The 72,089-nt window shown below is 42.7% G+C and overlaps 1 protein-coding gene across 1 annotated transcript; it reads right to left on the minus strand.

Annotated features, from left to right (window-relative positions):
• Positions 1–24,320: 24,320 nt before the first annotated feature.
• Positions 24,321–24,791, minus strand: LOC121455576 (60S ribosomal protein L23a-like). The gene has a single exon (XM_041663175.1). It carries the CDS (start codon positions 24,789–24,791, stop codon positions 24,321–24,323), a length of 471 nt encoding a protein of 156 aa, XP_041519109.1.
• Positions 24,792–72,089: the final 47,298 nt, after the last annotated feature.

Below are 72,089 nucleotides of genomic sequence, written 5' to 3' on the forward strand. Positions count from 1 at the left end.
GGAATGTACAATGGTACAGTGCCTTTAAATGATATGGTAGTTACTAAAAACCAGAAATTACTGCATAAACCAGCAGCTCCACCCCTGGCTATATACCCAAAGGAAATGACAGCAAGACATAGCCATTAGTCACAAAGGCCACAAGGTGTAAGAAACCCAATGTTCTCCGAAAGACTAGCAGATAAACAAAATATAGACAAATAATAAAATCATTTCATAACAATCATGGGAGTGAACTCTCACACATACCACAGTCTGGATGAACCTTGGAAACATGCTAAGCAAAGGAAATCATAAGTGGGTAAGTATCGTAATAAGTTGTCTACAGCAGTCAAACTCAGAAGCAGGTAGGTTTCTAGAAGGGAAACTGTTTCATCTTATGGTAATGTATATTTTTAATTTGGGGGGAAACGCCACAGTATTTCTCACAGGGTTGCAATGTTTTTGAGCCAGGCTCTCAGCACAGTTAAATTAATGGAAGCAGAAAGCAGAATCAGGGTTGCCAGGCTGGAGAGAAGACAGTGTAACACAAGATGTGCTGGTAAAGTCTGCTGCTGCCTAAACTCTCTGCGAGGCTGGCTCTGGAAGCCATTCATATCTGAGTGTGTTTGTCTCAGAGTGTCTTCCAAGGCCACTTTTCTAGGCAGGGTCTCTGACCTTGAGACAAGATGAAAGGAGAAGAGGTAGACAGTCAAAACACCGTGCCCCTGAGAACAGCGAAAGGGAGAGGCCATTTCCAACAGGCGTTACTGTTGTTTATCCTGCGGCATAAAATCAAATGTCAGCAGTGAGGATGAGAACAGGAAACCGGGAGCCTGTTGATGCTAAGAATGCTCCACTCTGCCTGGAAGTCCCACAGTCGGAAACTCCAGCGTTGTTGTTTCCGCATGGTTTCCCTGGTCGTTTCTGCTGATGTAGGAGTCCTGGTTGATCATGTTACTTTCACTGGTTCTGGCCATCAGGCTAATCCAGCTGTCCCTGCTGGATAGCAGAAACTCCTGATTTGATCAGGTTGCGCTTTCTACCTGATCTTTTGCTTACTATACAGTTCATAAACTCACTCATCAGAAGCCGAGAGTATGGGTGTAATAGGTTGTTCTCCATGTGCAATGGGGGGGGGGGGGGATTGTAGTTAAGTAGGCACAGCATTTCAATCGCAGAAATTCCGGAGGTAGTTGGTGCTTGTGGTTATATAACCACGGAGGTGCACTGACTGCTGTCTGACTGAATACATAATGGTAAAAATGGCAATTTTTATGTTACATACAATTTTACCATGACTGAAAAAAGTTAGAAGGATCCAAAAGATGGATTTTCACCAGGTAACATTGAAAGAGGCCTAGACCTCCCTTAAGATGTAAAAGAAGGAAGAGTTAAGAAACAGAAAACTATAATATAGCTGTGATAGTCACGGGGAACTTGAAGAATAGGTTTGTTATTTGTGGCTCACTTGACATGCACTTTCCCAATCATAATTCACACAGACTTTATGTAACATACTCTTTTTTTTTAAATGAGAAGTTATGATACATCTGTCCAATATGGATGTTGTATGTTCCAACCAAGGAAGAATTCCATGACCCTGTGTGTCCATATTCAATCTTAGGTTCAATTCCTTGGCAGGATATTGTTATGCATTTATAATATTAGATAATGATTCCGTTTGAAAACCAGCATGGACTAATTGTTCAGGTCAGCTTGTAATGGGCACATCATATACTTTTATTGCTCTGCCCTTCTCTGTGACATCATAATAAAAATCTGATTCAATTACGGGAGAGAATCTGTTAGGAAGAAGCACCAATGATGTTTTTAAAAGGAGTTGTGAGCCCAGGAATACTTGGATTGCAAAGTAATTAATTCCAAGGGGAGAGGAGATAGCTTATTTGGTCGTGAGAGCTTTCATAGTGGAGAAGAAGAAAGGAGAGCGCACAATTCTTTCATTAAATTGGCGTTGCATCAGAAGTAAGAGCTAAAATATGATTGATTGCGAATATAATGTGGGTGAAGGGAGCATCTGGTCCAGGCATAAATAACACAGGCTCTTCCACATATGGTGCCAATTTGTGTTGATGCCGCTGTGGTCCACTGTTTCAAACTGAGTGTCTTCTGTGAGACGGGCTGCTTCTGCTGGTGCGAAGCACGCAGCCCTGGGGAGAGGGAGGGTCTTTCTGACCCGCCTTTGAGAAGGAGATGCTCCACGTTAGCGCAGGAACATGTAGTATGTGTGTGTGTGCGTATGTGTGTGTGTGTCTGCAGGGACATGTAGTATGTGTGTGTGTGCATGTGTGTGTGTGTGTGTGTCTGCAGGGACATGTAGTATGTGTGTGTATGTGTGTGTGTCTGCAGGAACATGTAGTATGTGTGTGTGTGTGTGTGCCTGCAGGAACATGTAGTATGTGTGTGTGTGTATGTGTGTGTGTGGCTGCAGGAACATGTAGTATGTGTGTGTGTGTGTGTATGTGTGTGTGTGTCTGCAATTTCTTTTCAGTCACAGCTGTAAACACTAGAATGAAGCTGTGTTAAGCCCAGAGGGCTGGGTTGGAAATTGGACTCCAAGTGTCCAGGCAGAGGCTCTTCAGAGATTTAAGCCTCTCAGTTTCTAATGTAAAACCGAACAGCTGGCTTATCAAAGCACAATAGATGGGACTTTTGTTTTAGGTCTTCGACTCTGAACCAAAAGGGATTTGACAGTGTTGAATTTGAACAAAACCAGAGAGGACAAAAACAGCCTCGCTGCAGTTGACTACAACAAATGGATCTTCCTTTCACTTTTTTGAAAACCAATTGTGGCTGTGTTTCCCTTCCCTGCGGTGTTCCTGTGTTTGGGTGTTCTCAGCCCCACCACAGTCACACAAAACCTGGCCACTGGCCTCTGTGCCTCACCCCTGGCAGCTCACACAAGAAACCAGGGAAAATAAATTTTAGGGAGTCGTCCACTGTATAACGCCAAGATGGCAGGAAACAATGTTTCCTTCGGTTTTAATGTCTGTCCCTTTCTTTAGGACACAGAACTTTGGTCCTTTTATCCCCTAACTTTCATAGGAAGGGGTTTTAACCTGTACCATGAGCTGCAATGCTTCCCCTCGGCCTGATGACCATCAGTTGGGACCACAACCCACAGCTCATAATTGTGTGTAATTCTCAGGTTGCAACCTTGCTAAGCTTCCTCATCAACAGCTTCCCTCTACCTGTGCAAGAGTCTCCCATGGATCCCCAGTGTCCAGGGTTGAATGTAAATCTTCACAAATACTACAGTGTTCTTCGGGGTCACTTCTAATGTATAAGAGGAGTAATTGCCTGTTTGTTTTTAAGCTCTATCGCTGATGCGTCTGGGGGCTTCTGATGGTAGTATGCCAATCGGATCTCTGTGTTGGAGCCTTCACTTTCTGATCTGATCCAAGGAAACACAAACAGAGGATCTGGTAGGCATTTCCTCCTGTAGAAGTGATTTATTTCAGTGTGCTTCAGGAGGGCATGGTATAGCATATCTAAATCTTCTGGGTTTCTTTATTCATACTTGAAAACCTCATTTTAGTGTCTAATGGATTTCAAAATGCTTATTTCTACCCAGCTTTAAAAATTATGAAGTTCATGCCACATGCTGAAGTTACCTTCTATATTTTTGGTCGTGAACGTAGCCTTTAATGGCTGAGCCATTTCTCCAGCCCTGAAGGTAACTTCTAAAGGACCATAATGTCTATGAAAATCCAACAACTGAACGATAAATGAAAATTTAAGCTTGGATCCCTAAGAATTCCCTGATTCAGGAAAACACCCAACCAATGAAATACGAATGGACAGCGCTTCTCTATTTAATTTTGTATGTAATGACTGCTTCTTCTCCAGAAGCTTCTCAAAGAGCCCAACCAGCTAGACTGGGATGGAGATACTTGAGAGGACACTATTCTTTGGACCTGGAGTGGCCTACTAGGGATCCATGATGTTGTAACATCACCCTTGCAATTGTAGCAGCTGTTGCCTGCACAAGACACATGCATGATTCGGCCTACCCATATTTCTAAGTCTCTCACCCTAGACCCAGAAGCTCTAGGTTGATACTGGTAGTGAATGATGAGGGATTCGTGAGGTTCTGTTCCTCCCTGAATATTTATAAGCATTTAAATATTAAATATTTTCTTTAGTAGTTTAACTACAGGTAAGAAGCCCCAGGACACTGTAGTAACCTGAATGAAATATAGTGGGTCATGAAAAGGAAGAAGAGAGAGAGGGAGTGAGAGAGGGAGGGAATGGACTGGGTGGAAGGAAAAAAGAACAGGAACAGGAGAGGTGAATATGCTAAAAAAATATGTATGTATAAAATGCCATAATGAAACTCCCTTTTATAATAAACATTTAATAAAAACAAATTTAAAGACAGCAAACAAAATTGCTAAACTTCATCACATCTGTAATGTTTTCTGTCATTCTGCAGTTGCCTTCTCCTTTTTTGATAATAGTCTTTGAAAGCCAATGTTTTGGCCTGAGGCAGTGACCTCCACAGGAGCAGGTACAAGGGAGCAACTGCCAAGGGAGTAGGCCTGAATCAGAGACCTCTGTAGGACTGGGCATGAATCAGCGGCCTCTGAGGTAGTAGGCCTGAGTAGGTGATCTCAGCCAGAGCAGGCCCAAAGCAGCAACCTCAGTGGGAGCAGCCCCAAGCAAGCAACCTCTGTGGAAGTATGCCCAAATGACCCCTGGGATTGCAGAGCAACCCCTGGGAGCATTGAGAAACTTCCAGGCACACCAAGTGACCTCTGGAGTAACGGGAACCGTGGCCCTGACCGCACCACGAGGAGCAACCCACCTGAGCCTTGGATCCACTGGCACCTGGAATATTGATCATCAGAAACACAGACCCAACTACACCAATTAGAGGAAAAGATGGGTAGACAAAGTAAGAACAGACTCAGCACCACAAAGAGCAACATGATACCAATGAAAACCGGTGACCCTACAACAGCAGGACTTGAACAACCAAATATAGGACATACAAATTGGAAAAGAAGAAGTGAAGCTCTCAATATTTGCTGATGATATGACAGTTTACATAAGCAACCCCAAAAGGTCTACCTAGGAACTTCTACAACTCATAAACACCTTCAGTAACATAGCACGATATAAGATTAACTAAAAAAAATCAGTAACCCTTCTTTACACAGATGATAAAAGGGCCGAGAAAGAAATCAAAGAAACATCACCCTTCACAATAGCCACAAATATCATAAAATATCTCGGAGTAATCATTCATATAATATTAATTTTATCTCAGGCAGCAAGGACTAAAATATTCATTCATAATCTTTTTGAGTCCTTAGCCCTATAACAGCTTAAGGTTTAGGTTGATGAGGTAAAGACCAACTTTCTGAGAAAGCCTTCCAGGAAGCCGGTGGACAAAGACTAAGACCAGCTTGACTGATGTCTGCTTCCCACTCTCCTCTTCTGGGAGGTACAGAGAATGTGGGCTGTTATTTTGGAGGGTACTTTTGAGCTGTGGACACAAGGAGGCCAGCTCTGTTTCCAAAATAAACATCCCTGGTGCTTGGTAATGTGTTTTAGTTACCTTTCAATTTTTTAAAATGGGATTTTTGATTATTTAGACAGTCATTTTCATTACCCATCACCCACATTTTCTCTCAGCAATGAACTTTTAAAAGATATATATTGATGAAAATTTCATAACTGGAATTGCTAATGTTTCAAAAAATTAATGGTGGGTATGTAATCTCAAGGAGAGAGAGAGAGAGAGAGAGAGAGAGAGAGAGAACACAAATCTATCACTGCGAAGGCAGCGGTGGTATTCCTGACCGCCAGGCCATGGGAGATACACATTTCCTGAAGAACTCTCAACATTTATTTTTAAAGCATATGCTTTAAGAGAAGTCCTGTCTTGAAAAAAAAAGTAACTATTCTAAGGGGATTGTAACCGAGATACCTTGGCATATACTGTGGCAGAGAATATGTTATCATGGCCAGAAATTTGACTTTTTAAAATCAAAGGACATTTTTCTCAATTAATGTCTCCTAAGTTATCCTGTGTACACACAAAGAACAGTAGCAATTGCTGCCAACCTGTTTGCTCTCTTGGTGAAGGAAGATCCTTGCAGGTACCTGTTGTCTGTATTAAACCTTGACATTGGGTATTTCAGACAGAAAAGTAGGCAAAGTAATGCAAACAGTAGTTCCATTTCTTAAAAAGCAAATTCAAGTTATAGAAAGCTTTTAGGATATCCTCAGAAGTTGAGTTGCACTAGATACCTTTGACATGGATGTGGTTTTATTTTGATTTTTTAAAAAGTTACGTGTATGGCTGTTTGATCGCATGTGTGTCTGTACATGATATGCATGTGATGCCTGTGGAGGTCAGAAGAAGGACTGGACCCCCTGGAAATGGAGCTATAGATGGCTTGTGAGCCACGGTGTGCGGGGTGCTGGGAATCTAACCTTGGTCTTTTGAAGAGTAGCCAGTGTTCTCAACACTGAGCCATCTTTCCAGCCCAAGAATGTGGTTTAAAATCCAGTTCAGAAGTTTAACATTTCAGAATAAATCTGATGATAACTGAAGCACAAATTCCGGCAGGGCCCAACACTGGAGCTGCAGCAATGCTCGCTAGGCAGGGAGCTATGGGGCAGAGTGTGTTTGCAGTTAGAAGCATATGAGCACATAACCAACCATCATCACGTATTCATACCCTACTAACCGAAGCAGAAGTTTTTGCCATAATTTACAAATATTCTCTGTGTTATTACATATACTTATTATTCTAGCTACTTGGGAGTGAGGCAGGAGGATTGCGAGTCCAAGGCCAGTCCTGGCAAATTAGTGAGTCTTTCTCAAAACAAAATAAAAGAGAGAGTTGAGAGTGTAGCTCAGTAGTGGAGTGCTTGTCCAGCATGTGTGAGGCCCAGGCTTCAATGCCAGTGCTAAAGAAATGTTTTCACAGATATTTTTTATGAATGTACACAATGAGAGAGGCACATTGTCTGATTGGTAGTGAGACCCCAGGCCTCTAACACCCCTATATCCAAGGAGTTTGGGATGGCATTCATCCTTGGGACGCAAATGGAGTAGAAAGCTCCCTCTCAAGCCCCCTCCCCCTGGGAGTTGCCTTGGTCCGGACTCCACCTCCAGAAAAAGCCCACCCAGCGCTGTCTCCTCCCCAGGGAGGGCCAGGACCACTCCCACAAGCTATTTAGGCTGCCACTGAGAAAAAGAACACATGATCTTGGGTTTTGTGTGGCCCTCCCTCTGTCATCTGTCCCCCTCCCACCATGTTTTCCTGACCACCAGGGGGCGCTCCAGTAAACATGGGCATTGCTTTGATCTAATTTGGTCTGGTTGGAACGGGTTTGCATCGGTGGAGAGGCTCGTCTTAGAATTACTCCTCACACACATGAGTGCTTTGAACAAAGCCAAGGTTGGACACCCAAAGCTACTTGAACTTGGTTGTATGTGTTTTCTCTCAAATACACTGAAATTCATATACATAAGATAACTAGAATTTTAGCAAAATCTGGGGACCTTTGGGGAACTGCTTTATAAACCTACTCAAGTGATATAGTTCTGTTTTGCCTTACTTTTGTGAAAGAGTACTTTAAATTTTGGTTGTATTAAGAAAAAATCCTGAGCATTTAATAACAAAATGTTTGATATTTTGGCTTAAAAATTTACAAAAAAGCCGGGCGATGGTGGCGCACCCGGGAGGCAGAGGTAGGTGGATCTCTGTGAGTTCGAGACCAGCCTGGTCTACAGAGCTAGTTCCAGGACAGGCTCCAAAGCCATAGAGAAACCCTGTCTCGAAAAACCAAAAAAAAAAAAAATTACAAAAAATATTTACTTCAAAAAAGGTAAAAGACAGCATTCGTGAAAGTACGAGTTCAAGTATTTATACATCACACTTTACTAAGGTGGAATTGAGGATGTCTTCCATGTGAGAGGATTTGCCCCGAGTGTCCCATGAACCTCTCCCTGTATAGACCGTAGTTCCTAACATAAAAGGCCACAGCCTACTGAGGAAAGTCAACCCAAAACAGCAGCTAAAGTTTCAAATTTAGTAACCGTAGGTTCAATTTTGAAAATATTACTGACTGTTATAAAAGAACAAGGCATACTTATACCAAGTGCACTGTGAACACGTACTGACCAGATAAACAGCAGTCAGGCTGTTAGAAGCATATTAGACTAAAACACACATGGAAATACACGAATATGACCCAGGAATCCTGATTCTGTTCTTTAATTTCAGATAATCAGTGTAAAGAATTTTTGAGAAACAGCGTACCTATTTGTGGATATAGAAAAATTATGTCTTCTAGGAAGATTTATATTTGTAAGTAGATTGAATGGCTGCGTCCACTACTACCATGATTGCAATGTGTCTGTGTTTTGATGGAATCTCACTGTATATAGCCCAGGCTTGCCTTAAACTCTTGACTCCCTACCCTGGGACTACAGCGATACACCTCCACAGCTAGGCACGTTAACAGTTTGGGGTGTGTAAAGATTGTATAATTGCAGTTACTCTTTCTGCCTCTTTTACTCTCTGTGATATCTTGGCTGGTGATCTATGTGATTCTAGTTGTAGTTATTTATCTCGTACTTAAGCTTCCTGGACTTCTGGCTATCGGTGTAGTATCTCTCCTTCACATCTCACCGTAATTGCTGTAAGGAACCGTAATGCTTTAAACCTGGGACCCCAAAGAGTAGAAGCATGGAGACTACAAAAAATTCAGGATGACCATGAATTGCCATGAGATTTAAGGCAGAGGGACACGGGGAACAGTCTGAGCAGAGGCAAGTGCCCCAACTCTAGAGCCTTCAGTTCTAGTCTGCTATTCTGCAGACCCCCCCCCCCCCCATACACAGCTTCAGGGCTGCAGGCAGGCAGGGGTGAGGGATGCTGCTGAAACAGAACGGTGGTTGAGCATCTCCCTGCTCCTTTCAGCCTGGGATTCTGTAAGAAGATAAAAACCCTATAGAAAAATGGGGCCAGTCAGGCCTCCAGTTCTCCCCAGGATGGCAAGAAGCTGGTGCTACTGAGAGGGTACAGGAGAGGATGTTCCTCATTCTTTATAATCATACCTTAGTGTCCCAGAGCCCAGACCTCTCTCGGCACCCGAGAAGGACCCTCCAGTGCCCTCTGCAGCCATGTACAGAAAACCCAGAACTAAGAGTCTCAGGTTTCTCTCCACAACCTTCCTAGATGTCAGGGCTGTGTTTATGTCTGCTAAGATGATGGTAAGGTTCCTCTGGGGAGAGTGGAAATCTCCACAAAAGACCTATCCATCCTGCCTGTGAAACTCCCCTCTCCACCAGATGCAGAGTTTTCCGGCAGCGTTGGAGCATCTTTCCTTCCTTATGAACAGCTGTGTACGAGAAACAAAGGGCAATATCCACACATGGAGGAGAGGAGCCCTGAGGAAACAGACAAGGAGGAACGAAACTTTAAGTCTCCTCTTAATTAAAATCCTCAGAGAGATATTACAACCCTGAAACAAAAGGAGCCGTAAATATGTTGGGAATTGAAAAATCACAGCAGAAATGAAAGCTTCTGAAGAATGTTCTGGAGATAAAATTGAGAAAATCTCCTAGAAAAGCCGTCGGGGGAAAAACAAAGAGTTGGAAAATGAGAGAAAGAAAATGAAAAAAAAAATTAGAGCTGAGTTGAGGACCGAAGCATTTTACAAAGATAAAATGGGAAGGGAATTATTAAAGGAAGTATGGAAGAATTCCCAGGACTGAAGACCTTACATCTCCAGACATAAAGGGTTCGAGCACTCGGCACAAAGAAGAATTTCAAAAAAGATCTGTGTTAATGTACGTTACAGAGAGGGAAAGCAGGCCACATACAAAAGCTCAGGCATCAAAGAGACTCACCATTGGCACCACACAGAGGGCAGGAAGCAATGGACCATGAGAAACACAACCTGAGAAAAGGTCAGTACCAAACCTAGATCCTTAACCCAGCCAAATTACCCACCGAGTGTGTGCGTGAAACAATCAGTTTTATATACTTACTTGTACGGTATTATGCCGCATGTACCCTTTCTCCAAGAGCCTCTGAAAGATGTTCTCTACTAAGAACCAATCAATAAGTTATTAGGGCTACTTCCTGGATAACAGAAAGCTAACTCCTGCATCCTTGGGGCTCCTTGCTCAACTTATAGGCAGTTCCACGGAAGAGTGCTCTCCCGGCAACTGGACCCTGCCTGGGTTTCTAACCTTGTGAGTTCTGTCACTTCTGTGAGTTCCATTAGCTTCCTGGCTTTTATGAGCCTCACCTTACTCCAGAAGGGAATGTTGATAGAGTTACACAATAAGAGATCTGGAGCTGGAACTGAAGGCTATGGATGAGTCAGCTCTGGGAGGGTCCAGTGCTGCAGCTAAGGACCAGAGGTGCTGGGAGGGCGGTCACCAGGGATAAAACAGAATCAGGAGAAAGATAGTGTGTGATAAACGGGGCGGGAGGACTCTGACTTCATGGAAACAGGGTGGAGATCAGTGCTCAGAGAAGTTTAAACAGTAAGAGAATCAAAGATATGCTGAAAACTAAGTAAATGGCAAAGCAACATAAAAGAAATATAGTTTGGTAATATACAAGGACACAGACATAATTATATAAACGTTAATATTAAATGAACCCAAGAGCCATTTTGGCCATGTTGGAAAATGATAGTCAAGTCTAGGGAACTGGAATCGTGGGGAATCTGATTAAAAATACACCGAATAAAGGTTTCTGGGACTCCTCTTGTGTGTGTGTCCATCCCAGGCTAGGCTGCAGATAGCAAAATGGATGTATGGAGAGGCAAGGACCGCATGGCCTGATGGGAGAAACTGAAAAGTAATCTATGTTAATCAGATGCTTCTAGCAAATTCTCTAAAGCCTTGGTTACAGGTGTGTCCTATTTCTTTCCGAAAGCTCTGATCCTGTAAGTGCGATTTGCACTTTGGGGAAGGGTTCTTAAGCTAATCGAGTTTTCACAGCAAGGTTCTTGCATCTGAGCACCTGGGCAGATATTATGTGTTTACACGTACATGCTGTATACATGCGCTTTCTTACCAGCACAGCCTGGTGGGTGCTTCAGATCCCCACCCAACCCTCCCCCACCTGCTGCTCAACCTCTCCACCAGCTCAGTTTTGTGAGTCCCCTGGTCCACAGGTGCACGGCTTGCACACCAGCAATGGAAAACCCAGAACCTCACCCACTGGTGCTGTTCCCACGCTCTCAGACCTGACTGGGCCTGTGCACAGCCTTGCACTATCCCAGCCAGGTGAGTGTCCCAGATCCCTGCCTGCCTGTGGCATCCTCATACTCCCAGGCTTCATTCTGGTTGTGCAACCTGCAGACCAGGCTGGCCTGGTAAATGACTCATATCTCCACCTGTCCTCACACTTTGAGGCCTCCCTCGGTTAGTGCAGCTTTGGGTACCGGCCCAGGCAGAACCAATCAGGCATCACGTTCACTTGCTTTCTTGGTCACCACTGGATTGGGATCACCTCTGACCCTTTGATCCAAAACACTGAGGAGCTGAAAGACTGACCTGTCAATACTCTCTATTTGAAGTGAAATCAACTGAGCTTGGGTAACAGTGAAAACAGAACCGAAGCTCCATGCAACAGAGGCAGCCTAGAATCTTCTATCAGATGCACAGCTATGAAAGAAGCCCACACGCCCAGCCAGGTCATAGCAGAAAAATATAAACCCTGTGAAAGGCCAGGACAACATGTCACCCCTACCCAACTCCACTAGTCCTATAGAGATGTTCTCCATTGAGAATTACCTAGACAAAGTATAAGGCACAGAATTTAAAAGAACAATAATAAACACGGTGAAAACTGAAGATTAAAGAGAATATGAGCCTCAGTGAACTTAGAAAGGAATACATTCTCAAGTGAAGACCAAGAGAACACAAATGTATGGGTGACATGGTAAAGGCAATTCAGCATTTGAAAACTGAATGCAGTAAAGAGATAGAAAGACCGAGGAACACTCAAGAGGAAATGAACATGGAATGGAAAGCTTCAACAAGTCAATTAGAAAACCCAAGGGGAAGCTCTACAGGCAGAATGGAACAAGTAGAAGACAGAATATCAGAGCCCAAAGACAAAGTAGAGGAACTGAACTACTCTGTAGCGAATTTGACAAATTAAAAAAAATAACTCACACAAAGACTATAGTATACCATGACAAGACCAAATTTATACATAACAGGCATAGAAAGATACAAATCCTAGGTTAATGACATAGATGAGATCTCCACCAGGATCATGAGAAAAAAAAAACCCACCAAGTTAAGAAAAGACATATAAAGAAAGTACACAGAGCGTCAAATAGACAAGACTAGGCAAGAAACTTTCCATGTCGTATATACTTAAAACACAAAATGTACAGAAGACAGAGGGTGCTGAGAGCTGCAAAGAAAAACTATAAGCCACGTGTAAAGCAAAACCAATCAGAATAACAGCTGACTTCTCAATGGAAACTTTAAAAGCCTGAAGAGCCCAGAGCATTGTATTGCAAGTTCTAAAGCACGATAGAGGCCAAGTCGAGTATTTCACCCAGAGAAAAGTCAGCCATACTAATGACTGCCGGGAGAGGGGGCGGTAGACTCTCCCATGGGTAAGCCCCCTTATGGGTTATCCAATCACAGCGCTCAGTCTGAAACACACCCAAACAACAGAAACAGACTCAGCAGGTAGTATGTTTATATTTGTGCATGCATGCATACATACATACATACATGTACACATACATAGCTGTATAAGGAGACAATAAAGAAAAAGAATCTGTCCTTTGGAGGTTGTTGGAATGGATTATGGGTAGAAAAAGTAAAGGGGAAAGCAATGTAAATTTATTTTTATTAAAATGTATTAAAACAAAAATAAAAACCATCTGCCATAGTAGAAAGTGTAAAAAAGCAAAACAGACTAAAAGAATTCTGTCTACTAAATCTCCTCTACAGTGAATATTAGAAGCAATATTTCACACCAATGAAAGAAATATGCATAGACAAATGAATACAGAAATAAATAAATGAAGCTATAATTAGTGAAACACAAAATAGGACTAACATCACAAACAACAAAAAAACCAACCAAACAAAAAACCAAAATGACAATAATCAATGTACAATTTCCAACAATAACTTTAAACAATGCTAATGGCTGCAACTCCCTAGAATTATTAACCAAATAATTAATAATAATAATAATTAACTGAATAGGTTAAGAAACAAAATCCTGGGGCAGGAGAGATAGTTCAGCAATAATGAGCATTGGCTGCTCTTCCAAAGGACCAGGGTTCATTTCCCAGTACTCACAAGGCAGCACATAACTGTTACTAAGGCTCCAGGCAATCTGACGATCTCACACAGACATACATGCAAGCAAAACACCAATGTACATTAAAATAAATAATGAATGAAAAAGGATTTTAAAAGAAACAAAATCCATCTTTTTGTTGTCTACAAGAAACGCATCTTACCTTTAAGTACAGGCATCACTTTAGAATAAAAGGGTAGAAAAATATTCTAAGGAAATGGGACCAGAAAACAAGTAAGCTTCGCTATCTTAATATCTGATGAAATAGACTTCTAGCTGAAATTCATTGTAAGTGATAAAGAAGGACACTTCATTCCGATCAAGGGAAGAGTTCAGCAATAAGACGTTACTATCTTAAACATAATCGCCAAACTCTGGTGCACCCAGTTTCATAGGATATGCCCTCCTGGAGTTCAGGATAAAGATTAACCACAACACAGCAATATCAGGTAATTTCCATAGCCTCCTTCTTCCAGTAGACAGGTCATCTGAACAGAAAATTAACAGGAAAATGTTGGACGTCAAGGGCATCATACAACAAGACTCTTAACAGATATCTGCAGAATACTCGATCCAAAACCAAAGATTATACATCTGATCCAGCAATCTATGGAGTCATCTCCAAAATGAACAATACCATAGGACACAAAACAAATCTCAACAAATACAGGACAGCTGAAGTGTCCTCTCTGAAGTACAATGCAATAAAGCTTAAAATCAACAGCAAAAGAATCCCAGTAGTCACATGAACTCATGGAGATTAAACAGCACAATACTGAATGATGGTTTAAGTCAAAGAAGAAATCAACAAAGAAAGAAACTTCTAAAAGTGCATGATAATGAAAACACAATACCACAAAACCCCTGGAACATATTAAAAGTAATCCTGAAGGCAATTTTTAGCTCTAAGTGTCTATATTTTAAAACAAGAGAGAGGAGCCGGGCGATGGTGGCGCACGCCTTTAATCCCAGCACTCGGGAGGCAGAGGCAGGTGGATCTCTGTGAGTTAGAGACCAGTATGGTCTACAGAGCTAGTTCCAGGACAGGCTCCAAAGCCACAGAGAAACCCTGTCTCGAAAAAAAATAAAACAAGAGAGAGGACACAAGAGACTTCATGATGCAAGTCAAGAGTGTGGAAAAACATGGACACACCACATCTTAGCCTCTGCTTTGTCATTTCCTGAAATCCTTCCTAATTTGTCCACTTAAAAATATGAACAAAGGCCTTTAATAATTTCTTATTCCTTCTATAGAATGCATGATATCTTTCCTCAGCTTGGTAGTAAGGTGCATGCCCCTAACCTTCTAACTTGCTAACTACAATGAGAACATTTTCTCTTGAACACACACACACACACACACACACACACACACACACACACGAGAGAGAGAGAGAGAGAGGGGGGGGGGGGGGTGGGGAGAAATCTTTGGGTGGATGAAGAAATAAGTCAACTATGGCTTGCTTTCTCTCAGAAGAATTTTCAAATTTCTTTGGTACAAATTTGGACAAATCGCTCTCATCTTCAGAAAAGTACCAAAATGTTTCCTAAACTATCAAAGACTTATAAATTCAGAATCTGAAAAACAAAAACTAAAGCAAAAAAGAAAATGAAAATAAAAACAAAAAACCCCAAATCTTTAGAATATAAAACATAAATAAAAAGTTAAATTATACAAAGTTAACTTTTATACAAAATCTCACCACAGAGTATGTCCCTCTTAGGGTCCTCCTTGTTCCCTAGCTTATCTGGGACTTGGGATGTAGCCTGGTTATCTACAACCCACATTTAATGTTCACTTATGAGTAAGTACATATCATGTTTGCCTTTCTGGGTCTGGGTTACCTCATTCAGGATGATTTTTCTTTTCTAGTTTCATCCATTTACCTCAAATTTCAAGATGTCATTTTTTTTAAACCTCTGAGTAGTACTCTATTGTATAAATGCACCACATTTTCTTTATCTGTTCTTTGGTTGAGGGGCATCTAGTTTGTTTTCATGTTCTGGCTATTATGAATAATGCTGCTATGAACATAGTTGAACAAATGTCCTTGTGGTATGATTGATCATCTTTTGGATATATGCCCAAGAGTAGTATCACTGGGTATTCAGGTAGATTGATTCCCAATTTTCTGAGAAACCACCATGCTGATTTTCAAAGTAGCTGTACAAGTTTACACTCCCACCAGCAGTGGAGAAGTGTTCCCCTTACTCCACATCCTCTCCAGCATAAGCTATCAGCAGTGTTTTTTATCTTAGCCATTCTGATAGGTGTAAGATGGTATCTCAGAGTAATTTTGATTTGCATTTCCCTGATGACTAAGGATGTTGAGCAGTTACTTAAATATCTTTTGGCCATTTGAGATTCTCTGTTGAGAATTCTCTGTTTAGATCTGTATCTCATTTTTAAATTGGATTGTTTGGTGTTTTGATGTCTAGTTTCTTGAGTTCTTTCTATATTTTGGAGATTAGCCCTCTGTCAGATGTGGTGTTGTTGAAGATCTTTTTCCATTCTGTAGGCTGTCATTTTGTCTTACTTACTGTGTTCTTTGCCTTACAGAAGCTTCTCAGTTTCAGAAGGTCTCATTTATTGATTATTGATCTCAGTGTCTGTGCTACTGGTGTTATGTTTAGGAAGTGGTCTCCTGTGCCAATGATTCAAGGTTGCTTTCCACTCTCTTTGTTATAGCCCTAAAATAGATAAGATCTCCTAGGTAAACTGGAGTGGGGGAAGAGGGATAAGAATGTGTGGGAACAGGATGGTCAAGTTGGGAGAGACAGAGAGGGAGAACAATGAAAGAGATATCTTGATAGAGGGAGCCTTTATGGGATTAGGAAGAATTTCCCAGGATTCAACAAGGATGACCCCAGCTAAGACTCCTAGCAATAAGGGAAGAGGGTGCCTGAACTGGTATCCTGTAATCCACACACTCAGAAAATCCATTTAAAAAAAAAACACCAAACTGGAAAACAAAACAAAGAAACTTACCACAGTGTTATCAAGCCACCTGCCAAACAGAAACTAGAACTGTGTCAAAAATCTGCTTGGAAGAATTAGTGGCAATTCTATAGGTTGATGAAAAAACAATGATCTGCTGTTTATTTACAATAATCACAAATAGCAATAGCAATGCCCAAAATGGTATGCTTAACCACATCTAGTGCTTTAAATTAGATTCCAAAACCCTTCTTTCAAAAGTCACAACTTGCTCGGTAAGAATTTATTTAAAGTATCCAGGAGGTTGGCACAGCAGCACACTTTGGCAGGGTAGCAAGAACAAAAGGGGTCCTGTGCAGGGAGAGAAATGCAGGGACTTCGCAGAGCATGTGCCTGGGCTAGACAGCCTCACGCCTTCGCTTCCTTGGCTCCTCCAACTTCTGGTATTAAAAAATTACAAGGGTGCAGGTACATTCACACTCGCGTGCATTTATCAGTCCATGACATTTATTGGGTCTGTCTGTGCAGAAATGTGAACTGCCATCATGGAAGGAATTCAAAGGAACTGCAGGACCAGACCTTTGTCCTGAGAAAATGCACATGAAAGAAATGAACAGATGCCCAGAATAACACATCAAAAGTGTATGAATGGAGGAAAATCTCTAGGTACACAATTAATGAGAGGCACCTTGAGTGGAAGAATGGAGAGAAGTAGGTCAAGGCAATCAGCGGAGCCCTTCTAAACTGATTTTGAAGCTAGGTTTGAAGGGTGAGAGAGAGTTTGATGGACTGGAGGGAGAGGATGCATCCTTCATCACTTGGGGCATGTAGTTGTGCATGGGTATAATTTGTGATTGTTGATACAATGCCTTTTGTCAACTTAGTTAACAGTGTAACTGAAATAAGGCAATGCCACACAAGCAATGCACTGAAGTGCCATCTGCAAAGAAGACGAGGCTAGGTTAGCATCCCCTGCTCCCTTTCAATGCCAGTTCCAGGCTGACTCCAGCTCTGACTACAAATTCTTCTTAAGAAAAGAAGAGGGGGCTGCATCAAGGCAAGCATTCTTTCCATCCTGAAATAAAGAGACTGCAAAAGAGAAGAGTGAACTCTGAAGGTACCATGAAAGGAATTAACCCTAAATGTGCCATGAAGGTAGACCACGAAGGAAGGGTATGTCCTATGACCCCCGAGGCCCCCAACACTGGGAGTCAAAGAAATCTAAGTGCTCCCCATAAGGTAAGATAGTAGTCATTGCCAAGAGCCTTAGTTAGCTTTAACTACCAACTTGGCATAGCCTAGAACCATGTGAGCCTCAGCTAGGGAATTTTCTAGATCAATTGGCCTGTGGGCATGTCTGTGGTGTGTTGTCTTATTAATTGATGTAGGAAGGACCAGTCCACTTGCGGGTGTCACTATCCTTATGTGGGTCATTTGGGTTGTGTACAGAAGCTAAGAGTGAGCCAGCGAGTGAACCAGCAGACAGAGTTCATTCATGGTTTTTGCTTCAATTTCCTGCTTGAGTTCCTGCCATGGCTTCCCCCGATGATGGGCCGTGTCCCGAAGGCATAAACCAAAAAAACCCTTTCTTCCCTCTGTGGCTTTTGGTTTTGTCAGAGCAACAGGATGGACACTAGAACATCCCTGTACCAGGTAGTGCAGATAAAGTTATCAATGTTCTGTAAGGGGATGGGCTGAGGATGGAGTGTAGCAAGGAGACCCCACAAGTCTAGGCCATTACTTCTTAACGTAGGAAGTGTAGGCCTAAAGATGAATGAAAGCGTGATGGGCACTCGGGGGGCATAGGCTTTTAGAGAATGTGCGTAGGTAGCACCAAAGTGACAAGTGACAGCTGGCGTTTGAATTGGGTCTTGCAGACCTCTTTGCTGTTTTCCAGGTGAGGAAGGTAGGACATTTGGAGCAGTGGGATAAGCTGGCAGAGAAATCCAGAAGCAGAAAAGAGTGAAATGTTCAGAGAGGCCAAGCTGCACCACGAAGGAAACTGCCTATGTCATGGGCAAGTGAGAGAAAAGACATTTTGGTAAACAGGCCCGTGAAAAGCCAATCGACTGTCTCGAGGCAGTTTCACTGGCAGAGATTCAGGCTGGACCACACCACTGATAGACCCAATCCTGCCAAGTCCATGTGCAGCAGATGGCATCATCATGTCGCCTGAGTGACTCATCAGGCCAGTTGCAGGGAGAAGAATGGGGTCAAGGGCACCTACGGCTCAAAGGAGACTTAAAACGATCCTTTTAAACATTAGCAGGCCTAAGTTATAATTTTTATTACTTGTGTGAAATCAATCATAAACACAAGAGAGACTACTAAAGAGCTCAGGAAAGCTGTGACTGGGTCCATGATGGAGTTTGGGCGTCACCAGCAAATGTAGTCTGCCTGATGGTTATTAAGGCATTTGCTGTCGTTGGGCCTTAAGCTGTGTTTGTATTGTGTATAATTTTTTTGCAGTAATTTTCTACGTAAGGTTCTCTGAGGAGTGAGCTGAGTTTTGTGTAGGCCTGTGCCATAGATACAAGCAGAGAGCTTGATAGAGGGGAACTGACTGAGCCACAGGGGCACTGAGAGGAACACGGTGGCAGTAATTAGCTGTGCCCCACCCTGGCTGCTCAGAGGGCATGGTGGGACCTGACATGCAAGCAAGCCATCCACCCCCAAAACCTGCCCTAACTGTCCAATAACAACCTATACCAATCTCCTCAGGCTTGCCTTGCTAAAAAGCCTCCCCCTTTGGAGAGGTGACTTTTAATATGAGGTGATCTGAAAACATATTCATCGACTCTTCGGTTTGATCAATACAGGTCTAGGGCATTGGGAAAAAAGAACACAACCATGCACTATGCCTTTTTGTCTTACCGATAATCTATGCATCACGCAGCCTGACATTGGCTTTCAGAGCACATCCCAGAGCACATCCCCGGTTCCTGAGGCGTGTTTGCTTTATAGTAAGAAGCTGTGCATCTCAGGCTGTGGGCCCTGGCATCCGGAATACATGAGATCAGCCAAGACAATGAGCAGGATGCTAATACAGCAGTAACTAGTGCAGCTAAACGAGCCTATTCTCAATCCCTCTGACGTCTTTGAATTTCTGTCTCAGGCATCAGGCACCTCTGTCCTTACTGGCCAAGAGTTTTGGTCACCATAGGCTTTCTCCCTGATAGCCGGGGGACGGGGGGCACGGGGGGGGGGAAGCAGGGTGCCGCAAGCAGAGCTTTTGCGTAGAGAAGCTGTCAGCCTCTATTAAATGTACACATAAGTAAAAGTAACTAACTAAGGTCCACTGTGTGTGAGTGAAGCTTTGATATGGTCCCTGTAGAAATTCTGGCTTGCTCATTTCAGGGAGTAGGTTTGAACCTTGCTCTTGTTGTATGTATATTAACTTCTTGCAAAGACAGAGAGGATATGGTGTGAATAACAAATTAAGGATCAGATAGTTTAGGTCAACCAGGCATTCACAAACGCTCAATGTCATGGCTAACATCAATAGAAACCATAATACCACTTGGCAGAAAGAAGAGACGGAGGTAGAGCCTTCGAAATTTAAAGAGAATGATCCAGCAGATTAGCCAGTGCATATTAATCTTCTTACAAAACAGCTTGCTTTTTGGATCACTTTTGTGCTAACTCCTGCACCAAGTTCGTGAGGGACTTAAACTTGCATTTCTTCGTACCCTGTGGATCATTCCAGATAACGAAGCATAAAGAATAGGCAGATGTTGCACGGCTTTCCTGAGGAAACACAACCAAATCTGTCCATCCTGGACAGGGCAGTGGAGATACATCACAGCCTGATGCTACCCAAGCCTAACTTGATGAGTCAGTGAGTTTATTGTGCTTCCTTACAGGAACATGAGTGACTCAGCTGCATTGCCAAAAGGCTCCACCCGTGGGAATGATGACTTAAATTGCATCACTAGTGGACCCGATGTAGCCTGTCACTTAAGACAACCTCACGGTGGTTTTCTCACATAACCTTGAAAGGTCTTATGGGTCTTGTAGATTTTCTGAGCTTCCTATGCCTCCTAAATTTAATTAGCTCCCTCCCCTCTTCTCTCTCTCTCTCTCTCTCTCTCTCTCTCTCTCTCTGTACACAGAGACCAGAGGTCAACCTTGGGGGGGGGGTCATCTGCCAATAGTCATCCATCCTGTTTATTTTCAAGAGGCTCTCTAGCCGGGACCAGCGGCTCACTGACTTGGTAGGCAACTAGCCAGTGAGCCTTAGGCATCCACACATCTACTTCGCAGCACTTTGTGTGTAAACGTTCACACTGCCATGCCTGGCTTCCTGTGTGAGAACTGGGAGATTAAAACTCAGGTCTGCATGCTTGGGCAGTAAGTACCTACCTTACCACTGGATCTATTTCCCCAGGTCAGTTTCCAGAGTCTCGTGAACTACTTAGCCCATGCCAGGAGGGAATGTTCCAATTCAGACAAAAAAAAAAAAAAAATAGAAAGCAGAAATTCAACACATCAAGTGTAGTAATAAGAGCGGCGGGGCTGCATCCCCAACACCCCAGCCGCCTGCTAGCTTATGCCCGAAATAACAACACACAAACTGTATTCATTTAAACACTGCTTGGCTCATTTCTATCTAGCCTCTTCTAGGCTAACTCTTGCACCTGGACTAGCCCATTTCTAATATTCTATGTAGCACAGCTAGGTGCGCTTACCGGGAAGATTTTAGCCTACGTCCATCCTGGGTCGGAGCTTCATTGCGTGTCTGCCCAGGAGCTGGGAGCATGGCGTCTCTCTGAGGCATCTGCCCCAGAGAGGAGAGCTGTCAAGTCTGAGCTCACTTCCTCTTCCTCCCAGCATTCTGTTCTGTTTACTCCTCCCACCTCTGTTTTAACCTATGAGGGCCAGCCAAGTTTTTTTTTTATTTTTTTAATGAATGACCTTCCTCCATTATTTCCCCTTTTTCTGTTTAAACAAAAAGGAAAGGCTTTAACTTTAACATAGCAAAATTACATATAACAAAACAGTTATCAAGAAAAATTACAATAATCTTTATCATAACTAAGGAAAACTATAACTATAACTAACTATTCTTAACTCCATCAAAAACTCCAGAAAGATACAATATTACCTAAGCAAACAAGAAAAAAGCAACTTTTAAAACTCTAGAAATGACAGAGACATCTCGCTGCCTGGATAGTCACCCAAAGTTCCTCTGTACCGTTGGGGCATCCATCTTTGGCCTACAGGCCCGTAGTTTCCAGCAGACATTTCCACAAAGCAGGAAATTTCAAAGGCAGTCACTATCTGCTTGTCCTGAAGAATGTCTTGCAGACTCTTTCATGAATCAGGAACCCCGAAAGACCATCTCACTTTTAGGCAAGTTCAGTAGTCCTCTCTCTGCAGGTTCTGTGTCCAGTTTATGCAATAGTCCAGGCAAGAACAGTTTCTTGCCCAAATGGCTATCAAACTCCATAAGGATCCTCTTCAATGCCCTTCTTCTTCTTGAAGTAGATTGGTGCTGCCAGGAGCAGAGTGTCTCATTGTCATGAAAAGTCCTAAGTTATTAAAACATTAAATAGCATATTCTGTAGTCTTTGAAAGATATGAAAAATGCCGATCTAACTGAAATATATATCTATATATCTAGAAAATCTAACTAACATGATTACAAACTTGACTATTATTAATGATTGTCCATTAACAACCTATATACATTACATTTTTAAGTGAACTACACAATCACAATACCTTAATCAATATCAGAAATATAACAAAATTGACCTTAAATCTCTATCAATAAAGCAAAATCTATACTAATACAAATTATTCATATCTATATCATATCCCCCTTTAAATGTAAAAGAACGTTTATAAACCATATTTGGGAGCATGGGCGCAGTTTTTTCTCTCTAAACTGCTTCCTGCTGAATGGGGGCGTCGTTAATTAGGTCTTTCATGGTATAACCTGTGTGCTAGTTTCATCTCAGTTGGCAGTTGAGCGAAGCAATTTTCTGAAGATGTTCACAGCAACCCTTCAGGAGGGCGTGGTCCATCATACCATATCGGAATAGAAGAAATGAACAGGGTCTCATCCTCTGTGAAAACAAAATAAGAAACTCCTTTCCAAAGCATCATGTCCTTAGATCCAAATTTCAAATTCAAGGCATTTTCAAAATATCTATGTTGGATTAGTTCAGCAGCATTTATAAACAAATATCTTTTAGCAGTTGTTGCTCCTTCCTCAGCATTCAAACAATTCAAAGAGAGCATAATAGCATACAGTATCAAAATGCTCTGTCTATTTTCCATCTTTGTACAGCTTTGTTTTAACCTCTATTTCGTTTATTTTTACTTTTAACTTTTTGCTTTTTGAGACAGGTTCTCTGTATCTTTGACCTAGAATAACTCTGTAGACTAGGCTGTCCTTGAACTCTCAGAGATCCGCCTGTCTCTGCCTTCCAGGCATTGGGATTAAAGGCGTGTGCTACCACACCTTGAAGTCACAGAGGTCAATCTCCCTCTGCCTTCCAAGTGTTGGGATTAAAGGTGTGTACTACCACACACAACAACTCTCTTCTTTTTTTTTTTTACTTTAAAAACTTCAACTTTTAGCTTGCATATATTTTTTAACACACTGTAAACCATTTAGAAATTTTCTTTGTCTTTGAATCTCTCTTTACTGTATATCTCTCTTTTTCTGACCACATGAGTCTTTAATTTACCAAGCAATATCAGTAGGACTAAAGCCGTGGCTTTGACAGCTGGATCCAGCCCATTCCTTAGCTTTCCAGCCTCATGGCTGAGGTACTGGCTGTAGCCCTGTTCAGTGCCACAAGTCTACAGTGTTTCAAGGCCCTTGCCATCAAACAAGCTGCAACAGACAACACTCAAGTCCTCTCTCTGTTGCCGGCCCTCCTGCCTCACACAGTCAGAGTTTGCCCTGACTGGATGGCCCAGAAAGCCAGCATTTTTAAACAGCGCAGCTTTTTTCCTGCTACAGCTGAAAACCTAAAAGCATGCGTTTAGCTTTTCATCAACATCGTTTAAGTGTTTCGTGGCAGGTCCTCTTAATGAGCTGCAGGGTTTTGCAGCTAAAGCTGAGTCAGGAAGCCTCTCTTAGATGAGAGCGCTTGCTTGCCTCTAGCAAGCAGAGTAGACCCGAGAAATTGTTGCTACCAAGAAAACATGCTGTACTCTTTCCCAAGCTTTCTCAGGCTTTTATTGGATTCAGTTGTCCACACGTCTGGGCGCCATTTGTAGTAATAAGAGCGGCGGGGCTGCGTCCCCAACACCCCAGCTGCCTGCTAGCTTATGCCCGAAATAACAACACACAAACTGTATTCATTTAAACACTGCTTGGCTCATTTCTATCTAGCCTCTTCTAGGCTAACTCTTGCACCTGGACTAGCCCATTTCTAATATTCTATGTAGCACAGCTAGGTGCGCTTACCGGGAAGATTCTAGCCTACGTCCATCCTGGGTCGGAGCTTCATTGCGTGTCTGCCCAGGAGCCGGGAGCATGGTGTCTCTCTGAGGCATCTGCCCCAGAGAGGAGAGCTGTCAAGTCTGAGCTCACTTCCTCTTCCTCCCAGCATTCTGTTCTGTTTACTCCTCCCACCTCTGTTTTAACCTATGAGGGCCAGCCAAGCAGTTTTTTTTTATTTTTTTAACCAATGACCTTCCTCCATTACACCAAGTACACCCTATTAAGTACATACTAGATGAAAAACCTTCTGGAGGATATCTTACATATTGTCTTAATGGATCAATGGAGACGATGCAGGGCAGTTAGTGTGATGTCACATGTCCAGTCAGGCAAATATAGTGAGATACTGCTTCTAAATTAAAACTAACCAAATGAAGAGTGAAGACATTGGAAGGGAAGTGAGCTTGGATATAGAGAGAACCATTTGCTGATTGATGGTTCTTAGGTCCCTTCATTATCTTTGCTGAAACTCAGTTTCCTAAACTATAAAATGACAATGGTTTTATTTTTATTTATTTATTTATTTATTTATTTATTTATTTATTTATTTTTTTATGGTGAAAAAGTGTATATTTAGAATTAGCCGGCTGGGCTCAGTTTAGATGATTCCAATCTTGTTGGCAACATCCAGAGCATCATAATCAGGAGCCAACCGAACATATGCCTTCTTCTCTCCATCAGGCCTTATGAGGGTGTTGACTTTGGCCACATCGATGTCATAGAGTTTCTTCACAGCCTGTTTGATCTGGTGCTTGTTGGCCTTGACGTCCACAATGAACACAAGTGTGTTGTTGTCTTCTATCTTCTTCATGGCTGACTCAGTGGTCAGGGGGAATTTGATGATGGCATAGTGGTCAAGCTTGTTCCTCCTGGGCGCACTCTTCCGGGGGTATTTAGGCTGCCTTTGTAGCCGCAGTGTCTTGGGACATCGAAAGGTGGGCGATGTGTGGATCTTCTTCTTTTTGTGGCTGTGGACGCCTTTCAGCACTGCCTTCTTGGCTTTCAAGGCCTTCGCTTTAGCTTCGGCTTTGGGAGGGGCAGGAGCTTCCTTCTTTGCTTTCGGCGCCATCTTGACGAAAAGGGTGACAATGGTTTTATTATATCATACTTAGGAATTATGGTTAAGTGTACCATACAGCAACGTTCATTACTCAGCTGCCAGTTTGCTCTAATATTCCATGTTTCCCTGACAGCATTGGGGAAAATATCAAGCTTAAACCTGGAAGGTACCAGAAAGGATGGAAGGATCCACTTGCTAGAGTTGGAAGGACTCAAGGTTTAAGATTCACCCTGAGGGCTAATGCTATGCTAGCTCCTTACCATTGTGTGGCTTGAGAGCTGTAAGTTCCCTGCATGTTCCTACTGTGAACAAGTTGCTCCTCTGAGGTCAGACATTGCTTCTCTAGAAGTGTTCTATCATCAGAGGTGGGTCAGACGTTGCAGGAAAAACACAGATCTGTCTTTAAGGAAGGCCCCTACCCAGCCTTTAAGATCTCCATAGATGGCAGCCTGCTGCTGTTTCTTCAGTATCACCTCCATTTTTTAAGGCAAGGTCACATTCCACTTGAACTTCCCCAGCCAAGGTCAGAACCAACAATGGCAGCTGGAAGTGCATTTTTCTTCCTCCCTGGTTTCTAGCTGGTGGTTGAGGGAAATGGCGGTGGGAGGGCCAAACTATTTCCACCTTCTCACTCACCTCGTGTCGGAGCCCTCAATGGAATCGCTTCTATTAGAGTAGCAGATGACTTGCCCACTCCATGTGAGTCTGAGGTTTCACCCGCCCGACTTTATTTCCTCCTTTCCACTTCCCAGTGCCACTCTACAAGAAACCCTTTGTACTCACAATTCTGTGTCAAGAGCCATCCACTTCCTGGCACTGACCAGTCACACATTGGTTGGGGTAAAGAGGAGCCGTTAGCACGTGTGCAATCGTGAGTCAGCGACCAAGAATGGGACAAGAACTTGGCACAGGTTAAAGAGGATAAGTGTTATGAAGGCTCATTGCACAAGGTTTCCTGGCAGCCAAGAACTGCTCCAAGAGCTGGGGATGGAGGGAAGAGAGCAGTGTCAACCAGCAGTGTCTCCTTCGCTGTGGACTGGGGACAGAGATGAGCGCAGGAATCCAGCGAAGAAGCAGACTTGTGCTTTACACAGATGTACTCCAACCTCACATGCTACCAACTTAGGTAGAAATATGAGAAGAGGAGATCCCTGCTTAACCCAGCAATGTAGAAGTTTACTCAAGTGCAGGTCTCTGGTAGTGGCATGAATCCGAAAGAGAAGTATTGCTTGTTCTAATCTGCCAGTTATCTTTTGTCTTTGGAGATGTCTGTCAATCACGTAGTCTTGCATTCTCATCATAGAGTCAGGGGTGGGACCAATCAGATCATTGAAACCCTTGGACCTAGTGAGTAGTCTGCGGAGTGTAGATGCCAGAAGAAACAAAGGACTTTCAGGGACTGATATGGATGGGGAGGGGACAGTGGTTCTTGCTCTTCTTACTGGGATGGGGAGTTCAAACATGGTATGAACCCGAAGCTCCTGGGGACCACATTTGGAGAGAACCTGCCTAAGGATAAAGCCAGGATGATGATATAATTCGAGAACACTTTAGATATAGGGAGAAAATGGTGTTCTTTGTTTCCTTGAGCCATTTGGATTTGGGTAGATCGCCGATATTATTATTAGATTTTGACTAATACAGTACTAGTTGTCCAGATGGATCTGGGCTGAAACTGGTAATACCCTAGAAGAGTGCTCAGCTGCTAATCAAATACTAATATGAGTTTATAAAACATAAAGCTGCCTGTTCCTAATAGGGACGGCCTAATGCGTCTTCCTTACAGCCTCTAATGAGAAATCAATGACAATCGTGTGTGTGAATCAGAAGTAGCAACTTCTCTTAGATCTGCCAATGTCTGTAACACCTAATTCTAAATTAGGGCTAGGGTATTCTGCCAGGGAAGCATCAAAACTCCATAAAACGTTGAGTGTTACAGGGAAATAGCTGGATCTCTTCTGGTTCTGAGAAAAGGTGAAAATATTTTGGAATCTACACTTCCAACATTGTACAGGCCACAATGACCTTCTTCTTGACAAGATAAGATGCTGCCTTTGGAAGATAATTGGTAAAAATCAGTGCATGTCTAAACCTGGGGAAACTGTCATTACCAGTCTAGAAAATGATCTGTGTGTGTCTGTGTGCCGCGTGGCTAAGACAAGGATGTCTCCCAATGTTCTGAAGGTACTTGGGTTTCCTTAAAAGGCTGATATCAACTTCTGAGGACATGCTGAAGTCTGCAGAAACTCTGCGATCTGGATGGAGGAGGTGTAAAGATAAGTGTAGATGACTCAGGAGAGAATGTTGAGAAAAAGGGGGTTGGATACTAATCCACATCTGTACACGAGACAGAGACTGTTAAAGCTCAAAACCCCAGCTCCAACTGTCTTCTGCCCTTCTCCAGGCTTCTCTAGCCTCCATATGCAGTCGTTCCATAGTTCACTGTTACCTATGCATTTAAGTTCCCCAGCGGTGAAGGCAGTTGTGGGGGTCGCAGGACACAGTGAGTTTTCTTCCCCCTTGGTTGTAAGAGGCTGTGTCTGAAATGCTCCTGCTAGTGAAATCACCTGCTAGAATCTCTGCTTCTAAGACTGTCTCTCATACCATTTATGCCCCCTGCCTCCCTCCAAGCCTGCCACCAGAATCTGATTGAAGGCATTTGGGGTTCAGCTTACTCGCAAACTCCCTGATTGCTTGCCTGCTTGCTTTCTTATGCTTTCCATTTCACTGTCTCCTGCCCTCTACCACATGGCTGTCCTGCCCTCTACCACATGGCAGTGCCCAATAGCTCATTGATCTATCTAACAACTACCGTGCGCCTGTCTCAGTTGGCAAGGCCATATGGTGAACACGACCAACCACTAATCAGAGCCGTTAGAGTTTATTGTCTCTGGGTAACTCGGAGTCCAATCCCAATCAGCATCCTGCTCCGCACCTTCTCTGCCTCCACCCACAGTCTCCCCCATCTCTTAAGGGAGAAGCCGTGCCTCTTTCCCAGAAAGCTGAGATAACTCCCGTACCATCCTGAATCCTCACAGGAATTTCTTGGCTCTGCATGTCTTAGCTAGATTGTTTATTTTATGAGCTAACCCTCTTTTTTTTTTTTTGCATGAAGGTGTTAGTGAGATATAAGCGAAGGCCTCCTGTACCCCAGTGTGTGCACAGTAAGAAGATGCAAGGTCAGACAGGGAGAAATGCCAGGTGAGGCATCACACCTGTGTTCTTTAGCGCAACAGTGCGTTTTATTCTCTCTTGCACGTCGTCCACCAGCAGGCTTTGCAAACTGAAAAAAAGAATTGAACGTGTACAAACCATGAAGATCTTCTTGACTTATTAGCACTTGCTGGCAGTTTTGCCCAAATTCACTCTGTATTTCATGAGATTATGTTAGTCATATACAAGCCCACATTTGTTTTCTTGAGACTTTAATTTTTTCCTTTGATTAGAGCAAAATAGTCTATCTCATAACTAAATCACACCCTTTAAAGTTTATACAATAGCATGATTGCCAACTATTTTTAGGAGAAAAGGACACATGCATTTAACTGACAAAAGACATTAAAACAGTCATATATTTACTATGAATCTCATTACAAGTTTTTGACACATCATTTATATCTCTAGTTTTGTATTTATGTGTGTACACGTGTGTGTGTGTGTGTGTGTGTGTGTGTGTGTGTGTGTGTGTGTCTATTTCGCTGTGTGTATAGGTCAGGGGACAGCTTGCAGGACCCAGTTCTTTTCTTTCACCATCACTGGCCTAATTTTCTATATGGATCCCACCATTCACTGCCCTCGAATTTTGTACTTTTTATGTTGTTAAGGTTTATGTATGACTCTTTCAAATAGTTTGTACCTGGTATTTGATTTATATATTAATTGGTCCCCAAAGGCTCCTATCCTAACATCTGCCTCGGTTGCCAGGTGGTGAGGCCACTGGGGAGTTGCAGAATCATTAAGAGGTGTTCTCTCTCTCTCTCTCTCTCTCTCTCTCTCTCTCTCTAATTTTGTACTCTCTATCTCATTACTCATTGCTAGGAAGTAAACAGTTTCTCTTTTTGTCCATTTTTCCATTTTTATTGTTTAATAGTTTTACACATTTATATAAAAAATTTTGGTCATTTTCATCTCCAATTCCTCTCAGTCATCTTCCTCTTCCTCCCACGGAAGAAAGGGGTTCCCTTCTTCCCATGCCTTAGTTGAAGATAGTCTCTTTGGAGGAGTGGGGCTTCATAGGTTCCTCCCTCATCCATGACGAATTCAAATCTTTGGCTGTAGCAAGTTCGTTAGTGCAGCAGCAATGTCAAGTCTAGAAGACATAGTTTTGCAGCACCCCTCCCCATCCTTGGCTCTTGAATTCTTGCCCACCAGTTTGTTAAGCTCCTTGAGCCATGGTGGGGGGTTTGATAGCCATCCTGGTTGATGCCGAGCACCCTAAGGTGACCAGGTTCTTGTTATGCATGCCCACCAGGATATACTGCCTTGACCCAGGCCCCAAAGTAATGGAACCGACCAATTATGGACTGAAACTATGAGCCAAATTAACCCTTCCCCTTCTTTTAAGTTGTCTTGGGGGTGGGGTTGTCATAATGATAGAAAGGTGGCAAGCATAATTGGGTTGAGTTTTTAAGCATCAGCAAAACCCGAGAAGGGAGTCAACCCATCTCCATCTGACAGAACTTCTGATGTATTTTGATTTTTTCCACCTTTTCTGATTTCCCAGCACAGTTCTTTTTATCTGTTAGATTTAGATTTTTTTAAATTAACTTTTGATCTTTATATTTAATTTGAAATTCTGCATCCCATTGCTGTTTTAAAGTTCAATACACACACAACTTTCGGTTGTTTAGCATTTTAGTTTTCTTTTATTTAAGGTCTTAAATTAATTGATATTATTATAAAGTACATTTAAATTGAGCATAGAAAATGGGCCTTTTTACCCAGCCTTGCACCAAGTTCCTTCACCCTGCTTGTCTTCTTTCCAAAGCTTGCCTGTCCTTCTAGATGATAGCATGGGCTTCTACATTCTTTCAGTATTTCTTTCAAATATCTTTTTTTTTAAATTTTTGCTTCTCTACTGAATTATTGATAGGATTTCAGGGTGTAAAACTGTAAGTTCCTTCTTATTTTCCCCTGGCCCTGTGATTATTTGATTCCATTGTTTTTTTTTCTGTGTATTATTGATAAAAAAAATATGTTACTAACTTATTGCTTTATAAATCCTGCATTTTCTCTGCTTGTTTATAGAGATTTTTCTCTTGATTCATGCACTCTAAGGTTCACCACAGTATAATGCAATGTGAATTTGTTTATATTTCTCTTATTTGAGCTCAGTGTACCTCTTCAACCTGAAGATGAAGCATTTTAAAATCCTTTACCCTTTTCTCAAATATTAGCTCCATCTATGATCTCTGGATCACAATCAATAAATCATACACCCCTGGCCAAATTTGGCCAGTGCGAATAAAGTTTTATTGAAACAAGTCACACCCATTGTGTATACAGTGTGTGTACCTCATTGAAAATCTAAAACATTTCTATTTGTCTTACTTTGGAACATGTGAGTCAGTCTCTGCTCTAGGCTCTCATTCTGGAACTTGTATTACACATAAGGAGACTTTTCATCCTAAATCTTGTGTCTATTCATCACTTGTTGCAGTTCCTCTGACTTTACCTCTCTGTGTTACATTCTGAAGAGTTTTCTTGAGGTTATATTTTCATTACTAAATTTTCTTTATAATTATGTATAATCAAATATTTAATATACCTATAGACGTCTTTTAACGATTGCAGTCTTGTTTTTTTAAAAGAATTTAGCTTAAATTTGTTTTTAAATAAACACTTTAAATTTCCATTTTATATGTATGGGCGTTTTGGCTATATGTTTGTCATGAACCATCTATATGCAATGACTTAGAAGGGCAGAGTGGATGTTGGAACCCAGGAACTGGAGCTACAGATGGTTGAGTGAGCTGCCATGTGGGTGCTGGGAGCTGAACTGAGGTTCCTCAGCAAGGACAGCCATTACTTCTAACTGCTGAGTATCTCTCCAGTTCTAATTTTGAATTCTTAAATGCTGTTTTCCATGATGGTATCTGTTATATACATTTCCTAGGAATATAAAGGTTTTTTTTTTAAAAAAAGATATATTTTACTTTTAATTATGTGTCTGTGTCTGTGTGTGTTATGAGCATGTGAGTGCATGTACCTGTGGATGCCAGAAGAGGGACCAGATTCCCTGAAGCAGGAGTTTAAGGTAAGGTAAGGGGCCACTCAGTGTAGTTGTTTGGAACCTGACTGTTGTCCTCTATAAGAGCAGTAAGCACTCTTAGTAATTAAAGCATCTATCTAGCTGCCTACTGGAATATTTTAAGTGTTTTAATCACTTCATTTTTTATGGTATTTAACCTGCTATCTATGTCTGTGGGTTCTTCTTAAGGTGCTTTGATTTATTTTCTCTTCATGTAGTATTTTAGTGAGTCGTGGTTCTAGAAATGTCTCATTTCAGAAGTTTCAACTTTGCCTTTTTCTAGATACTTCCATATATCTGGGACTAATTGTAGACAGAAGCTTCTGTCACAGCCATTCAGTCCCAAAGAAACACACAGAGGCCTATATTCATTATAAACTGTTTGGCCCATCACTCTGACTTATTACAACTTAAATTAACCCATAATTCTTACCTATGTTTAGTCACATGCTTGGTACCTTTTCTCGGTGAGGCATTCTCATCTTGCTTCCTCTGTGTCTGACTTGTGACTGACTCTCTGCCTTTCCTCTTCCCAGAATTCTCCTAGTCTGCTTGCCTCACCTACATTTCCTGCCTGGCTACTGGCCAATCAGTGTTTCATTAAACCAATACGAGTGACAAATCTTTACAGTGTGCAGGAGCATTGTCTCACAGCACCTGATTTCTTGCTTTAATGATCTCTGCACCTGTGAGTCATGACAACTTGCAGTGCATGATGGTGTGTGACTCAGGCTTTCTTTCTTCCTTTCCATTTTTCTTTCTCCCTGCCATCCCCACCTTATCCTTCATTCTTCCCCTCTTTCCTGCCTTTTTACTTATTATTTCTTGTCCCCCTCTGTGTTTTTCTCTCTTCTATCTCCCCAACTTCAGTCCATACCCCATTCTCATTACTGCTGTGTCAATCAACAGGAAAAATGCTCTGGTTTCATGTCTTTATCTTTTCTCCTGTCTAACAAAAATAACAAACATATAACACAAATATCATTTTCAGGTTCTAGAGTCATTCAATTTTAGTGCACAGAGATAGATTTGTGTAGCTACACCCAGAATTAGGATATGAAACAGTTTCTCTATACTGGCAAAATTTTTCATCATTTCCAGAAGCCTTTGTGTTTCAAAGCATTGTATTAACTTTTAAACTATTTATTCTGAGTATTCACACATGCATGTGTGGCAGTCTCCCTGGGTGGAGTCTGTTCTCTCCTTCGGCTCACAGGTCATCAGGCCTTTGCCTGCTAAGTCATCTTGCTGGTGTTGTATTAAATTCTTATCTTTCATTCTGGGCATCACATAAATATATGTGTTCCGTACACAGGGACCAGTAAGGTCAATCTCTTGTCTCCAGGACTACAGTCTGTTTGTACCTACCATGTTTCCAGTAGCACAGTTGGCTTGAGCTAACCCGAACAGCGATCACAATACAAACTGATAATCACATCACTTCCTGAACTCGTCAGCATTTTCTAGAGAAACAGAACAAATAGAATATGACATACATGGGAAGAGATTTGATTTTAGGAAATCTATACTATTAGGGAGGCAAGTCTAAAATCTGCAGGGTGGGCTATCAAGCTAAATACCTACAAAAGAGCTGATGCAATTCAAGTTCACAGGCTGTCTTTGCAGAAATCCTTCTTGCCAGAGGGAAGTCTGTGGAATAAGCACATAGTCTTCCAAGAGATGAAAAAGGACTGCCCACATCATGTAAAACAACTTATTCTATTCAAAGTTCAGTAATAACTGTTCTCATGCAAGACACTCTCACAGAGGAATCCAGAATATTTGACAACATATTCGGAAACATCAAGTTGATGCCTAAAATGAATCATCTTAAATCTGACTCTTGTCATCTTTGCACACACATGCATTGTGATAAGCCATACTTAATCTTCAAATAAAGACAGCAACAGGGTCATATTTTTACATGACATAATATGACTCAATCCTGCATATATCTGAAATGTACTTGCTCTTACAAAATATACAAAATTCCTAGGTCATGCTCACTTGTCTTAAATATATTGCAACTAAAATATTTTGGTATAAAGTTAACAATAATTATATACTATTACCTGTATATAAATCATATAATATATAAGGATCAAGAAGTGGGAAGAAAACAAAGATGTCTATACACATAAACTTATTTATACCAAAATAAAGAAGAAATCCAACAGTCAGAACACTCAGTTCTAGAACTGGATACATGGTTGTAGAGTATATTTATAGCTAAGTTCCTTTTTTGAAGCAGGGTTTTGATACATGCTCAGCTTTAGAATTTTGTCTCAATCCCCTGAGAGCTGGGATTACAAATGGATGCCCCCATACAAGTCATATATGTTCCTTCTTCACAACTCATTCCCGAATCTCTTTGCCCCCACCAAGCATCTCCTCTAGTTATAATTCTTTGCTTACTAGGTCAACACACCTTCATTCCTAGATGAAGGGCCCCACTCATTGGTAGGTCTGCCAAAACTGCACTGTACTTTTCCACTGACCTTAATTCCAGGGCATGATCTACTACTAAGGTATTATGTGTTTCAGACATAACTCTCCCTTCCCTCCATTAGGGATCAGCAGGACTACATCTCCCTAGCAGTGAGGGCCATCCACCTAGCCAGAACACAATTCTTTTTCTGTCTGTTGATTTAGAGGCATGGGAGGTCAAAGGAACTGCAAGGCATTTTTAAAATTTTGGTTCAATAGAATTATGATTGTGTTTCCTGGCTGAACGGAGACCCGTGGGCCAGCAGAACATGATGGCATAGGTTCAGGAAACAACAATTTCGTTAGTAGCTCACTAGGGCCGCTCTTACTGGAAAACCCATGGAAGAATTAACAATCGTTAAAAGCCAGAACAAATGTAATAAACCTTCCTATAACATTGTTGAATCCACAAGAGTGTTGAAGCATTCCTATTCCAGAAGCCAAGTCAATCTGAACGGGAGGAATGGTTGGGTAAAAAGCTTATGCTATATATCTTTTTTTTCCCTGTACTGTACACAGTCAAAGTCTAGAAAAAAACACCAGTGACCCAGATTTTAAACTAAACCACACACACACACACAACTTATAGTTTAGAAAAGAAACACAGTCAATTATAGCAATTAATTAAAATGCATTTAAGCAGTTGCCATTCAAACAATTATATTAAACAGTTATCACGCTAGAAAGAAGCTTGTCATCGAAGCTGCTATACAGTCTTGGTATCGGGCTAGAAGTAGACCAGTCAGGTTTCTTAGACATTGAATATATTTTTTACATCACCAATTCCAGTGTCCTTGGCTGTCCTTTTTTCCTTTCTTCCTTACTCTCTCCCTTCCTTCCTTCCTTCTTTCTTTTTTTCTTGCTTGCTTTTTTCCTTTTTGCTCTTTTTTTAGTGATATATTTCCTACCTACACAAGCAGGCAGATGCATTAGGTAACTTAAATAAATGAGAAAGAAAGGCAAAGTAAACGTCTCCACAGAAGTTCATACATTCCCACAAAGTGCTCAGACCCTGTGCCCGACAGTGATCTTCCCATCACTTGTCCCTCACATATGCCCCCTCTTCTCTCTCCTTTCTTGGGATCGAATTGGATCCTATCCATCATTTAAGCTCATAGAGCTAGTGATTACTTTTTCTCTCTCCCTAAAGCTATGAGTCATCAAATCATCAAACTCTGCGGACTATATCTTTAAATGTTTGAGGAAAGCCTGTTGGCATCAAAGCAAATCTCAGACTCATCAGGTTTTGGGGAGATGACCACCAGGGATCCCAGCCTCTAATGTTGCTCTTAGGTGCTTGCCGGAGTTGCTGTTTTTGTTATGTGAATATCTGAACGCTACTCTGCATCCTGATATTTTGTGTATTTGTCTCCCCTCTAACCGCCCTCTCTTCAGCTGTCTGCAAGTGGAATAGTGAGAGGACCATCTCTGAATAGAGAGAATTAAGTTGTGTTGGCGTGGTTTCAGTGTGCCACCTTCTGCCCTCTCTCACCCCAAGGCCAGCAATGCTGCACTCACAGAGGTCCCTCATGGAACTTACTCCTAAAAAATAGAGAATGAGGGCGTCATTGTTTATCAGCTCGTCCTGACTTCTCCAGACTCTGAATATGGCATTGATTTTTTTTTTATTGTTGATGCTGGGTGAGGTAATTGATGTGCTGTAAAGAATCTAGTATGGATCATTTTATGTTCTTCCCATGGAACCTGGGCATGACCTGTGACTACTCCAAGGACAGGTACAAATCCAGTGCTGGTCCCATGGTTCAGCCACAAGAAGACCAGGTAGCTTCCCTTTCTGGGTTTTGGAGAATCCTGAGCCTGCCTTATTGAGACTTCTCATGGAGAGGACATATGGAAAGAGAGACTATGGGGCAGGGAAGAATGAGAGTGAGAGAGGAGGTGGGGGGAGAGAGTGCTCAAGCTGGGTGGGATCTTCTAGCTGCCTCCATCAAGGCACTATTCATAACAAAGAGTCAGCCTGGATATTTCAGCCTCCGAGCGGCTCGCCAGCTCACCCTAGGCCCAGCTGGCAGCACACAGAGCAGCAGAACTGCCTGAATGAACCCAGCCAGTCCACTGAACATGAGGATAATGCAATGGCTTTTGTCGAAAGCCTCTGTTTAGAAGTGGTTTCTTCCACAGCAATAACTGAATAACCGAAGCAGGGGTCATTGATTGTGTGTGTGGTCTTATTTAATTATTCATTTAGCTGAACTCCACTCCCAGGCATCCAGTATGTTTTTCTGTGGGTTCAAGTTAGCCATTCAATGCAAAAACCCCTCTGGTTCACAATCAGTACAGGCCTTGACATTTTTTTCTTTAAAGAGAAACTCATTTGATAGTCCTTATCAATATCTGAAGCCCAGAAAACCACACACATAAAAACCACAAGCTCCAGGCTATGCACTGAATTGGCTAGATTCTTCCTGGTCTCTTCTTCATTAGGAAGTGCAATTATGTTGGCCTGTAAGACGATCATTTAGGGTCTTGAGATACATTGATCTGAGCTTCCCTTGGCAGGGAATAAGGGCAATATTAGAAGTATAGTTTTAGTTTGGGAAACTTTCAGGAAATAAACGGAGGAAATAAAAGATGGCTGTCAAACTGAGTCTTGCCCAGTGCACGTAATGATGCCATCTGGCCACAGGGATGTTCTAGTGTCCCTTTCCCTGGAGTAGAGCTGATGCTGGTAAGCTGTTGTATGGTTAAGGACCTTCCCTCCCAGCACCCTCGTTTGCCATGTCAATGGAAGTGACACTGGCCATTGTAAGTCAAGAAGTCATTCTACAGTGGGCATAAGGGTGCACACTGGTAATCCTAGTACTTGGAGATGGGGGCAGGAGGATCAGGAGTTCATTCTAACTACATAGTGAGATTGAGCCTGTCCTGGGCTGCACAGTCCCCATCTCAATGAATGAATGAATGAATGAATGAATGATGCCTTTATGCCCGTCCAATGCTCCTTCTGCATGTGCTGGTAGACACAAAGAACTGGAGGTCTCTAGGAAATGAGAAAGCTCTAGTACAGAAGGAACCTGGCTACCCCAGTCATGTTAGACAGCAGAGTCTTTTGCCAGCTAGGAAACTCACCATGAAAAGCCACAGGGAAAAATTAAAATTCTGTTTTATTTGAATCTTTGGAAACCAGAGGCTCAACCCTATTAGCGGAGGTATGGGCGAACCTGCCCCAAAGTATGAGCATGGGAGAGTTGTCCCAATTTCGCATCTGACCAAACACCCTACAGATGCCCAGACCCAATGATATAACTTGTTGTACCTCACCATCAACCCCATCTATGATCTGCTGGAGCATGTGAAGGGACCTGATATGTAGGCCCAAAGCTCTTCAGGATCTCCACAACACAGGGCAACAGCAGGATATCCAGGAGGAGCCCAAGTGAAGACCCAAAATTGATAGGGTCGTAGAAGCCAGAGGCCTTGAACCAGACCAATGACTCTTTGCAATGAACACTTGCAGGTAAAGATAAATGGACAAAGGGGTTCACGGCATGACTCACTGTGTCACACTGCAGTGTCAATGATGAGATTTTTAAGTTTTTCACTTTCTTTTCTTTTTCTTTTTTTTTCTCTTAATTCTGTTTTGTTTGGGGACTGTGCAGGGGTGGAGGGCAGATATGAAGCAATGGGGAAATGAATGGGATCAAGATAAATGTTGTAAAAGACACATAGAATAGGAAGGAAGGAAGGACGGAAGGACGGAAGGAAGGAAGGAAGGAAGGAAGGACGGAAGGACGGAAGGAAGGAAGGAAGGAAGGACGGAAGGACGGAAGGAAGGAAGGAAGGACGGAAGGAAGGATGGAAGGACGGAAGGAAGGAAGGAAGGAATCCGAGGCTCATTTGTTACAGCAGCTAGCATTCCCCGAGTGAGCACAATTGTTCATTTATGTGAAAATCTGCATAATCTTTTTACAGAGAGATTATTACTAGCTTTGAATTGAGAAGCTTATTTATTTTTAGTCTCTCTTTTCACATTTATAAATAAGGCCAATGCTGTGCACTCTGCAGAATTTTTGTCATACTAATTGAGATTTATGTCACCTCATTGACTGAACAGTACAAAGTCCCTATTCTGAGCACTTTGGACACCTCATCAGGCTGAATCAGCCTGATAGCCCATGAACTGAGTTCTCTTAGTGTCCGCATTTCTTTCAGACATGTTAAACTTACCCGATGTTAGGACACCAGTCATGGAGCCCTGCTGCCTGACTTCCGAGGACAGAAGGCTAAGCTACCCTGAGTAGAACCATAGAGGACTCCCAGCACAGAATCTGACACACAGCAAATACATCACACATGTGAATTTTATTTTCCTCCCTGTCTGAGAAAAGGAGGAATATGAAACAAATGCAGATAAATAAGCAAAAAAACGGTGCTTGTAAAGTATTCATGCTATTGACGTACAGGAGAAAAATTGACCCAGGTCTAACAGGATAATCCTTACTTTGGGAAATGTGGGATTGCTGCATCCTATACGTCTTTCTCATCACATTCAATCTAGCACACCTTTCCTTTTTAAAATTGTTTTTATTGAGCTATGCATTTCTTTCTTCTTCCCTCCCTTCCTCTCCTCTCCCCTTCTACTGTTCCCCATGACCCTCACACTCCCAGTTTACTCAGGAGATCTTTTCATTTTCTACTTCCTCTGTAGATCCATGTATGTTTCTCTTAGGGTCTTCTTTGTTGTCTAGGTTCTCTGGGGTTGTGGACTGTAGGTTGATTTTTCTTTGTTTTATGTCTAAAAGTCACTTATGAGTGAGCACATATTATATTTGTCTTTCTGGGTCTTATTTACCTTACTCAATATTGGTTTTTCGAGATCCATCCATTTGCCTGCAAATTTTAAGATGTCGTTTTTTTCTGCTGTATAGTACTCCATTGTGTAAATGTACCACATTTTCTTTAACCATTTTGTTAGTTGAGAAGCATCTAGGTTGTTTCCAGGTTCTGTCTATTATGAATTATGAATAATGCCTCTGTGAACATATTTGAGCATATGTTCTTGTGGTGTGATTGAGCATCCTTTGGGTATATGCCCAAGAGTGGTATTGCTGGTCTTGAGGTAGATTGTTTTCTAATATTCTGAGAAATTGCCATACTGATATCCGAAGGGGCTGTACCAATTTGCACTCCCACTAGCCATGGAGGAGTGTTCCCTTGACCCCACATCCTCTCCAGCATAAGTTGTCATCAGTGTTTTTGATCTTGGCCATTCTGACAGGTGTCAGATGGAATCTCAGAGTTGTTTTGATTTGCATTTCTCAGATGGCTAAGGATGTTGAACATGTCCTTAAATGTCTTTCAACCATTTTAGATTCCTCTGTTGAGAGTTCTCTGTTTAGGTCAGTACTCCATTTTTTTATTGGATTATTTGTTCTTTTGATGTCAAGTTTTTTGAGTTCTTTGTATATTTTGGAGATCAGCCCTCTATCTGATGTGGGGTTGGTGAAGATCTTTTCCCATTCTGTAGGCTGCCATTTTGTCCTGTTAACCATGTCTTTTGCTTTACAGAAGCTTTTCAGTTTCAGGAGGTCCCATTTTTTAATTGTTTCTCTCAGTGTCTGTGCTACTGGGGCTTTATTTAGGAAGTGGTCTCCTGTGCCAATGAGTTCAAGTGTACTTCCAACTTTCTCTTCTATGAGGTTCAGTGTGGCTGGCTTTATGTTGAGGTCTTTATCCATTTGAACTTGAGTTTTTTACAGGGCGATAGACATAGGTCTATTTTCATTCTTCTACATGTTGATATCCAGTTATGCCAGCACCATTTGTTAAATATGCTTTCGTTTTTTCATTTTATATTTTTAGCTTGTCAAAAGTCAGGTGTTTGTAGGTGTGTGGATTGATATCCGGGTCTTCTATTCAGTTCCATTGGTCCTGCTTTTTGTTTTATGCCAATACCAGGCTGATTTCAGTACTGTAGCTCTGTAGTAGAGTTTGAAATCAGGGATGTGATGCCTCCAAAAATTCTTTAATTGTACAGGAATTTTTGGCTATCCTGAGTTTTTTATTTTTCCATATGAAGTTGAATATTGTTCTTTCGAGGTCTTTGAAGAATTTTGCTGGGATTCTGATGGGCATTGCATTGAATCTGTAGATTGCTTTTGGTAAGATTGCCATTTTTACTATGTTAATTCTACTTACCCAAGAGCATGGGAGATCTTTCCATTTTCTAGTGTTTTCCTCAATTTCTTTCTTCAAAGATTTAAAATTCTTGTCATATAGGTCTTTTACTTGTTTGGTTAGAGTTACACCAAGATATTTTATGTTATTTGTGGCTATTGTGAAGGATGATGCTTCTCTGATTTCTTTCTCAGCCCGTTTATCATCTGTATAAAGGAGGGCTACTGCTTTTTTTTGAGTTAATCTTGTATCCTGCTACATTACTGAATCTAGCACACATTTCTTGAGGCAAACTATTCTAAGCCTCTCACTTGAGATGTAGCTGAAAAGCAAGATGGCCTTTTCAATTTTGGTCATGCAGCACTTTACATACCTGAAGGACTTTTAAAAAATTACAGAGTCATAATGAAACGCTCAGCTTTCTCCCCAGTCCTACCGGATATTATTAGATTGTCTCCAGAACGGAGCTTGAAGCGCTCTTTCAAAGAAGGAGCGGCAATTTTCCCCCATTCTAATTGCTACACCGAGAGCAATTTGTCTTGGGAGCTGCGGAACCACTTTCTTCGTTCACCTGAAGTTTCATCAAAGCCATATGCTTAATCAATGTTTGCTCGTGTTTATGGTCTAGTGCTTGCTGACAGCAGGTGCAGAGAAGAGTAAGTCCCCATCTGCATGAAAGTCCCCCTTAAATCCACCAGCATGCTGTTTCTGCTGTCGTTTCCGTAGACAGGTGATTTTTCATGGCACCTTCCTGAGTTGCTCCCGCCTCCATAGCTGGCTCCGTTTCCCTCCCTGCTGTGTCTAGAAGATGCGGTCTCATTTGTGCTGCATAAGGAGTGCGCAGACTCTCTGCTTGCCTTGCTCATCGGCTCATCTTAGTGCTTGGTGCCAACCGGAAACTGACGTTCTCCTCTGAGTCATTTAGAAACGTTGTTAGCATGTCAGGGAAGCCAAGCCAGAGGTGAACAGGGGGAGATGTGCCTTTTTGGACATCAGCAGAGACCTTACAGTAGCTTTAGTAGCCCTGGGATCTAAGGAGTTTAACCTAGAGAAGGTCGTTAACCTTAATGATAATCACCCGCCTAATCAGCCTCCAAAGCCCTGGAAAAGCACATTGAACACCATCTCCTTGGTGTTATTTGTTTACTGAAGTGAGGGAGGCAGCTCAGCTGACTGCTACTCATTAGCCAAGGGTGGTTTATAAACTGTGCACACAGTGTGGTGCTCCGGGGCAAGCACTGCCTCACTTTGACTTCTTCATTGTATTTGGCCATAGATTCCTTAAAGCAAAGGAAAGAGTCTATCATCCATCTCCACCGAGTGGGAAGAATGAGTGCCCAGCCTCCTAGAAAGACTCCTATCGATGCTGGCGGTTGTCCGTGTCTGTGTGCCGATTCCCGTCCTGCCGTCACTCACATCCACTGCAAGTCCTGCCAGCGCCACTACAAAGCCAAGAGTTGCGAGTGGTATATGAAGTTACGGCATTATTTTACTATGTAGAACTCTTAAGAATTTAGCAGTGCCATGCCTTGGCAGGCATCTTTGAATCCAGGGAGCCACCGTGAAGGCGGCAGAAGTAAGGGACAACATTAAACGCTTATTTTGTTTGCTCATTCTTAAGATGTGGAAAACACACACTGCTTGCTTGGAAGAGAGGCAGCCACAGACTGACTACCTGGGGACATTGGCGCACATTTTAAGATCTAACCGAGTCGTGACTTATGCCAATGCTTCTTTGCCACTGTGGCTTTCCCCTCTATCACACATCCTAAAGCACTACATGAATAGCTTTCTTAATCAGCTTAAGAAGGTACACAAGAAAGAGAAAAGGGAGGTAGGGTGGCAAGCAAACCTTTCGGGGAATTCAAAGGCCAGACATTTAAAACAGCAAGCAAGGGAGAATTAGACAAAGTCACGGAAGAGAAAGAAACCTCAATATAAGGTTCATGAAAACCAATAAGAATTCAAGATCAGTTGTGTTGGCAGATTGAAGCTCACACCCACCATAGTGGAGAGTATCACCAGGGTAGACTGTCCCCACACAGGACAGGGGACCACACATTGTTTCTTTTTGGTGCTGGGCCGTGGTGGCGCACGCCTTTAATCCCAGCACTCAGGAGGCAGAGGCAGGCGGATCTCTGTGAGTTGGAGGCCAGCCTGGTCTACAAGAGCTAGTTCCAGGATAGGCTCCAAAACCACAGAGAAACCCTGTCTCGAAAAAACCAAAACCAAACCAAACCAAAACAAAACAAACAAACAAAGAGCAACCAAACTGAGCAGAGCAGAATTGATTTACCTATACTGCGGCGGCAGTGGTTAAACTGGCTTCATCACAGGCATGCTGGAGAGCTTAGCTACCAAATTTTAGAGAGTGGACTGCCTACGTTCTATAGCCCTTTCACCTAGCGGGACCCACATCTCATTGGCAGTCTTTTCGTGGGAAAAGCCCTCTGCTGTGCTTCAATGAGCCACCCTTGCTGTTTACCTGGCAGGAGAGCGAGAAACCTGTTCCTGAGTTTTAATTTAGCGGACTTAAATAAGTATACGGCTGGCTGAGAACCAGGATCATGGTGTGTCGGTAGAAAGTCATGGTGGAGAGACTTGGCAAGAGACACTGCACAGATTTGTCTAGACTCTATTTAGAGACCTGTATGGAATGGAGGGTGACAGATTGCCAGTCCTGCGTCTAGATACCAGGAGTCTATATCTGCCTCCGAACCAGAACACTTCAAACAATGCCCCAAAGACACCGAGCTGTCTCTGTGCTGAGTACACACACACACACACACACACACCTTGAAAAGTGGAAACATAGCAAACATGACTGCAAAGTCAGGCTTCTGAATACTTCTGATTTTGGTTAGGAGATCCTGTCTCTTATTAAGATAGGGCAAAGTCTCATAATTCCTGCTAGTTTACAGTCCGTAGAAAATTCTCTCTCTCTCTCTCTCTCTCTCTCTCTCTCTCTCTCTCTCGATCCTTCACAAACAGATGGTAGGAACAGAGATAATCATCGTGAACAAGTGTGATTAAACGAATGATTCAACATGCAATTATCATAGTGTCTATCAGCGCGCGTGCATTAATGGATAGGTATCTCGTTTGTTTGGCAGCTGAGTGATTACCCATGTCAATAAGCACTCTATGGCAATTCAGCTGCCTTTTCCAGTAGAAGGCAGTAAAATAGGACAGTTTGGCTGTTAATTGAATATTTGTGTAAGCTGAATAATTATGATCGTTAGGAATAATTACCGCAATGAAATACATTGAGAACATTTGAGCAATGGAGGGACAGGCGCAGTCAGTCCTCAATGGAGAACCGGTAGGTATGTCTTGACTATCTTGAGTGACAATCTAGTTTCTCTTATGTTGTTGACCTCTTTGTAACGTAACACCTCATAACTGCTTACTGCACATGAGGGTTGTTCCCCCGCCCCTGGCTTTCAGAGAAAGTCCCACAAGTCAATAATTAGGCTGATATGGAATATTTTCTCCATGAGATCTATGGTGCCCAACCCTTCCTGCATCCCATCAGAGAAGTGTCTGGACTGATAAGGTTGTGCGGAGGAGATTTCAACGGAAACTTGAGCCTCAGTTTTGTTTTCTTTGACTCGAACAATCATACAATAGTTTCTTCACTAGGTTTTGTATCCCACCGACAACAAAGTGTCTGCCACATCCCTCACTTGCAGGGTGACATGAAAAATAATAAATAGTAGTAAATGAACAATTGAGCCCATGGATTTATTCTAAATATGCGCTAATTTCTCAGTTTGGTTATGGACTTAACCTTGACTTCTGAAAGTGCTTTGAAATTTTGCTTTATATTTTAGGTGTTATTGTGTACACACAGATTTAGTGACACTGTGACTCTAGATCAGGGGTTTTCAACTTGTGGGTCACGACCCTTTTGGGTCAAATGACCCTTTCACAGAGGTTACCCAAGGCCACCAGAAAACACAGATATTTATATTATGATTCATAACCATGGCAAAATTAGAGTTATGAAGTAGCAACAAGAATAACTATGGTTGGGGGTCACCACAACCTGTGGGACTGTATTAAAGGGTTGTGCATTAGGAAGAGACACCGCTTTAGACTGAACTCCACAAGCGTATCCCAGCCCCTTCCTGCTCTTTTTAGGCAAGGATGACTGTCTCAGGAAGGAGTTGAACTTCTTCCGAGCACTGAAGAACTATAGGAGAGCATGCCCTGGTTAACTGGTCTGTCCCATGACTGCTCTGGAGTATTTCAGGATGACCTGCCATCCTCCTCTTGTCAAAGGCACAGGTTGATTTTTCTCCAGTATTCATGGTGGAATCTAGTCAAGTTGCTGGGGATAAAACTGGGTGTGGGGTCTGCCCATGTCTTGGTCCCTGGGAGTTGTTTTTAGTCCTCGGGCTTGCCCATATTGTGCCTCCATTGTCCTGTGGTGGGTGGCACTGGTTTTGGAGCAGATTCTGCTCTTACCCTGCTCTGGTAAGCTAATGGTGTAACCGGAAATTAGAATTTTCTTCTTTTCCTGCTGAATGGGACATTTTGTCATTTATAATGACAAAACTATTAATTTGTCCTTGACTTTTTAATAACTTTTTAATTTCTAATAATACTTTAATATGCCTTGAATTTTGTTTGACCTTGTACAGTCCTTTCACTCTGGTTAGTATATATTTTCCCAATGCTTCACCATGGATCTTTCTGTTTCTTGTACTTGGGATGTTTTCTCCTATTGTAAAAATATGCTTTGTTTTATGTTATAAAGCTGTCTTGTGGTCTTTAGCTTTTAATAAAAACATTTAGTTCACTTTATGTAGGTGGTGATATTTGAGACTCGCTATCTTTAGATGAAAAGTAGTTTTTATTCTTCTATTCCTAGCTTGGTCCTTAATTTGTTGGATATTCTGATTGTCCATCTAGCAAACTACTCCAAAACAATGACTTAAAACCAGCATGCTAGTTTGGTGATAATTTAGTAAGTCAGAAACTCAAGAAGAACATGGTGAGGCAGTTGGTTTCCCTCCTGCAAGACCAGACTCTAAGATGGTTTCTTTCCTCGTGTTTCTGAATCCTGGTATTCTTGGGTCAGCTGTCTTTTCCCCGTCCTCACTCTTTCTCTCTCTCCTTCCTTCTCTGTCTTCCCTCCCTCTCCCTCTCCTCCCTCTCCACAAACCCTCAAACAGTGTCTCACTCTACAGACTCTACTTGCCCTGTGCCTCTTACTATGTAGCTGTTCGGGGCACACATACGGCATATATGGTAAAAATGAAGGTCACTCTCTAAGAGGCAGAAATGATAAATGTAAGGCTAGGTCATGGCTATCCTAGACCTGACACAAAAACACTTTGTCATATTCCACGGGTCAAAGCAGTCACGGGGCCACCTAGGTTCAAAGGAGTGGGGAAAATAGATTTTGTTCCAAGTCAGCAAAGAGTCAAGGCCACAAAATAAAAACATATTGCACGAAGTGCGTGAGAACATGTAGATTGCTGTGGCCATCTCTAAGAAAAACAGAGAAAGAGAGAAAGGGGAAAAGAGGAATTTTCCTCATTGCATTTTCTTATTCTTGCCCATTTGTTTTATTTGATTGCTAAGAAATGAAGAAAATGTATATTAGATTAGCAGGTTTCATAGAAAATGTAACTTTTGCCTTTTTCTGGTTGATGAAAAGACCCACAAACCTTATGAATGTCTCCCTTTTCACATATATAACATTCTTCATGTCTTTTAATTTTATATATAATTCAAAACATTTCAGAAATAATCATTACCAAAGATTTGTACAGCTACTGTTCATTAAGATCTTTCTACACCACTCTGCTTGCTACTCATGCCTTCCCATGTCTTCACTCTCTCTTCTGAGATAATTTCCACTTGGGGTCCTTTAATGCTTCCTATGGCATGTCTGCTCATAAGAAAATCTTATTCTGAAAAATATGTATCTGTTTCATTCTTGAAAGCATTTTTCTGAATATATAATTCTACTTTGCAGATATTTCATTTGAGCCAATTTTTCTATTTTATTTAGATTTTCCATATTCTGGGGAATAAGTTTAATTTTTATCTACTAGTCTCTTTTTGGAAGAACTAGACTTTGCACTGTTTATGCTTGCACTTTGTTCTACTTTGCTGATTGGTTCTCAGTTTTATTATATCACCTTGTGACGCTTTGCTGAGTATTTTGCTGGCATGGCTTAGCATTTGTAGAGGTGGCTGATGTTCCCAGATCCCAAACGGCTTTTCTTCTCATTTATTTCTCAGACTACTTCTCTGGCTACTTTTTATTTTGGACCATCTACTGGTCGCTACATGTTCTAACATAGAAATAATGTGATATATAAAAAAAATCTAAGCTTGTTTCTGGTAGTCAACAAGGTGATTTTGGCTATCCTAAGATTCCTAACACAGACTGAAATTGACCCTAGTTCAGGAGCGTGCTCTATTATTCCAGCTCACATTGGTTTCTAGAGGGTAACCTGGGGGTTCCAGCCATAGCTATGGGTGTTTATCAGGGCTCCTCCTTCACAGTGGGTCCTGCAGTCCCGTTTTTATTCCCTTGTTGAAGTGTCTGCTTAGCTGTCAGTTGCTCAGATGACTTGGATCTCACTGTCAGTACTCTCAGAGGGAAGAGGCTGAGGCTGGCTCCTCTCATGTCTTTCTGTTGTGTGCCTTTGTCCCCAAATTTCTCTCGTTCCATGTTCCTCAGGAGGGGACTTACATACCACCAGCCTATAAGTAATGGGAGAATTCTGTTCTCAAAACCTTCACAGTGATAAAATAAATTTTGAACTCTGCTTTTTCCTCACTTGAATTATTTTTTTAAAAAAAGGCAATGATTACAATGTCCATTTCATGTCACAAGGCTTAACTTGAAACAGAAAGAAACCAAAGGTAACCAAAATGTGTTCAATGAGGAACTGGCGCCTTTTAGTTCCTGTAGCATCCTCAGCCTTCCAACTTAGGTGACAAAAAAGGCATATTTAAAATTGGAATGGACATTTGTGCTTGCATAGACTATAAAACCAGTCAGCTTTCCAACCAATGAAAAGTAAATTCAGTATTGCAAGTATTCAGGTGGAGATATTATGGTGGGCAATATATACACACACATATATATAGTTTACAACCAAGTGAATATCTGGATCGGGGGAGCATAGTTCATCTCCACATACTTTGCAATACATTAAACAACTGTCTCTTGGCTATGAGACAGTAGACTAGCCATGCAGGAACACAAAGCTGAGTAAGCCATTGCCTTTAGATAATGAAACAGGCTTTTCAGAAATGTGTCATCCTACCTGATACCAAGATAAAAGTACAAAAAGAATATATTACAAAGCCACAGGACAAGTGGAGATGCAAGCGGTGCTGAGAAACAAGCAGGTGACAAAACTACACCGAAAGATTCGTGAGCACTTGAGCATTTGGGATATGATGAGGGGCCATCTCGAACCAAGGAATAGAGACTAGGGTGGTGTGTAAAGTATGCAGATAGACAGCCTTCCACCTGAAAAATGAAAGCAAAGAAAAGCTAAGTCTAAAAAAGTAAACCAGTTAAAAGCTAGTGGGGAGACATAGACCGGAATATCCTTGTGATCTTGAATACTGTGTCCTAACAAGACTCAAAACCACACAGAAACAAAAATGCAAAGTTAATAGATTTGATGATGCTGACCAGCAAAATGAGTCAGGGATGAGGGTACTGGATGAGAAACTTTTGGGGAAAGATGTCAACGACATTTTCAAAAGGTAGAGAATAACACCCAGCGCACACAAGTGGGGTTTCTTTCTAATCGCTACTCAAATATTAGCAGCTGCAGAGGAGTTCCTGTCCAAACTGTCACCCAAGTTTTATTCTGTGTCTCCTTAACTTAATTTTAATAATAAACATCTATCAAAGCTTATCATTACATCATGTGATTATTTGTTCATTTCTTTCTTTCTTCCAGTAAGTTGTAAACTCTGCAAGAGATTTTTTTTTTCTGTTTCATTCATGTTACTACCTTAGCACATGTAGTGGGGTCTGTTGAATGAATGAGCACACACCTGAGAATGAACATGGATAAGAAAAGGATCCTGTGGGAAAATATCAAGGCATACATGTAGGTACTTCCTAAACTGAATTTGAATTTTTGCTTGTTTGTGGGGGAGATGGGGAGCAGATCTGTAAATATAAACTTTATGGTTTGGGTCTGAAGTGTCCCCCAAAGCCTATACCCCCTGTAGCAGCGACCAGAGAAAGGGCATTTTGACATGATTGGGTCATGAGTATTCATGCATCCATGGTTCATTATGGAAAGGACCATTGATGTTCTGTCTCCCCTCGTGATGGACAGCAATGGAACCAGCCACACATGCACGGAGAACCCCGAATCCTGGTCAGGATACAGTTCCTCCTATTAGTGCTCTCTAGGGTGTATGTCACAGCCATAGAAAGCCAATAGATCATAACCCTGTGCTCTTCACCCCAAGCATAAAAGCGAGCATAAAAAAATTAAGTATCCATCTAAATTAAAATCATGGCAAGAAATTTGTCACAGGAACTTTCTCATAGGGAAGTCATAAGCATTAGATAAGAGCCTGGAGGAATCGGCGCAGAGTGGAAAGCTGTCTCCACCAGGAGGCCATTGCCTCGACTTATTTACTTATTTATTTATTTTGGTTTTTCGAGACAGGGTTTCTCTGTGGCTTTGGAGCCTGTCCTAGAACTAGCTCTTGTAGACCAGGCTGGCCTCGAACTCACAGAGATCCGCCTGCCTCTACCTCCCAAGTTCTGGGATTAAAGGCGTGCGCCACCACCACCCGGCTTGCCTTGACTTATTTAATAGCTTTGGACAAGATTTGTGCATTTCTTGTTGCTCTTTTCCAGGTCATGAAAAGCAAAACTGTTTTCCAGCCATCTTTCTGTCTCATTAGTTCAGTAATATACTTGAATTGTACATTAGGTGGAAATAGAAACTAGTAATTTGTTGCAAATTACTTTGATTTAGAAAGAAATGCTGGTGTTTAGGCTGTTGTTACCTGCGGTGAGGATTCCCTTTCTCCTGTGGGAGGATTCAATCTCTAATTGAAAAGTATAGGCATGGTATAAAAAGAAGAGGATGCTATGGGAAACCTCGGTGATGACCATGGGAATGAGCAGAGGGAAAGATGGTTGACTACAATCGCTGTCTTCACTAGCACAGGTCTGGGTTTACCTGGAAAAGAACCCGCTCGTATAGTCAGGACTGGTGCAGTGCATGATCTGTGGCCAACTTGGCGTCCACCGTTTCTTCTAGGGAACCATTAACATCGGGAAGCTGAGCTAGGAGGTCCACCTTCCAGCTGCCTTCTCCAGGAACCAGTGACATCCTGTATAATTCCTATTCTGATTCAAATGATGGGGCGAGACATTAGCAAGAAGGAAAGGAGACCGTTCAGTTTGCTAAAACCATGAGCACTTGCCATAAAAAAAATAGGGTGTTTTGTTTACCAAATTGTCTGATGGCTGTCTTAAGACATGGAGATTTGGGATGATAAATTTTGCTACATTACCTAAATTATCAAAAAAGGAAGGCTTATTATGAGAGGGGAAAAGAGAACTTTTGTGGGGAGAGGGTGAGTCTACACTTTTAAAAACATGTTCCAAGACTGCAGATTCAGAGGGCAGCCCCTTCAGGAAGAAGAGGCAGCCCTTGCAGAGCTGGCACAGAAGTTCCTATCCGATATAGGTTTTGCTAACATCCGCAAAGCAGAGCTCCCCAGGCTCCTCCGTAGGCTTTCATGCAGAGGACGGATTGAAGTTTGAGAACAAGCCGATCTGTCGGTCACTGCAGGGACTGAAGCGTCCCTCTCATTCTTCTGCTCTTCATCTCCGAGCTCACACTGCTGCCTTTGATTCTCAGCAACCCATGACTTGCGCAGACACGGCTTGCCAACTGGCACGAGACTAACAGCAAACCAAGTATTGACATCATCTGGCCAAACACAGAGCCAACGATCTCTGTACATCCTGACTTACTTTGGAACACTGTTCCTCGCTCACAGAAGGCCAGTTGTGCCTTTTCCACACTGCAGCCCAAAACTCACATCACCAGCCAGTGTGAGGAGTGGCAGGGAAACCGCAGGCCAGTGTTAGAAGTGGTAGGGAAGGCGAGAAAACCTGACATGTCAAATGTACTTGGAGCTGTCTGAAGGAGGAAGGTTGTGCACCCCATGTTAAGTTCAGAGTATTATACCTCTAGAATTTCCATTTTAGACCGGGTGACTTCACCTGGTTATAATTTGTATTTTACCAGAAGAGTCTGTGAATAGTCTCCCCTTAGGAGACATTACCTCATCAAGCCTCCCATGGTCCCCTGGGAGTTAAGAGGATCAGTCTTGTTAGGGAAGAGAAAGCAAAACCTAAGCTTCTGGGACTTAACTGGGAGATGTGGGCCCCAGTTCATAGAAGGATATGGCAGGGCTCCTGAGTCCATGGCCAATACTCCTGATCCTAGAAAGCGACTTGGAGCCTTTCTGCCTGTGTATCCCTGTCTGTCCCACGTGCAGGACCCAAGGCATCTTCCGGTACACGCTCTAGGCTCTGTGTAACCCTCTACAGCAGGGGTTTTCAACCTGTGGGTCATGACCCCTTGGGGAGGGGTCAAATGACCCTTTTCCAGGGGTCACGTATCAGATATCCTGCATATGAGATAGCTATATTATGATTCATAAAGCAGCAAAATTGCAGTTATGAAGTAGCAATGGAAATAATCTCATGGTTGGGGCTCACCACCACATGAGGAACTGGATAAAACCACTGTTCTTCAGTTTCTCCAACCCCTACCGTATTTTGAATTTATCCTAAATGCACAAACTGTTCCATTTTAGCTCCATAAACTTTTTTTTTTTGTAGCATTTAGTCTCTGCGTCTAAATTACAAAATTTTTAAAAACAACCTCACTGTTAGTGATTTGTGCTGTCTGGTTGTCCAGCTTGGCTTCTCTCCCTTCCCTCTCCTCCTCTGTGACCAGGGGAAAGATCCTCGTGAATGGCATTTCAATTACCATGATGATGAGCTCCTCCTAAAGGAAGAATCGAAGGAAGGCAGAGGAAAGTGAACTGACTTCAAACTTAGAGAAGATGTGTTCCTTGAGATTGAAGAAAGTTTCCCAACAAGTGACTCAAAAAATGCTCTGTGTAATCAAAACGGAGGTGCCACTGAGATACAGGCAGGAAATGGAGCCGTTTGCATGGTTTATTGGTTCAAAGACACCACACAGACAGCCTAGAAGCACAGCAGTTGAGGGAACTGGGGGGAGGGGAGCAGGGAGATGAAGGAACTCATGCCATACAGTCGTTTAAGTGTCTGAGCTGGCTACTAGCCTCCGCAGAATCCTAAGTCACCTCTAAGTATTTCCTTAAAAATACATCTGAAGGGACCTCGCACCCTCTCGTCTTCCGTGATTTCTTAGAACCAAAGAAGCCTCTCCGGCAGTTTCATTGAGCCATTAGATCAGGGAGAACGTGCCGGGGCATTTTTGTATGGCGGCCTTGGTGGTATCAGCTCAAGACAGGTTATTCCTTGGTATAGATAAGTGAGCAAATCTCACGGGGAAGACAAAAGCCCTAATCAGCCAGAGCACCTAAGTAAAAATCAATTTGTTCCAGCAGCTGCTTCGAGCTGCCTCGACCTCAGAGTACACGGATAATCCTCACGCAGGCATGCTCTTCGGGGGCCCAGCTTTAGAAAAGCTGGGTAGGAGGGAACCAAGTCCTCGTCTCTAGGCAGGCAGCTGGAGGGTTGCTTATCCAAGAGGGCAGGGTGGAGGGGCTGTGCTCCTCACCGAGGCAGGCTTTGAATTTGAGGGCCCTGCACCTGCAGCTCAAGGTCATTCCTGCTCTCAGGATGACTTCCGGATACCCTCCTTGGGTTGTGTCTATGGTAAGGAAAAAAAAAATAAAAAGCTGAAGTGAACTCAGGAGGTCAGATGCCTCCCCTCCCCCGACACTTCCAACAGTTTGAATCCAGTTAACACACTCTGTGGTTACCGCGTTATAGAAACATTCACTTTGACACGGCAAGTTCATTCAGGAATAGTCTTCCCAGAAATAAGTCTGTCTTATTGTTACAGTCATGAGTTATTGCTCATAAATATTGTCACCCAAACATTCGTCCCCTCCACTGCTGTGTTTTTATCCATCCTTTCTTCTTGATTCCACTTCCTTCTTTTCCTCCTCCTTCCTTCTCTCCTTTCCCCCTCTTTTCCTCCCTCCTCTGTCCTTCCTTCTCCTCTCCCCATTTTGTTTCCTCTCTCTCCCCTCTTCCTCTTTATCCCCTCCTGAGTCCTAGGCCTGCCAGTGCTTGATTCTGTCTTTCTGTCACTAGCAGGGTTGAGGTCAGCTTATGGCTCCTGCATGAGGGCAATGCTGTAGATTTTGTTTTGTTTTGTTTTTTTTGTTGTTATTTGTTTTTGGTTTTGCTTTTTTGTTGTTGTTGTTTTTCGAGATAGGGTGTCTCTGTAGCTTTGGAGCCTGTCCTGGAACTAGATCTTGTAGACCAGGCTTGTCTCAAACTCAGAGAGATCTGCCTGCCTCTGCCTCCCGAGTGCTGGGATTAAAGGTGTGCGCCATCACTGCTGGACTGGAGATGTTCTTAATAGAGAATGACTATTCAAACAGAGGGACCGTTCTAGGCTGTTTTATTACCTTCCTGTCGCTACTGTAGAAGATCACCAGGGGATGTGAGGCCCAGCTACCTGTGACATTTATCACTGTGAGCCCCTCGAGGCACATGAGTGACCAGGCCCCTTTCCTGGGGACCCTCCAACCACCAGGTTCCACCCATAGACCTTCCTTAATGGCCTGACCCAGCCCCCACCCTACTGAGTAAAGAGTCCAAGTTCAGGACTTGAAATCCCACCAATCCCTGAACACACCCCAAACTCTGTGCTTGAAATGCCACTAATCCCAACCCTGGAAATAGCCATCCTGGAAAACTCTGCCCCCCTCCCCAAGAAACCCATATAAAAATCCTGCCTTCTGCTCCGTTCTCTACTGCTTCTCCCTTGAGCAGAGGCAGCCATATTCCTGTTTTTTTTCCCTCCCTCTTGTGTGAGGGTTGTTGTACAGTGGACTTTGTGGTATTCCTTGACTCCCAACTGCCAGGGTACTGTTCCCCTCAGAGCTGTAACGCTCACAGTCACCCCATTGATTATTGGGATTGATTTAGCTGAGGCAGCAGGTTAGGCACACAGCTCCTCCTTACCACTTGATATGCGATCCTCCCAGTGCCACATCCGGTCGAGAGGCTGACTGCCGTTCCCTGATTGAGGAGGCCGTTCTTCATTTGAGCTTTTCTAACCTCAAATGAAGAATCCTTCTAGATTTTTCAAGCAAGTTCCAGGGGCGCAGCTGTGGGAGAACATAGGGTAGTCAAGCTTTCAGGAACTGAGAACCACAAGTAGCAATCTGGGTTTTAAAAAGAGAGTGAGTGGATAGGGGAGCAGGGAAGCACATATCTTAATTAAGGGAGCCATCTTAGGGTTGGCAAGAGACTTGAACCTAGAGGGGCTCCCAGATGCCCAGGGCGATGTCCCCAGTTAGTTCCTTGGGCAGCTGAGGATAGGGAACCTGAAATGGCCCTATTCTATAGCCATACTGATGAATATCTTGTATATCACCATAGAACCTTCATCTGGCGATGGATGGAGATAGAGACAGAGTCCCACACTGGAGCACTGGAACGAACTCCCAAGGTCCCAATGAGGAGCAGAAGGAGGGAGAAGATGAGCAAGGAAGTCAGGACCGTGAGGGGCGCACCCACCCACTGAGACAGTGGGGCTGATCTATTGGGAGCTCACCAAGGCCAGCTGGACTGTGACTGAAAAAGCATGGGATAAAACCGGACTCTCTGAACATGGCGGACAATGAGGGCTGATGAGAAGCCAAGGACAATGGCACTGGGTTTTGATCCTACTTAATGTGCTGACTTTGTGGGAGCCTAGCCAGTTTGGATGTTCACGTTCCTAGACCTGGATGGAGGGGGGAGGACCTTGGACTTTCCACAGGGCAGGGAACCTTGACTGCTCTTTGGACTGGAAAGGGAGGGGGAGAGGAGTGGGGGGAGGGGGAGGGAAATGGGAGGCTGGGAGGAGGTGGAAATTTTTTTATTCAATAAAAAATAAATTAAAAAAAAGAACAGCAAAATAGTGAAGACTGAGAAAAAAATAAAAAGAGAGTGAGAACTACTGCAATGGAGAGAGAGACAGAGACACACACAGAGAGAGAGAGACAGAGAGAGAGAGGGGACAAATGATACAAACTCGATGACTCAAAGCAACACAAACACATTTGTTGTTGGTTTTTTGTTTTTGTTTTTTGTTTCTTTTGTGTGTGTGTGTGAGTGCGCGCATGCTAAAGCTTGAGCCTAAGACTTAGGCATGCTAGGCCAGCATCCTCCTGCTAAGCTATGTCCCCAGCCCACTTCTTACTCTTTTCTTTGAAACCGTCTCACAGTGTTGCCTAGGTTGGTCTCAAACTCATTCTGTAGTCTAGTCTATATTGGCCTTGAATTTATCATCCTTTTACCTCAGCCTCCATGACAACTGGGATTACGGGCCTGGGCCACTAGGCCCAGCTCAGAAACACATTATTTAGGAAGTTAAAATCCTAAAACTGAAGGTAGAAGTTTCATCCGTACAGTAAGTCACCTCACTATTTCCAGCTTCTAGGACTGCCTGCCATTTTTGGCTCACGGTCCCTTCATCTGGTTCAGCGCCCGTACATTGAGGCGTGGTCAGATCTTTCTCTTTCTCCTGTTTCCATTGCCCCATATCCTCCAACCCTACCTTCCTGCCTTCTTATATGAGGACCATTGCTACTGCCTTGGGCCCCTGGATAATCCAGAGTGAGCTTTAACCCCCCTAAATCCCATCTGGAAAGCCTATTGTACATCTTCCGGGCTGCAATTTTCTTTCTATCAAGGCTGTGAAGCCCTTGATTCTGAATCAAGTTGCTGGTTATATTGGTTCTCCATTCCGAGAACAGGCAGCCATAGGCCCCAGGAGGAGCTCTGTTTTCTAAAACAAACTGGATAGACGTGGGGAGGGCCTTCATTGAGACAGGATGACAGAAGCTTCTAGTGAACATTTCTGCAAACGTGACTGAATGTGAGGAAGGCTGGGTCAGTTGCACGGTCAAGTCACACTCCCAGGTAAGCCACGCTCCCGCTCGGGGCCCAGCTCCGGCTTCGCAAGCCTGTGGGTACCTGTGCTTACTTGTAAGCAAACCCCTGTTTGCTTAGCCATAAAATGGGAATACTGAGCCATAGGATTAAATAAAGTTATGTATATAATATACCTACCTGGCTCATAGGTGATGGCTCAGCCCAGTTAATTCTTCACTGCCTTCCTTAGTGGTTAGACCGAAGGTCAAGAAAGTAATTACAGTGTGGTCAAAGTAATTAGGTTAAGAGTAATTAGGCAGGGGTGGGACCCTGATCTAAGACTCAGAGGATATACCTAAACAGTTCAATGTGAAAAAGCAAAATCGACTTTTTCCTCTTCTGGCTTCAGCCTAATTGCATCTTATGTCTCCAAATTGAATAAAGCGTGGAGGAGAAGACCCGAGCTGACGCGTGCCTGGGGCTGAAGGACCGGAGGAAGCGTGTGGCGTTTTCTATCATGAAACACATGAGCTAAGGACTCAGTAAGGGTTTAGGTGTGCAATGTGTCTCGATCATACCCACCCCCAACTACTCTCCTCCAGTTCTCCTTGGGACTCCCTAACACATCTTCCTTCCAACTTCAAGCACTCTTTTTTTTTTTTTGGTAATTTTTATTTAGTTCTTTTGCTTTTTCATTTTCGTATAGATTGAAATATCTTAATTTTTTAAATTTGGTTTTTGAGAATTTCATATATGAGTATTTATATCATGTTTCCATTCTCTCCTTCCTCCAACTGCATCATGCTCCCCGTCTCAATTCATGGCCTCTTATTCTTGAATTCTTATTCTTACACCACACACACACACACACACACACACATGCACACACACATGCACACATATATGCATAAACACAACCTGCTAAGTTCATTTAGTGTTGTCCATCTGTGTGGAGCCGACCTCTTGGGATTGGATAACCTATCAAGGAGCTAATTCCTGCAGAAGGCTGATCCTACCTCTCTCAGCAACCATTAGTTAGTTGCCTGTAGCTCTTCATTCATTTTTAAACATATATATATTTATATATAAAATTATATTTTTTAATCTACTGAGTCCAATTAGTACTGCCCAGATGTCCATGCATGGGGTCATCCCTTGGGACATGGACAACTAACTACTCTCAAAGAAAAATGACTCTCCTTCCCCCCAAAGCCATCAATTGCAAATAGCTCCACAATGGGAACTGTTAGAAATGGGGCCCCAGTAGCCATTCCCCCACCCATCCACCCATCCATCTGTCTATCCGTCCACCCGTCTGTCCATCCATCCATCCATCCACCCATCCATCCACCCGTCTGTCCATCTGTCCATCCGTCTGTCCATCCATCCATCCATCCATCCATCCACCCATCCATCCACCCGTCTGTCCGTCCGTCCGTCCATCTGTCCGTCCATCCATCCATCCACAATTTGCAGTTGCCCATTTTCCTTTGTCATCCTTCTTCATATGCTTGTACAAATTTCTTCATCTTTATCCAGGTAATTTTTCATATCCTAATTTAAAAGGCCTAGATGTTACTATTTTCCCAATTGTATTACACTGACTCTTATAATTACTCTTGAAAATAGATGCCTTGAATTCCACAGTAGGAGGGACCACGTTTGCTCAGCGGTTCCCAGTCTCAGACATGAAGGTTGTGCTGTGTGCATCAGATGTTTTCCTTAGGGTAATTTTGACACAACCCTTGACGTCAAATTACTTTTCAAACCCAAACAAAAAATTCAAATCTCTCAATTTAAAATGGTATCCAAACAAAAAAATTCACATTTATCAACTTAAAATGGTCCCCATTTTCAGCTTTGTTTCAGCCCATACTTCTTTGGAACCCCCACATTCTCTTTCAATTTAGCACAAATAGAATGGAGGAGTGAGAGAAGATCTGGGGATCCCAGTAGTTCCTACAGGGCGCTCACAACTCATAACCATGACCATCTCCATCGGCGGCATCCTAGCGAATATTTATTAGTAGAAGGAATGGAAGAATATAATTAAAGATAAGGCTTAACAATTTAAATCAGCCTTGGGGAGACAGCACTTCATTCACACTAATGAGTAAATGGCTGGTATTAGTTTTTTCCCCAGGAACGGGTTTTACTGGGAGGAACAGCCAGTGGGAAGCACTTTGCTTCGGTTTGAAAGGAGAAAGTGACGGGTCTGAGACACCTAAAATAGGTACATTAGAATTCTGCCTAGGGCCAGCCTTGTTCTTTTCAAACGCAGCCTATTAATGCTATAACTAACCACAGACTCAGAACCTGTAAGGAGCACAGACTCTGGGTTTTAAAATGTATGGAATGCTTCTGCAGCCTGCTACAGTTTCTGACTAGCCTATTTAATGTGGGCTGAGGCTACCAATGCACAGAGCTCCGCTCTGATGTTGCTACCAAGGGGGCGATTTTTGAACTCCCATCCTCACAAGAAGATGGTGTAAAATCTGTGTATAACCCTCACACCTTTTCCTGAATATTTTAAATTGTCTCTGAGTTACTTATCATACCTAAAACAGTGTAAATAAGGTGCAATTAGTTGTGCTGTGTTGTTGTGGGGAATACCATAAGCACCTGTACACATTTAGCATAGATACATTTTTTCCCCCAGACGTTTTTGGCCTAGGATTAGTTGAAACCACAAAGGTGGAATTCACAAATATAGAAAGGCTTACTGAGTACTGAGTTCTATCCTCCTTGTGAGCAGGGAACCAGGGGACATGTATTCTTTCCCAGCATTCTCCACTCAAGTCAGGGCCTGACATAGGTGGAAAGAACTGTGGGGGTAACCAATTCTCTAAGTTTGCCTGGGGTTCTAGTACATACAGGAATTTCTGTGTTTCAAGAACACCCCAGTCTCATGCAGCCAGGGTAGAGGTTACCTATTCCAGGAGCTGGCAAGAGTCTTGCTATAGACATTATGAATTGGGCAATGCACCCCAGCTGATGAGACTTCTCCCAGCATCCTAACCAGGGTCCACTGTGGAGGTAAAGCAAGATTTTCCTTCCTGCTTCCTCTCCTGGAAATATCAACACTCTATGGTGTGAGCCAGAAGGGTCTGTGCCAGAGAATTCTGTCCAGACTTCTTTTATGAGCTGTCAACACAGGCAAGAAACTTTGGGAGCTGAAATAATTATTTCTAGGAAATCATCCTTAAATGCAAGTGCCACAGTAGATTAGCTCATTAATATTCTATTCCTATTTGCATAACTGTGTTTACCAAGCCATCACTTAGGGCAGTGTTCTTAGATAAGAGGAAAGCAGAACAGGGTGCTGAAATGGGCCAGAGCCCTTCCTAGTCTGTGTTTGGGAGTGATGGATGGTCCAGCCATGGGTCTTTTGGTGGAGAGTGGTGATTCTTTATAATAATTCATCCATTTTAATATATGTTTATTTATATATAATCATATTTATTAATCCACAGAGTTCAATTAGTCAAACTCATGGTTTGACTCATTTTCCCTTAGGTTCGAGCATAGACACTCTCGCTATGCTACCGGCTTTCTCTTGACAGTCACACAATACAGCTGCTTGTCACCAACAATGGATCCACTACAACATCTGACCGGTAGACTACCACCAAATTGAATTGCCAAAGACATCACTTGGCGATGAGGTTATGACCTCCCCTTGTCTTTATTGTTGTCGATGTTCCTTCCCGTGCGTCTTTACTGTCTACGGGTCAGACATCTTTCGCTCACTTGATTACCATGGCTCTCTTTCTGGGTTGGAAGCACACACAGCTCCCATCGCATTGACTTATAGAAAACCCACTTCAAGTCAAATGGGTGGGCAGAGATGGAAAGTTAAATAGTAAAGGCTCAGGGCCTCCAGTTTTGAGAGAACTTGAAAATACTTGGGTTTCCTTCACGTGTTTAAGAAAAGTCTTCATCTGTCCTTCATCAGACTTTTCTCAGGCACAAATATTTAAAATAAATGGAAGAAAAGAATTTATTGCTTGGGCTTTCTTCTTTTCTTTTTCCTTAAAAACAATTGATAGCTAACATTTTCATAGCATCTTTTCTCATATTTTTTCCTTATAAATTTAAGGAATGTGGAATACTGTGCTCTAAATAAATCTGCTATTTTATTGAAGATGATTAAAAATCAGGGCTTGGAGGATGAGATTAGATGTTTGGAGCAATAAAAGACACGGGATACTAGAACTTTGAGTGGAGGCCCTTTATTTATTAGGGGAGGGGCTCAGAAATAAAATCTAAAATATGGTTTAAAATACAACAGAGGGTCCCAGTATGCTCTGGCAAGTTCTATCCCAGTCTGGCAAGTTCTGGCTCAAAACCAGTACTTGGCTGAGGCTAAGAAGACAAAAACCCAGCGTGAGTGAGCTGTGGCAGGACTGTGATCTGTCCATATGAGGGCGGAGTGTAGACAGGGAATGCAGGTCTATTTGTGCTGTTCTAGGCTCTCCACTCCCTGGGCCTCCACTCTGGACTGGAGGAGAGAGCCCTAGGCCGTGTCACCTCAGAAAGGGGACTTAACTTGATTTCGTATCCCAGAGACAGCAGCAAACCTGTAGAACCCAGCTATTATCACTGGTTCACGGATTGTTAGGTCATTTCCCAAAGTTCATAGTCGATTTGACTCTTTTCTCTCCCTCTGCTCCAAAGAATCAAAGCCCTGTTGAGGTTTTCCTTCCACAGTCACCCACCCAGCTCCAGGCCCTATAGCTTCCTGCCTCCATAGCAGGGGGTTCCCTCTTCAGCCTGCCCCTCCTTCAGTGTTCCTGGATACACACACATATGGCTGCTAGGGTTCAATGTAGATTCATTGCCAAAAATTGCCTTAGCTTCTTCTTGGCATTGATTGACACCCCCCCCCAAAAGGTCAATCTGTTAAAGACTTGATTCCCAGGGTGGGGCCATTGAGAGAAAACCGTGAGGTCCTTAGGTTGCTGGAGGCTGGGCCCTTGGCGGAGATTATCACATGATCTGGCCTCTTTATCTCTGTGCTTCCTGGCCACAAGTTAAGCAGTTTGCTCTCCTACACACCACTCACCTTTGGATCTGACCCCTCAACAGAGGCTTGAAGCAACAACTGGTCCACCTGGTCTTAAACTGGAAGCTTCGACAACCATGAGCAAAAAAATAAACCTTTTCTCATTATAATCATCTCAGGCATTTTGTTACAGTCACGGGAAGCTGATTAAAATACTTATTCAAATAATGCAAGCACCTCTTCTTCCCCCTCCAGTGTGATAAATGCTTCCTTTGGATGGTCGAGGTCTTCCCTGCTATTTTGTCAGCCTTACCTCTCCTCACCAGACTCTTCGTACTTTAAACAGCCCTTACACTTCACCTGCACGCTTAGCCTTTATCTTTCCGTGCTTGAACCCTCCCCTTCTCTGCTTCACGTCCATTTTAGTCGACACACTTTGCTCAGACACCATCTTTCTGTGAGAAGCCACACCCAGGGTCCCCAGCGGCCCTTGCCTACTCATTGTGTAGAGGCAGAGCCAGGCCACAGTCCCCTTTCTGCTCACGGGATTACTTCCCTCTGACTTCTCATAGAGTTTCTTATTTTCCGTGTTTTCCCATTTATGTAGGCAGCCGAGAGGCAAAACCACGTTTTTCACTATCTGAAGCAGCAGGATAGTATCTGGAAATATTAATCTTTGTGCTTTTGTTGCGTTCTCGTCCTTGTAAATGGCTTTCCCTTCGTCGGACAGAGGCGCCCGCATTGCCTCAAGCAGAAAAGTGGGAATGAGAGACATACCAGAAATTGTCACTATTGCAGGTTTATTTTAACTTGTAAAACAGTTCTTAAAAAAACCCAGAGGGGCCTGGCAAGACGGCTTAGTGGGTTCAGGTGCTTGTTGCCAAGACTGACGACTTGAGTTTGAACCTCAGGATCCACAAGATGGAAAGAGAGAACCAATTCTACCAGGTTTTCTTATTATTCCCAAACATGTGTTATGGAACATAAGAACTACCCAAAATGTCCACACAGGAATGAAACAAATTCGATTTAAAAAGGAATCCATAAAAGCAACAAAATAAAGATCAAGGGCAAGTCTGAAAGTTTTGTGACACCTGTATACCATAACAGTTGAAGTGGAAGGAGAAAGAGGCCTGGCTGGGTTTGCCTATTGTCTGAGGCCTACTCTCCAGAGAAGACAGTGTCTGCTTCCAGATCCTCCCCCAAATCTACTAAAACCTGAACATGTAGATACAACATGTGAACACCACAGCCAGAACCCTTTGAAACCTACTCAAAACCATCCATATAGACATCTCCTGTGATTGGGCCATGATCCCTGATCAAAACCATCCACACAGACAGGGTCTGTGAATCCTGTGGACCACACACAGGACAGCAGCAATCCTCAAGGAGACAGGGACTTCACTACCCATGGAAGTAGGAAAGGCCCAGACCTAAGAGTGGGGGAGATCTTTGCCCTTGCATTTTTCCCGTTCCATAAGGTAGACTTTAGCCTCATGCAAATACAGAGCATTCGGAACAGGGGGAGTGTGACAAGAAACTGAATGTTGGTAGCCACTTGTGGCTGGTGGCTCCCGTAGTGGGCAGGCCAGGTCTTGTGTGACTGTGATGAGCAGTTGCTGACACACAGGGAGATCTAGTAAACGTTTGATGACTGGAGCTATAAAAGCAGTGACTCCATGCTGACTCCTGATTCGCGATCCACCCAAAGCCTTGGCTCGTACACTCTAGTCTGCAGAGTGTTTGGAAGATCCTGCAGCTTCCGCCATGTAGAACAGCTTCATAGGAATCAATTCCTTTTCTAGTGTGCACAGTTTTCAAATCATCCACACCACTAAATACCTATCTATTGGGTATGACAACCGCTGTGCTACTTGAACCTGAAGCATACACCAGTTTCCAATGCTTTAAATTCTCTTCTCTGATAACACTCGGAAGAGAACTTGAGTGACCTACCTTCTCACTGCTCTTTAGTTCAGTGTTGTTTTCTATGCTTGGAACTGGATGGCCCCAAATGATACTAACCTGCAGATAAGGAGCACAGGTCATACTGATAGACAGTAGGAGCTATGTGAGTCTTTCTGATGCTCTACCCACGTCATACTGATAGATGGTAGGAGCTATGTGAGTCTTTCTGATGCTCTACCCAGGTCATACTGATAGACCGTAGGAGCTATGTGAGTCTTTCTGATGCTCTACCCAGGTCATACTGACAGACTGTAGGAGCTATGTGAGTCTTTCTATGCTCTACCCAGGTCATACTGACAGACTGTAGGAGCTATGTGAGTCTTTCTGATGCTCTACCCAGGTCATACTGATAGACGGCAGGAGCTATGTGAGTCTTTCTGATGCTCTACCCAGGTCAACCCTGGGCTTTCATGTGTCTAGGAATGGTCAGCCTGACCCCAGGGCTGAGAGAGCAGGTAGGGCTCAGCCCTGCAGCAGATGCTTTTGTGCTAGGTCTCATTATAGAGCATTTGTTTGGTTCATTCCATTTAATTTTGCTTTAATTAAATGCTTTAATTTAGACCATAGGAGCTATGTGAGTCTTTCTGATGCTCTACCCAGGTCATACTGATAGACTGTAGGAACTATGTGAGTCTTTCTGATGCTTTACCCAGGTCATACTGATAGACTGTAAGAACTATGTGAGTCTTTCTGATGCTCTACCCAGGTCATACTGATAGACGGTAGGAGCTATGTGAGTCTTTCTGATGTTCCACCCAGTATTTCTACTGCTGCTTTTCCTGGGAGCTGTCCCAACCCTCTGAGAGCCCCAACCCTGGGCTTTCATGAGTCTAGGAATGGTCAGCCTGACCCCAGGGCTGAGAGAGCAGGTAAGGCTCAGCCCTGCAGCAGATGCTTTTTGTGCCAGGTCTCATTACAGAACATTTGTTTGGTTCATTCCATTTAATTTTGCTTTAATGAACCACTCTCCTTCTGGCCCACCTCTTCCTTTGGGGATCGAAACTGTTCATTAAGTCAAAAGACTAGATTGAATCAAATTACCAACAAATCCTTGTAGATTCTATTACGTGTAACTTTCATTTCTTTTTAAATCAGCAGATTTAGAATCCACACAATTATAATGGATACCTAGACATCTTGACATGTTCCCACCCTCCGTGTCCCCCTCCTTCACCTTGGCCGCTTGACACCCTCTGTATTCCAGCTCACCGATAAAGGGACCAGTAAGGGCCCTCAGTTACAAAGCAGCCAGAGTGGAGGCCTAGGTCGGGCACAGCTGGGAATAATTATAAATTCCTTTAATCCAGAGGCTGGCTAGCCCTAGGATGGATGCGATCACCTGGACTGGTTATAACACAGACTGCTGGCCCATCCCCAGAGCTGTTGATTATCCTCAGATCTTGGGAAGGACCCAAAGTTCTGCAGTTCCAGCAAGTTCCCAGGTGATGGTGTTTCTGGCCTGGGAAACGTGGAAAACCATTGTCTTAATCATTCCGTGATGAGCCTTCAGGGAAAGTACCTTTGGATGCACGTCAGCCCTTGAACGTCACTGTGTTTTAGCTTTCACATGCCCCAAACTCTAGTCAGCAAAGACCTTTCTTGCCTGAATCCAAGAAAGCAACAAGTTCGAAATAGAAAAATTCTCAAAATGTTCAATCTTCAGTTCCAAAAAAAAAAAAAATGGAATGAGTTTATTCTGGGTTGTTGTGAGAATTTAGGTAACCTGGTTTATAGGTGGTAGAAGTCAGTGAGTCACTAGGGAGTCAGGACGTTGAGCAATTTGAACAAATCTGACTTCAGACTTGCCGTAAAGATGGCTAATTAGGTGGAGCCCTGAGGAACGAACGAGCCCCCTGTCACAGAGGTGGTTGTTCTTGTTATACAGTATAAATCATTCCGGAACATGTGTGGCCAAGTAGACGCCTTTGCTTTTCATTATTTAGAGAAAAAATTTCCCCAAAGCCACAAAACATTTAGTCAGTTCAATTAATCTATTACAAAATCCCACTTATCATCCAGATGTTTCCAACACAGGTCTCTGAACCGTCAGCTGTATGAAAGGTTTGCCATCACCAGATGTTTGGCTGTCAGGAGTACATAGCTCTGCTTGAAATGTTCTAGGAACCTGGATTTTTTCTCTGTGCTTAATCACTCTTCTGGTCAATAAATCCTACTTGCAGTGTAACTAAATGCCACGGTTGCAATTTAAATGCCTTTCCTCTTGTTTCTGTCCGGTGTGTGGGGAATGAGCAATACTGTTCACTATCTGTTGGTAATTATTCCTAATTTATTGGAAGACAGCTAGTCACTCTTTATTTTATTCTTTTTCCATGCAAAATTACCTCCAACCCTTTTTTAAAATTTCCCCTACAGATGTGAGTTCCAGTCCTCTAGCCTGCTTTTTACTGTGCTCTTGCTACGTAGTCCAAACTTGCCTCTAAACCTTGATCCTCCTGCCTCAGTCTACTGGGTGTTGGGATTGTAAGCATGTCCCTGAAACACTGGGCTTTCAGGCCCTTATTTTAAAGCTCAGGTCTAAACTATGGCTCTTGACTAATATATATATATATATATATCTGCTCTAATAATGTGGGTCCTGAGTAGTAGAGTTCCTCCCCCAGATTCCCCAAGACATAGCTCTGAATCTTGCATCCTCAACCTCCTATCTGCTAAGTGTCCAGGCTATGAAGCCACCAGACATCATCTCCATTTCTCATTAAGTGAAGAATTTGGTGCTATGACATGGGTTTGTTACTCTTAATTACATTAAAATTTTTTTATTACATTTATTTATTGGAGATGGGCACAAGTATACCATGGCATGTGTGTGGAGGTCAGACGGCAACTCGGGGTACCAGTTCTCTCCTTCTACCACATGGGCCCAGGTCATCAGGTTTGGCAGCATGTGACCTAACCCACTGAACCTTCTTGCTGGCCCCTTCTTAAATAAGTTTCCGAACTACATCAATTCAAAGATGCTGTTGGATGAATGCAAATGGATTCATAGTTCCAGTTAAGTAAAACAAGGTCGGGTTCAATGAGTGAATGAAAGGTTGTTCATCTTTACTTGTGGTTCACTTTGGTTCTTCTTAAGATACATTATATCAAAACAGAAGATGGAACAGCTCAGTTGGATCTGTGATCAAAGTAAAGGATACTTCTTAACTGTGAGGAACTCCTGGTCTAGGACAATCCTAAGGGAAACTCAGGATGCAACTAACAATCAAGTGGGGTCCCTTACCCTAATCTTTACCTACTCCCCAGACCCTGATGCCGGCGCTGCCTAACCAGTTTTCTTCTGATGGTAACAGTTATCATCTTATTTTTATTGATTTGTTAGAGAGGGTCTTGTGTAGCCCAGGCTACCCTTGAACTTGGTATGCAGCCGAGGATAACCTTTCACAGTTTTGAATATCCCGCTTCACATTCAGGATTACAGGTGTGTGGCGCCATGCTTGGGGCATGCAGTTCTGCGGATGGAACCCGGGGCTTCATGCATATTAGGCAAGTCCTCTGCCAGCTGAAGCTCATCAGCAGTTCAGTTACCGTTATTAAACATGTATTTATTCTTCGAAATGCTCATACCTGCATATATCATATATTGATCACATCTAAGCCTCACTCTCTCTCTCCCTCTCCCTCTGGGTCATCCTAACCCGTCTCCCTCCTCCTCTTGCCCCCCCTTTCCTTTTTCTTTTTAAGGAATAATGTACTGAGTCCAGTTATGCAGTAAGTTAGTCCCGTAAGTGTATGTGTCTGGGGTTATTCACGGAGTCCTTGGCAACCTAGCTAGCCAGTGGCCACTCCCAAAGAAAAAGTGACTCTTTCCCTAGGGCCTGTCTACTGCTAACAGCCCCTCAGCTAAGGGTGGAGCCTTGGGATCTTTCTCCCAAATGAGACAGAACAAGGTAAAGGACTCTCTTCCCCAGCTACCCTTAGATCAGTAGTTATCAATCCCGACTGGTGTGTTATTCAGCAATTGCTGTGGAACAGGTGTTACCCAAACACGGGGGCATGTAGACATGTTCTGCCTCACAGGTTTTGAGTGTTCAGAATGGGAGTGTATCTTGGCAGCGTCCTCTAGCTTGGAGTCTAATGCAAGGCTCCATTTGCCTCAACTTCTCTTTAAGAAGGATCCATATCCAGGTCCATGACTGCTGGCAGATTTTAGTTTTTCAAGGGTCCCTGCTCAAAGGCCTCTGCTCCTGTGCCTTGGCTGGCTTGGGGTCCCACTTGGTTCCTCTGGTTCCTCCCACATGGACTCTCCATGAGTATCTCGCTGCATGGCTAGAGGCAAAGGAGCACGTCAGCGAGACACAGTTGTGGTCATCAGGAAGCAGCCAGCTTCCATACAGTAGCAGAAATACTGGCCACTGCTTGCTGATTTCTACTTGATAGAGGCAAGTCAGTAAACCCCTCCCTCATCCAGAGGCAGAGCGACTCCGGGTGGGGATCAGTGGCTCCTCTACCACAGCATCATGCTGGAATCCTCTGCAGAGCTCTTATAAACGACAGGCCCTGCACTAGCCCCTGGGTATTACATTTTAATCAACTAATGAGGTGCACATTACAGACAATAATGAAAGTAGACAATTGCTTACCATCATCATAATAATTCTGACATTCTTAGTAGCCCAAAAGGCTCCTTCCTGCTCTTTTGTAATCAGTTCCTTTCCCTTATTCCAGTCCATGAAAACCATTGACCAACTTTCCTTCCTTCCTTCTTAATTTTTGGTGTGTACATGTGTGAGTTTAAGTATTTACATGTGTGTGCAGGTGCATGTGTCTGTGTATGTGCATGTGGAGTCCAGAGGTTGACACTGGGTGTCTTCTTCTGTCATCCTCTGCCTTATTTCGGAAGACAGGACTTCTAGTGATATCCTTTTTGTTATAGTCTTGTCTTTTCTAGAATTTCATATAAACAGAACCATATCATCTACAGTCCATATAGTTTATAGTCTATATCATCTCTATTCTATATTGTCTATTATCCATATCATCTACCATCAATATTGTCTATAGTTTATATCATCTGTAGTACATATGGTCAATAGTCCATATAGTCTATAATACATATTGTCTATAGCGTATATCATCTATAGCCTATATTGAGTATATGTAGTCATATAGTCAATAATCTATGTCATCTATAGTAAATATCACCTATAGTATACATCATCTATAATACACACTGTCCATAGTTCATATCACCTATAGTCCATATGCTCTATAGTCCACATAGTCTATATTACATAGCATTTATAGTCTGTATCATCTATAGTCCACTTTTTGCTTGTTGTTTATTTAACAGGATACTTTTGAGATTAATTTGTGTTACATGTCTCATCATATTTCTTTTTATTGTTGAATAATATTCTATTTTATGGGCATATGGTAATTTACCTGCTCATAAGTCTACTGATGGATATTTGACTAACATGAATAGTGTCTAGGAACATATAAGTACAAGTCTTAATGGGACCGTACATTTTCTTTGTCTTCAACAAATGTATAGGGGGTCAGATGGTAAGTGTATGTTTAACTTTAGACAAAATCACCAAGCTGCTTCTAGAATGGCGACAGACATTATCCTGCGTTCTGCGAGGCATTGGACTTCTTTTGGACCATATCTTGCCAACACTTAGGTCTTTTAAAACTCAGTCATTCATGTGAATGTGCAGTGGCCCCTCCTTTGCACTTCTCCGTTGACATTTTCATGTCATTTTGTCCTTTGAACCTCTTTGTTGGGGTATAGTGTTGATCCAGATATGAGCTGTTTCTTCAGACTGGTTTCTGACTATTGCATTGTGGGCGTTCGCTCTATCATCCAGGTACAGGGCATCCCTCAAAGTTCTGTTTTACAGCCATATTTCCAAGAATAAGCATGACTTTCACTTTAGTCTTTCAAAGGTTAATCTTGATGAGGTTGCATTTTCTATTTTTTTTTCCCCAGTACATTGTGCTTTCTGGGTTCTAAGAAATTGCAATCTAACTCAAGGTCATAAATATTTATGATTTCTTTGCGAAATGTTATTGCTTAATGCTTACATTAAGGTCTATGGTCTATTTTGAGTTAATTTTCATGGGTGCTGGGGGTCAGGCTAAAAGTCCCTTTCTTTGTTATGAATGTCCGTCTATTCTACTCTTTCCCCGTAGACTGCCTGGACGCTTTACTGCACATCAGCTGACCATGTAGGAGTGAGTGTGCTTATTGACTATTTTCCGCTCCATTGACTTAATTGCCTCTTATTGCTTAAATAACACACCTGCTTGATTACCAGAGCTTTACAGTACATCTGAAAATAACTAATACGAACCCTCCAAGTTGGGTTAATAGTTTACCAATTAGGGGGTGTCTGCATTTCCTCATAAATTTTAGGGAAAGCCCGTTGGTTACAGAATTGCTGCTGAGATTTTGTTTGGAGTTGGATTCAACCTGTAGAGCAATTTGAGAAGAACCAATGTCTTAATTGAATATTACAGTGCGGAGCCATAGTGTCTCTTCAATGTACACGTACTTGGAGTTTTTATTTTTAGTTGTTGTTGTGTGTGTGCGACGTTCATGTTGGGAGCACATGCTCCAGTGTGCCCAGAGAGTTGGAGGACTCTTCCTCCAGTCTGTTCGGTTGTTCCACCTTTATGTAGGCTCTAGAGCTTGAATTCAGGTTACCATGCTTACACAGTAAGTGCCTTTACCCACAGAGTCGTCTTGCCTGTCCTCTCTCCTTAGCTTCTTTTCTGCAGCTTTTTACAGCTTTTAGCGTTCAAAATAGTGTTCAAATATCGCATATATTTTATCAAATTCATTCCTATAGCTTTCTGATTTCACTGCTATTGTAAATGACGTTGACTTGTTTAATTTCTGATTATTCCTCGATAGTATGTAGAATTGGGATTAATTTTTAAAAAATTTTTTTGTATTTATTTTGTTTTTTTTACATCCTGACTGTAATTTTCCCTTTCTCCTCTCCTCCCAGGTCCTCCCCTCCCCATTCATTCATTTTCCTCCATTTCTCTTCCATAGGCCTCCCGTGGATATTAACCAGTCCTGGTATATTAAGTTATAGTGACTCTTGGTATATTAAGGCACTTCCTCTCTTATTAAGTCTGGAAGAGGCGATCTGGTAGGCTAGGATCAGAAACACAAGCAACAGCTCATTGTGGAGAGGATGTGTAGCAAGGGGACCACTCCTCCACTGGGGGTGGGAGTCCAAACTTGTACAGCCGCTTTGGAAATCAATATGGTGGTTTCTCAGAAAATCAGGAATCGATACAATTGAATTGGTTTTTATAGTCTATGCTCTTGATACTTAGGTGTTATATTTGTCCTCTTTTGGATTCTTTTGAATTTTTCACATAGGCTTTGCCTCCTCCTGTCTGAAGTGCAGGCTTTTCTTTCTTTCTGTCAGCTACTTCTTCCTTGCAATCACTGTCCCCTTTTGATACCTTCCTTGATTCTTTTTGTTTTTTGTTTTGTTTTTCAAGACAGGATTTCTCTGCAGCTTTGGAGCCTGTCCTGGAACTAGCTCTTGTAGACCAGGCTGACCTCGAACTCACAGAAATCCGACTGCCTCTGCCTCCTGAGTGCTGGGATTAAAGGCATGCGCCACCACTGCCTGGCTCCCTTCCTTGATTCTTGTCATGATTTTAATTTCAGAGCCTGTTCTTTATTCAGGCCAAGGATGCTCCTTCTGCTCCTGACTGGCTGAGAACTGCCTTTGGACAGATTTGGAGGTTTGTTAATTCTCTCCTGACTTGAGATCATCGTGTATTTTGTTTTTTTGTTTGTTTGGTTGGCTTGTTTTTGCCTTGTTCTCAAAATGCTAATATTGTCAGTTATATTGATTTTCAAATGTTAAACCAATCCTGCATTCCTAGAGTTAGGATTTTTGCTTCTTGGGAGGGTTAAGACTACAGTTTTCTTTTTGAGGTTTGTTCTGACATTAAAACAGCAAAATGCTGACTCTTTAAGGAATTGGAATTGGTCTCTTTTCTTGTTTCGTTTTTGGTTTTTCAAGACAGGGTTTATGTGTAGCATTGGAGCCTGCCCTGGAACTAGCTCTTGTAGACCAGGCTGGCCTTGGACCCAGAGATTCAACTGCCTCTGCCTCCTGAGTGCTGGCATTAAAGGCATGCACCACCACTGCCTGTCGGAATTGGTATCTTTTAAAGGAAATATTTGAAAGAGAAAAAAGGCAACATTCTTTTAACTACCCACATATTTCCTCTTTCCGGCCACTACCATCTTTTATGGGCTTCTGATGTCTCTGGACTTCCTTCCTCTTTGCTGATATTGTTGTGTTTGGTGGTGGTAAATGATGTTTGTCTAAAGTATTGCTGGTTTCACTTCCAGAGTGGGAAGAGTTTTATTGAGTAAGGACTTTCATATTTATCCTTTATTCCTTTCATAGTTCAGGCTCGGCTCTCCATCACCTGCTGAGTCAAATCCCTTTTCTAAGTTAGATATGTATCTTCTTGTGACCATTCCTCTGCCTGCTTTGAAATCTCACCACTTATCACGGGCTTTTAGTGATTCAGTTTTAAGATGCCTTGATATTTCTTTATGATATGAATCTCCAAATTTATAGATTCCATCAAATATGACCATCTATTTAAAAATTATCTTTGTTCCTCTCTCTCTCTCTCTCTCTCTCTCTCTCTCTCTCTCAGAATTATTTCTCATTCTCTAGAAAAGCTCTGGGAATTGTCCGACCCAAATATCCTCTGGGTATTTCCTTGACCTGGAGGAGTTTATCCTCTAACATGCCCAGCTCAGTAATGGCCAGAGATTCAGGGGTGCCCTCTGGATTGCCTGGGCTTTCTTGTGAAGCTAGATTTTCAGTGAAAAAGTCTTATCACCCGGGGCCCCTGAATACCCCCCTCCCTCTGCAGCCTCACTGTATAGAGCCCTGGTCTTTGATTTTCCTCTTTCTGCACCGAAGCCCAGACTGTATCCCAGCAATGAGGCAGTGCAGTGGTTCAGCTGGCTTTCTAGTCTTCCTTCTGTCAGGAGTCCTGGTCCTGCGACATCTGTTGTTCAATATCTGTGGTGAGAAGTTTCTTCTTGGTTCCCAAAGATCTACAGTGTACTCAGTCCTTTTGTTGTTGTTACTATAACCAAATGCTGGAGGAGACTGACTTTATAAAGAAATTAGGTTTCTTTTGCTCATAGTTCTAGAGACTCAAGGGCATAGTGATAGTGTTGGGTTAGCTAAAAAAAAAAAAAAAGACACTTTGGCTGTGTCACATCATGGAGGAACATGAGTATGTGGAGAGAACCTGGCCAGAGAGCTATCCCATAATTCCTTCCGAGGGCACCCCCAATGACCTAATTCTCTTGCCAGGTCCTATATTTGTAAGCTCACATCCCAGTACATGAGCTTTGTGGGGCAAATAATACCTAAACTATGATACCTGCCTTCTGCTGTTCATATTTTGTGTGATGTCCTTCCTCTGGAAATAGTCTCATGACTAACGAACAGGGTATGGCGAAGTTTAGGGTAGCATTTTTATGACTGGGGTGCTGAAGACTTTGACTCCCAACTTACGAAAGCAAGCAGCCATGTTATAGTTCTTTCTTCATGGAGGAAACTGAGGGCAGCCTCTGGCCAGCAGCCAATGAGAACCTCAGGTCCTCGGTTCAACTCTCTGAAAGCACTCTATTTCGCCAGCGACCGTGTGAGCCAGCTGAGAATCGCTCTTCTCTAAGTTTACCATCAGGCAAGCCAGCAGCTTCAACTGCAGTTATGGGAGATCCCGAGTCAAGGCTGTACTTCAGCTGGAACCACAGAAGGCTGCAGAGAAATGTGTCGTCTTTTGTGTTACTAAGACTTGCAGTTAGCTGTGAAAGCAGTTGAAGGTGGTTGATGTATGTGTTCTGCCTGGCTTTGTTGCTGTTGTTTAAGGCAGGTTGCTGGTTAGTTCCTCGCCACTCTACTTCAGTCATAAAGAGGTCTTGGGCATTCAGCTTCAAATCTCCAAGGATAGACACAACTATCAGTATCTTATAAAACCTCCCAGAGGATTCCAACCTGCAGTCGTACATGAATGCTGCCATCTTAATTAGCTCTTCTCTACCTTTAGTGGATGTGTGAATAACATATGATCCCTAGACCATGAGGACTCCGACCCAGGGAGGCTGGAACTCTGTGTTCTCAACCATCTCCCGGTCCTTCTCTGTCTGTTGACTTATCCACCACACTTTGAAAAGCAAGGACTCGGTGCTCAGCTCCTTCTGGTTTTTCCATCTCTTGAGGAACACAAGAGAAGTGCCTAAGCATTCCATGAAGGATGTTTGAGTCGCTCTACTTTCTAGCCTAAAAAATTATTTTT

The sequence above is a fragment of the Microtus oregoni genome, unplaced genomic scaffold, assembly GCF_018167655.1.
Source record: "Microtus oregoni isolate MIOR12 unplaced genomic scaffold, Mior012 000014F_ref0000157, whole genome shotgun sequence".
In the NCBI taxonomy this organism is placed as follows: Eukaryota; Metazoa; Chordata; class Mammalia; order Rodentia; family Cricetidae; genus Microtus; species Microtus oregoni.

Excerpts from the sequence above, each read along its gene's own strand:
- LOC121455576 (XM_041663175.1), bottom strand. The coding sequence starts at position 24,791 with ATGGCGCCGAAAGCAAAGAAGGAAGCTCCTGCCCCTCCCAAAGCCGAA.